A 72,089-nucleotide genomic window follows, 5' to 3' on the forward strand; every position below is an offset into this window, starting at 1 on the left:
TGGGTGTCATTGTCCCCTGAGAATACCCCCCTCCCACCTGTTGGTGGCACACCTACCCCTTCCCCTCCCCCTTTATCCGGGCTTACAAAGACACGGGACCATGCGGTCGGGATTCTGTTGGAGCTGTTACAAGATTCAGAGATCTGTGACCCTGGAATAAAACTCTGGATTAAACCCTCTGGCAGAATCCGTCTCCTTTTCCTCTTCACCTTGCCTAAAGCCTTTCCACCAGAGGTAAACCTGAGTTCCTGCCTGCCTGGACTTGTTCCAAGTGCCAGCTGCAGCATCCAGCCAGCCAAAGGTGTCTCTGAGGTGAAACACCACAGCTGCTATCTTTGGTCAAGCAGCAAGGGTCGGACGAGCCCAGGCACATTCCATCCGGTAATATTGGGATCATATTCTAGTACTCTTATCTGTTGTACAGGTTATGAAAGAGAAAATTTTCCTACATATGGTGCCATTGGTGGCATTTATTTTTTTTTACCAAAACAAAATTGGTTAGACACGCACAAGTGTTCTAGCATTTGCTGAATGGTGTCTGCAGGTATCAGGGCCTTGTCTGCCTCTCACTTTATCCATCAGTGAATAAATTGGGGGAGCACAATAATTGGGAGGGGACACAACCAGACAGATAACATGAACTAAGCAAAAAAATATTCCATGTGCATAATACCATGTTCAACAAAACTTGGGAGAAGCAGTTTTAGGAGGATTTGCAAACTTTTGCTCAGGAGTTGTCAGAGCTGTCTGGCTGCCTATTGCCTTTGCATCACTTTGTACCATTTTGTTTTCTATCTTTTTCCACTTATCCTTCACTTAATTAACTTTTTGGTTTTTTATCTTGACCTACAATTGTTGTTTCTTCATTATTTCTTTCCTCTTCCCCTGGTCTCCTCAGGGTTGTGGAAGAAGCAGAGTGAGCAGCTGGGGGGTGTCTACCTGCAAATTGTGGTTACTCCATGACAACTGCCAACCTGGATGAGATTAATCTCATAGAAAGCCTGAGAAATTATTTCTTTCTTGAAAATTATGGGATTACTCTTTGAGGTCAGGATTCTATCATCCTCATTATCCAGTCTGTGGTTTGACCACCTGTTGTAATAAACAGATACACAGATTATAATACTTTAAGGAGGCACTAGCCTGACTTCAGCATAACACAGGACCCAGATTAATTATTTGATTACTTGATTCTGGACTAGATAAACTTTTCCAGAAGAGCACATGTTTTTAGTGACAAATTCTCCACCACTGCTTGCAAGTACAGCATATTAGTATCATCACCATTAAAATTAAACTTGGCATTTGTAATGTGAATTAATGTTTTATCAGCATCCAGGCACAAGACATTGTACCTCAGCCTGTTAGTCTGAAATGAGAGGATACTTACTGCCAAATCTTTTATTCGAGATCAGTATAGCTTCAGCAGAGTTTCAGTTTTAAAAATGATGGTGTGATCAGTTTTCATGGTAACTTCTTTACTTTTACATGCTATTCTCTGTTCTGAAATTTTTGAAGTACTTTAGACCAACTGCCACAATACTCATCAGACTATATTCTCAATAAGAAAACATGGTTTCACAGCTGGCCTCAATAATTGCTATTCTCTACTGGTTTTACAGTTTGTCACCCCAATAATAGCAAATGGTCTCATTCCTAATTTGTTCGTCTTTCATTGTTCTTTTCCATTTTGATTATGAAAATTTTACGCGTTTTCGCATATAACTGATACTAGGAGAAGACAAGAATCAGGACTAGAATAAATCCCTGTTATGCACATGCAGTCATTATCTCTGGATAACCCCAATTTTGAAACTAGTGGTAAGTCAGTTTTCACTTCATTTAATATTTACAACACTGATAACATTCTAGTCTTTTTATTCCAAAACTCTGAATCACACACAGGCCTTACAGTCTCTTCTTCTACTACTATTTATATTAAATTCTCATAATATCTCATTTTAAAAGATAGTAGATAAATCTGTTTTCCAGACATCAATCTGAGCTGTCATTTTTTGAAGTCATCCTTATTTCAGCTATTAAATTATTATTTAAGTCCTCTCTAAAATTTCATTATAGGAAATTGATTTTTTTCTGATTGTGAACAGGGAGGAATCACAGTTGCTTACAATGGAATATTAATAGAAAACTGTTTTTAACTTTCTCGTAATCAGAATTATAAGCCTCTAAGCAACTTCAGGATGAAAGGGAAGGTACTTTAGATGTCATTTTTATGTTATGAGGTACTTCAGTAAGAAAATTTAGGTTTGAAGATTACTTTTAAAGTAGAGGCTACTCATCTGAGTTCTTCATAAGAACCTTTGCAACACCAGCTCTTACAGCAGTCACATCAAAAACACATAATGATATCCACACCTACAGGTTTAATGGGAGACATGGCTTTAAAAGATTTATAGTAGGCATAGCACCTTTAAATTTTATCAGTCTACAGGGAATTCCATGGTACACTGAAACTCTCACAGGATGTGGATCAGACTGTAATAGATAGCTTTTTTGCTCCATAGCCCCCTTTCAGTCATGTGTATATACAATAAAATTTTCATAGCAGAAAGAACATGACTAAAAACAACCTCATGCTTTACTATGTTTACACAATTCAGAATGTTATATTTTAAAAGAACAGTAAAACCCTTTTGCAGAAAACATCAGGACAATGGTAAAAGGGCTTATGTAGCTTTCTCTTCAGAACTAGTTTGAAAAACAAATGCAGTAGCTGTTTCATGTGCTTTAAATTCATGCTGTCTCTATATCACTACTACTTCCATTTAAACATTCTCTGGGTATTGAAAAAAGCTGTTCTATCTCCAGACAAACCAATTTTGCAGCATTATTAATTTATAAAAGTCTGTAGCTATTATAATTTAATTTAGTTGCTATAGAAATCTCTACAGGAACACAAAAAATAAAAAGAGGCAAAATTAATGCGCTTTATAGTCTAGTTGCCTAGAGTGCACCCCCTATAGGGAGAGTGCAATAATTAAATCTTGTTTACTGTGAGTTCCATTAAGCCTTTGTTGTTATTGATTATATCATTGTCTGATTGATTTGTCAGGTGTGAGAAGCAACAAAAAATTAATTGCCTTAATCTACATGACCAAATGACATGTGCATTGTGAGGTACAACAGAGAATTCTGCTCGAACAACTGGAACTTTTCCACTTGCTCTTCTTTTAACTTCCCATTGTAACAGGGAATTTCTTTTGAGGTAGGGGACATTGCTTCTTCCATAGACTTGGATTTGTATATGATCAATATAATAGAGAGAATGAAAGGATTTGTTCTTAAATTAATATAATGCTTCCCTGTTATAAAGTAACAGCAGGAAAGAAAATGTTTTTCATCACCAGGAAATGTGTGTTAGGAAACTGGTGGGACAGATTTTACACGGTATTAAATTCCAACTGGTAGTAATAAATGAATCAAACAAGATAACAAATGAATTTCACAATCTAGTTTATTGCTTCATTAGAGGGATTTCACTTACCTGTTCCCTGAAAGAAAGGGCATAGATTCTGTACCTCAGATATATTGGAGGGGTTTAATGCTCTACTGTTATTTGCAATATGAATGTAATTACCATATAAATATTTGATTCAGACACTAGGGGTGAATGTATTGTCAGTTTATTTCAGGACATGGCATACTACTTTTAGGAGACTTGGAAAAGGTATGAATATTGAAAGTACCTGAAATGCATATTTTACAAAAAGACAATTTTATTTTCTGAAATGTAATTATAGCTGGGTTATTAGAAAGTAACACAAGGCAATGTTTTATTTAACCAAGTAAAATCTGATGTATTGTGCACTATGTATTCTGTAGGTAATACATTGACTTTCCCACTCTACAGTAAACATAATTGTGCCTTTCTAATACATATTAGTCAGGAAAAGCAGGATATGTGTGGCAGTGGGAGAATCAGTTTATCAGGTTTTTGTCACCTTGACATGCTTGATCACAAACAAATTTGTATTTTATGTTGTTTGCTATTGCTGAAGCTGCACTTTAGGGTCAAGGATATGTTCTAGATTTTCACAGTAAATTTTTAAAAGGGACAAAAATAAATTCCAGCATTTATAAAGAAAAAATCGCAAGTGGTCACTCAGTCACTGCAAACAAATCTATAAGCAGTGGCAACTTAAAATAACTTCTATGATACATGTTGGAATATTTCAAAATCTAAAATTGTGAATTCAGACTTGACTAGAGGTTATGTTTTTGTTACACAAGATCTCAGTGTGGCAAAACCAGTGTGCTACACTACTATTCTTATGAAGAAATTTGATCCATCAGGAAGAACAATTTTTTTTCTCTCTCAAAGATGTTCTTTTTTTTTTTTTGAAACCTTAAAACCTTAATAATAGATTGTCTTGAAGAAGTCATTTGTGCTCATATTTCTTCTGAATCAAAACTAAGTTGATCTCCTGATTTTTCAGGGCAAATGTAATGGTTTACATGACTTTATTTTCACGCTTTTTTGGTTTAAGTGTTGGCCAAATGCTGTGACTAGATGTTGTGGTTTATTTGCAGTAGGCAGCACAGCCCCGTGCAGCCACTTTCCCCCCAGTCCAGTGGTATGAGGCGAATAGTCAAAAGGGCTATGAGTGGTTATAAGAAACAACTCTTGGGTAGGATAAAGACACTGTGGTACAAGAGAAAAAGTGAGAAACAACACAAGGAATTAATTCACTGCTTCCCATGGGCAAGCAGGTGTTCAGCCATCTCCAGGACAGCAGGTTTCTGCCACACATAATGGTGATTTGGGAAGACAAATAACATAAATCAGAAGCTCTCCCCTTCCTTCTTCTGCCCCCAGATTTATATGCTGAATGTGTCACCATAAGGTAAGGGATATCTATTTGATCAGTGGGGTCATCTGTCCCAGCCGTGCCCTCTCCCAACTACTTGAGCAACCCCAGCCTCCTCACTGGTCATGTGGAATGAGAAGCAAAATAGGTCTTGACCCTGTGTAAGCACCTCTCAGAAATAACAAAACCATCTCTGTGTTATCAAGGGTGTTTTTCAGAACAAATTGGAATGAGAACTACGTACATTTGGAGAAAATTAACTCTATCCGAACCAAACCCTGTACACTAAAGAAACAGAAAAGGTAGATTTTAATATATAATTGCAATTATGTTATCTCTTGTTGTATCTCTAAAGGACATCCTCTAGCCCTCTAAACAAAATAAAAAGCAAGTGCAAGATGCACCTTATTTTATACTGTATAACAATCAGGTTAAATAAAATCCATTTGACAGTGGCCATTAATCTTCACTTAAAAGATATAAAAGTGAGATTTCTGACCTGGAGATTCCAAATAATACATTCAGTAATTACTTCAAGCTCTCTTGTATTGGGGAATTTTTTTTGTGTGTAGTTTACTATAAAACACAGATCTAATTACATAAGTATGAGTAATAGAGATTATAGTGAAATCAGACTGAAAGAGTAGATGAAACAAGAGGCAAGAGATATTAGAGTCCAAAAGATTAGAAGTTTGCTTATGTTACAACATGTTTGACATAATCAATGATTATCTGAGCACAGCATACTGTATTGAATAATAATAATGATGATGATAATAATGTCTAAAAGTGAAGTAAACCAGACGCAACTCAGCATAATTTAATTCTGAACTGCAACTTATTATACAAAAAAAATGCAAATTTCTCCTTAGAAAAAATATATGGAAATTCTATTGCTTAAAAGCTTCTTGCTTTTGAATTATTTTCTGCTCTGCAAATACTAACGGGTTTTAGTTGGGTTTTTTGCATAATGTAAGATCTGTCCTTGAAATATCTATTCCTTCAAAGAGGACTTTAGCTGTGTTATGAACAACCAGCATGCCTCCACTATTCTTATCAAGCCTTAAGCATTTTGCTGTACTGCCACCGTTCTGATTTTTCAGCATTCTCCAATTTTTGTGCCAGGTTTACCAAAATGCATTTTTTGGAAAACTATAATTTCAAATATGCATCCCACAATATAGCTAAAACATTGACATAAGTCTTTTTTATACTTTTCACATGAGTCAACTTATAGCTCAACAGACTAGAGTATTAATGCTGTTTTTTTCTCCCTAAAAATACATCCCACAAAATGCACAAGAGTAAATTACACATGATCTTAATACTGTTTGCTCAGACTGATTTTAAAAACATAAGACAATATGAAAATGCTAATGGAATAAGCTGTTGAACACTGATAAGTGACTCAGAGAAATTTCAAATGTTTCTATTAAAGTAAATCACTGTAGTTCTCACAGCTGACATGTGTTATCTATTCAGCCACTGCAACATGGTGTCCTTTTTGTTCTGTGGCATGTAGTACCAGCCTGTAGATTTTTTTTTCTGGTAGCAACAATAGAAACCAGGAGCTAAAAGTTGCCCTAGAAAACAACCATATTATCTTCTGGTAATGCAGAGTTGTTACACATCCTCATTGTGACAATGAGTATTTGATGTTTTAAAGCAATTCAAATTGCTGTTTGCATTATATTACTTTATAATTACTAATTAAAGATTAGTGTCTAAAAATGACCAACACAAACCTCGAGGGACAAGAACAACAGAAAGAAATGGTAAATTAATGGTGTAAACTGAAACGGTCAACAAATTATGAAAATTTTAACACTTCTAAGTATATTCAAATAAAATGAAACAAATAAATAAAATTCACCCTACGTTTCCTTTCAAAAAATCATTGTATTATGCTGAATGTTGGATAACAGCCCTTCTGAAGTATAATCCAAATCCACTGACAAATAAAAAAAATGACCATTACAAATAAAGAAGTCTTATGCAATATTACTCGAAAGCCAGCTTATTAAAGGTGTCTTTCAGAATAACACAACTTTTAAATTCACAGAGGTTCCTCTGTCTGATTTCCTACATGTTTGCTGTCATTTTCCTGACAGTTAGACTACGCACCACAAGGTTTTTGGGATGTTTGGTTTGGGGGCTATCAAATAAAGGTAATACATAAACTGTAAATGAGGCATTAGTTCCATGCATTACTAGTTCTGTGATTACAGAAATGTAAATTTAATACCTACTTATTTGAAAGGCTTCCTGATTTATATGGAAATGTCTTAATCAGCTTCCGAGCTCAGCTACTTACATTATACACTGTAGATTAGAATGATAATTTGACTATTTAAAGACAGCAAAACCATTACAGGAAACTGCAATGGATTTTTTAGATTGAATACCAAAAATAATATAAATACAGAAATCAAAACCAATAAATTCTGAACATGAATACTAAACTGAATGGGTCTGTTTGGACTTTGACTAATTGTGTCTATTCTCTCCCTTGTAGAGCAATAGTTACCCCCAAAGTCTTCAAATGAATAATCAGAATCAATCCCACTCTTTTAAAGAAAAAGTGATTCTTATGTGTAAAACGTTTTGTATTGTGACTACTTAGTTACTTTTGTTTGAAGTTTTCATAGGTAAAAAGAAAGCAATCTAGATATTAGGATATAGGCTTGATTACTTCAGCAGTAAGCTGAAGTTGAATGGTATTTGTCATGTTTTTTAAAATGTTTAAGACTTATAACTAGCTGTCCCTCTCCCACACTATAATTTCTTGATTAATGCTAGATTGTCTTTCAAAAGGTACACTGAAATTTACAAAAGATCGGTGTCTGTATTAGTTAATTGCACTCACATGGTATTGCATCTGGACATGGCTTTATGTTTAAACACACTTCTCTCTCTCAACTTATATAGCAGTAACACTAACAAGAATTTATTATTATCCCAATAACATGTGCCAATTTTTTCAAAATTTTCTTTTGAGATACAATCTTTTTTAACATTTTTTCAGGAGTGGACTCATCTTAAACTTCTAGTCTTCATAATCCTCATTAAATAAATCCATCATATTTAAAAAGCAATGTCAGTGAGGCAAGTCCCCAGCAACTAGAAAAAGAAAATCATCAAAATAATTTTTAAAAAGAGCCAAAAGGAAGACCTTTGGAACTAACAAAAGTCAGCTTCACTCTGTGACTAGAAAGATCAAGGAACAGATTGTTGAGTAATGTATATTGAGATGTATGGAAGACAGGGAAGTGATTACAAACAGCAAACATGGGCTGTGTCTGAAATGTTATAGTCCTTTTACCTTGCTCAATGTCCAAGGGAAAACCATGACAGGTGATGTCCTTCAGGGGTCTGGACTAGGACAAATACTGTTTAACATTTTAGAATCTTAGAAGCAAGGAATGGTTTGGGTTGGAGGGAATGCTTAAAGGCCAGACACCAGATCATCCTTCCTGCCATGAGTGCAGACATCTTTGACTAGATCAGACTGCTTAAAGCCCCATCCAACCTGATCTTGAACACTTCCTCTGACAGGGAATTCTACAGTTCTATTCTACAAGATGATGTCCAATAACATGAAGCTTATTTAGCCAGTGTAAAAAGTGAACAGCAAAAGTGAATATTTAATTCTTTACAACAATATTTACAGTCTTTCTTATTGAAAGTATTGTACATATACTAATGCAATAAATATAGGCATTTAAAACAGTTTCTGAACATATTTTTTGTCTTGATATAGGTTTTATTTTCTTAAAATATTGTTTCAATTCCATTGACTGTCATTAATTTATTCTGCTCTGAGGAAATCTTTTGGGTCACACTCAGTTAACTCACTTGACTCATATTATACTCACTCACTTTACTCCCAGGAACTGGATTTCATGAGCAGGTCCCTTAACTTTGTTCTTCTTCATGGTGAAACCAACTTTCAGGAGAATCTGGATGATTTTCTCTCCTTTCTCAAACACTTCTCCTGCTGTGTTTCCCCACAAAATGATGTCATCCATGTACTGCAGATGTTCTAGAGCAGAAAAAATACAGAAAAAATATGAGGCAGGATGAGATGTGAAATCATGAAAGAAATCAAGGTACTATTCAGATTTAGAGCTATATCTGAATCTTTGAAAAATCAAAATAGCTATTAAACTGATAATGGCACCGATTAGTTTGAAAAGTTTTTGAAAGTTGGACTACATTAATTGATAAAGCATAATCAATCACAATTGCAGAAGAGACCGAGAGAGAAGATCTGAAATTGTAAGGAAAGGGTTTGAAGGAAGATTAACTACCTAAATAATGCACAAGTTTAATGAAGAGTTAGATTAGTGAAGTAAAAATTGTTAGAATTCTTATTAGCCATGATCAATCAAGAGAGGAGAAAACAAAAAAATGTATTAAGATGGAGTTGCAGAAGAGGAAGTGATTTCAGGTAACAAATGGAAGTCACATATAAGTGAACAAGATTACAAGCTATTTCGTAGGGACTGATAAGATTTATCTGTAAAACACATCTACAGCATCTACTGTTGGCTACTTTCCTTCTTAATGGGTTTAGAATGACAAAGCTAAGATAAATGATAGATATATTTGCACTGCAAATGATTATGGAATAATCTTATTTCTGGATAAAGAACACTATGGGATGCTGTTAAAATTCTGTAGATAATATATTGATTTTAAAACAATTGAATTTTAAACAATAAGCAGCAAACATTAATTTTCATACTAAATCAAATATTTTTATGCAATATAAATAATGATACTTAAATAAAAATATTAGATAAAATAGAAGAGATAGATTTTAAACAAAGCTCCTCTAAAGACATCCTGATGTTTTTCTAGGCACAGTTACCCATTTTCACAATAAAAATATTGCTATTAGAATTTACGTTCCATATAGATCATTATATAGATGCATTTGGACATTAATATTGCTGTTATTAAAAGAAAACCAATATCAGCATGCCCATCAGATAATCTTTTTCTCATAAAGTGGTCAGTTCTAGCTTAAAATGACTTTTTGTCAGTGATGATGCCCCTGGGCTGAGAATTTACCAACATTTTAGAGATTAGAAATATTCCTTATTAATTTCTATTTTAATACTACAGATTAAAAAATTTATAAACCAAACTTAGTCATTCTAAATGTCTGTGTTCCATTCCACTTTGGCTGTTCTTCCCTCCACATACTCTATATATTTCCTGGTGCAAATGCACATAATTTTACATAAAACTCTTTCTATATATATCTTTCTTTATATACTGGCATTAATATTTTTCCAGACGTACCAAAATAGAATATTTGATGTAATCCTTAATTTAAGTTTCCCTCTAGTGGTTTCCCTTGTGTTTCTTTGGTGATTTATCATAATCTGTGATTGCAAGATGCACCCAGAAAAGAAATCATGACTTCAATAATACTGTGCGATTAACATAATATCAGTTGTTCATGTTTGAGAGAATAATTCAAGGTTTGTAGTAAAATCTAGTTAATACTGACAATCAGGTCCAAAGCATGATTCATCTCATTCTGAAAATGGACATGACTTTGACCCTGAAATGTCTCTTTCCTGAGTACAGAGTCCAAAGAATAGACTCCTGCAACTGTCTGTATCACAGATGTCAGAAATAAAATCAGTTGAATCTCACCTTTTGATGCAGAATTTGTTGCTTAACTGGGTAACTTGGTACTTCTAAATCAGATACCTTTCACTTGGTGGAATCTTGTCTTACAGTTATATCAAAAAAATTGAGAAAAATATAAATTTGTAGTATTTTTATTGTGTTATTTTTGCAGCACATTACACTTAGAGATAGCCAAATTATTTCATCTTTCTTTTAAAAATCATGTGAACAGAGCAGATATAAAATGAATTAAAGCAAATCAAACAAATATGAATTATTCTATATTATTTTGATTTCATCCAATTAAGATCCAGGAAGTTTCAAAGCCAAATTTTTCCAATGGTTCTTCAATGACTTTTACAAATTAACAGTGCATATTCTGTATGTTAGTTCTTAGCCAAGGTCAAATGTAGGTTCTGTGCAAACAGATAACAAGGACTGGTGGTTTTGAGCAAGACCTTGAACGCCAACAGTGTCTGTTTTGACTATGTATTTCTAATTCAGCTGGAAAATAAAAGAAACATATGACTCAAAAAATATTAGCAATGTTGACCTTGCTTTCATTTTATAGAAAATTTATTTGTATTTTCCATCATAAACAGTGATACACAGATTTCTGAATAAAGGAAGTTTAACAATGCGGATTTCTTAAATTATTTTGAGGTACTATCATTTCATTACTAAATGTATTTACATATTTAGGAGATATGACATGCCTTTGGGTGTAATGTGATGAATATATTTTATAACCTTGGTATAAAAACAGCACACCAGATTTATGGAACAAGATTTTTTTAAAAGATTGAATAATAATTCTGAATATTTTTTTTTAGTGTATGTGGGTCTATTAAAGTGAATATGATTTTGCTTTTTCCATAAAGAAAGTAACAGTGGTCATAGAAAATAAGATCTTTTCAGCAGATATGTTCTCCCATATGACTTGTAATCTCTGTTCTATCCATACTTACAAATCAGATTCTGACAACAGGAGAAAGTTGTTTTGCCTTAGATCTTTTCTGTATATTTTTTATATTTCTGCTATTATCCCACTTTCTTTGTGGGAGAAGGTCTGAAAACCTTCCATAATATTTTCTGCAGTGGTGTCCTAGTTTTAGCATATTAATCATGTCTATTGAGAAATAAGTCCAATTAAGTATCATTTCGAAGTACATCCCTATTTATAATGCATGATATGCTTAATCAGGAAAACACTGGCTACCTACAGAGAAATCTCTGCAGTATGGCTATGTATCATTGATGGTGACAAGTCATTTAAGCAGCTGAGAGTGGCACAGTGAATCTGGTGAATCAGATTGATAAAATACTCAAATATGTATAAAAAGATGATTAAAAAAAAAAAGCAGTCAATTTACTGCATTAACTTCAATGTTCAGTTTTCCCACTGAAGCAAGTTTCTTAGATGCTCACAATACTAACAGCAGGATTTGAGCCTCTGGAAAAACATAGGAAACAGAAACACATGATTTAGATCCTGACGTTATAGTATTGGGACCTCAAAAGTAATTGGCACTTCATCACAAGTGCCTTCCTGCTGTGACATGCTTGTAGCAAATAGCAGAAGATTTCTTTCTGGTTTTCTTCCACCCTGGCTATAGGTGATTTTTTTCCTCCTATTTTCTTTCCTTTGAATTTGAGTTCTACCTTTAAAACAGTTACAAAGAGGAGTTCAGAAAACCATTGCTAGTTGACCATGTTTGTGAGAAACATTGAAAGCTTACGCCCTGGACAATTTGGCACTCAACTGTGAAATTTATCTCCAGACAGACATCTAAAAAGTAGTTGGTGTGCCCTTGATAGAGAAATGGTTGTATCTGCTTCGGATTGATTCTTTAGGTTTTTATTCGACTTCAACCAAAATCAAGCAGAAGTTCAAGGTCAGACAGCTTAGTCCTTAAACTCTTTCTCACACTCTTCCACTATCTAAATTGAGCTGAATTCCGGGAGATAAATCATTTTCACAGCTAACTGAGAGAGAGGTTTATTTTCAGTCTGTTTTACAGACCTAGAATGCCTCTAAAAAAAATAAAATCCTGTCATTATATTCCCAAATGAGACTTGCTTATTTTACAGCTGTGTCACAGTTTTGGCACTTATTTTGTGCATGATACATGTTTACTGCTAGAAACCCCCCTTTGCTATACTGATGCCTACCCAGATATTCCCCATAGGTGTTTGTTCCCCTTGAGAAGTAAAGCATTTTAATTTTTTACTAATTGAATTTCATCTTCCTGACTACAGATCCTGCACAAATTTTTTAGGTTCATTTTAAAGTCTGAGCCTCTGTATCAAACTTAACCTTCTTTTGGCTGGATGTCATCAGCAAATTTTAGAAGTTACACTCTGTTTTCTGTCATACCATTAATGAAAAACTGACTCTAAGAGACACCATTTTTCAGCTTAAGATGCTTCATAATTGTACTCCAAACCATCGATAACTATTATTGAAGAATCATTTTCCAGCCACCTTGAATGAATACAAACAAGAGCTGAGATTATTTTTGGGATGTTTTGTGGGATAGTCAATCATTTTGTGGTTGTGATATGTTACATCTACTGTTACAGTCCATAAGAAAAAGAGTAAATCTCCATTCCCTGCCAAACATCATAGACAAAACCATTCAATTTCTTAGTCCTTTCTGACCCCCATCTATTCTCTCGAGTTCTTAGAGATACTGGAGTGATTCTAAGTGACTTCCCCTAAGTCCTTGGCATGCTCTGGTGAATTATTTCATTGAGCCCTGAGGAACAGAACACAGATGCCATACCAACTTATCCTTTAATGTGATTTTTATATGTGCATTTTCTTTCTTTCACCCCCTTTGAACTCCTGCTTGAATCCCTATCTCCTTGTGAAACTTAGTTGTGTTATACATCTCAACACAGATTTCCTTTTCATACTCACCTAATCTACAAATGCAATGCAGCATCCTCATACCTTTTCCAGTTTGAAGTAGGTCTGTTTCTTTCTCTATTAAGCACTTATACTGTCTTTTCTTGCTGCTTTTTCTGTCTCTTGCTATTTAAAACTGGGTTTTTTTCCTCCTGTTTTTCCTCTGTTTCCATTAATGGTAGGAAGCTTGGTGAAAATAGAAGTAAATAAAAAATACATCTTCAACTTAATCTTGCTTTGTGGCCTGAGGTAGAAAGTAAAATAAATTTGTTGCTATGTCATTAAGGATATGTCCCTTGTGGTAAAAAGTTAGCTTTGTTTGCTTAGGAGCAGTACACCAGAATATAAAGTAAATGATGGTAGAAATTTTATGCTCTAAGATATTTTATTCTCTAGATATTTTATTCTCTAAGCTCAAAGATATCAAAAGAATTTTGAGTGATTTTCCACAATCAGTTTAATTTAATTTAATTTTTAACTAATCAATTATTACTAGTTAATTAAAATTAAAATATTTTCAAGGCAAATATTTCTACATATGTCATAGCTCAAGTAATCATTAGGTTGATTTCAATTTTTTCTTTTACTTTATTCTGTTAAATACACACAAAAGCCACTCCCACTGAATGTCTCTCCGTATCTTTTTTTTAACCAGATAATTAGCTGGAACACTGGAACATGATAAATACTAATTTTAGACTTGGTGAAAGTAATGATGTTTGCTAAGTTTGAAATTAATTTTGATATAAATCTCCATTCTACATTATAAGAAACATGAGTGTTGTAGATTTTAGTTGGAAATGTTGCAATATTTTTTTTATATTTTGGGTGTTCTTTTTTTTGGTAATTTGATGCCTGGTTTCAGAACAAAATTTCCTTAGGGCATTATCTAAGTTTCAGTAGAGCAATTTTAAGAGGGTCATCTGAAGCTGAAATACAAACAAGATTTTCACAATATGCGAGATGGAGCTCCCCTCTGAAGCACTTCGAAGATGGATGTGGTTAATTCGCAACAACAATGTGCAATGCTTAATAAGGACGGAATGTCAGTAAGTATCTCTTACTTGGAGATTCTCAATTGAGATTGACTGAGTGAATCTGAGTGTGTAATTAAATTTATTCAGGCAAAGAAACAAGGAGTTTGTATATCCATGTGCAGTGGTTGAAAGTGTGCAGGAAAGCACAATTGGTTAGGGTCATTCTTTAGTGCACAAAACTGCCAACAGGTTCTCTACATTTCCACATGTTCTGTTCAGTGACTTCTTCAACACTTGCAGGGAAGATGACTCTACCACGTCCCTGAGCAGTCTGTTCCAATGCTTAGCAACCCTTTCAGCGAAGAAATTCTTCAAAATGTCCAGCCTAAATAGCCCCTGGTGCTGCTTGAAGTAATTTCTTCTTGTCCTGTAACTTGTTAACTGGCAGAAGAGGACAACCCCACCTTGCTACAACCTCCTTCCAGGGAGTTGTAGAGTGATGCAGTCGCCCCTGAGGGGCCCAGAACTGAGCACAGGATTTGAGGTGTGGCCTCACCAGTGCTGAGTACAGGGAACAGCCCTGCTCTGGTCCTGCTGGCCACACTACTGCTGATGCAGGCCAGGATGCCATTGCCCTTCTTGGCCACCTGAGCATATGATGGCTCATGTTCAGCTAGCTTCCTGCCCCATTACCCAGATCTTTAACAATGATGTTACACAAGACTGGAGCCAGTGTTGACCCCTTGGTTTCACTTGCAGTCACTGTCCTCCAATTAGACTTTGTTCCAGTGATTGTCATTCTCTCAACTCAGCCTTTCAGACAGTTTTCATACCTTGTCTATCTTCCCATCAAGTCAACTTCAGCATCTGTTCCTTTTCTTTCTATTCACATTCCATTTCAAATTCCTAAAACTTTCTTTCAGGAGGGCCTGTTGATTAGTGAAGAGCCTGATGATAAATCTGCCTCCTACATTTGCAAAATATAAGTGTAGTACAGGTTTAGGATTATAGCTTGTGCCCTATGTCTATGAGCTTTGAATTTCCCTGCCATGGTTTTTAACTGTCCTGTGACTTTAGAATATTCCTATTCATAGAAGTATATAAGAGAACAGTCTCTGTAGTACAGCTTCAGCTTTTGTAGACTCTCAGAAACAAAATTATTGGTGTTGTAAAATCTAAACACACTCCTTTCTTACAATAAATAAGGTACAGTATTGCCCCTAGAGATTTGGGGGAATTTTTTTAGATATTTTCTTTGGTCTGGTTTGGTTGGGTAGCTTTTTTTTTCCAAAATGCAACATGAATCTACACATCAAAGAAACTCCCCAAATATATACTTTGTTGGAAGGACATTCACAAAGCCTAAAACTACCTGAGCAGTACTTGAATGTTACAAAAAAGATAAAAACCAGTAATCTAACAGCTACAGTTGGAATACTGGCATTGAAGAACAAATTTTCTGAAAAATGGAAATAAATTGAAAAGTGTAGATCTGCATGCACATGGAGGCATGAAACATAAACAAAGGAGTAAAAATAGACATTGTAAAAATATTTTTAAATTCAGGAAAATATTTATAATGCTAGTATTAGTATTAGAATGACAATTTTAGACAATAAATCAGAACAAAAGAGAGTAATTTTCAGATTTAGATATTGACATACTGAATTTTTTTTTAATTACTGGAAGCAGACATGGTACTAAAACCATAATTTTAAAATAGAGATTAAGAAATATTGTTAATAATTTCGTTAATCTGTTTATTCTAGCATTAAGGGAATATTCCAGATAAAGTGCTTCAATTGTTTTTAATAATCAAACAAGATCTTGCAAAATTGTTCATGGAAAAAAATGCTCTAGAGATTTGGGATTTGATTAATGTGAAAGGGCAGACATAGTAAATATAGGGGTGCAGCTGCAGTTTTTCAAAAAGCAAATCTTAATAAATTAGATATTTAGAAAACAACATCTGTGTAGAAAAGATTGGCCTTCATTTCAAGGGTTTGTTAGGCTTTTATGGTGGGGAAGGGGCTTGTTTTCGCCCCTGGCTGAATAAAATTCAGTGGATTTATTCTATTTGAACTTAAGCATATGATATATACCTGCCCTAAAAATTATATACAATAAGAAACTGCTGGTTAGAAGAGCATCAATAAATTTTACTGTAAGACAAAAGAATACAGGCATAAAGAAATACTAACAGTGAAATTCATCAAGGAGAGGTTTCAAATAAGTTTCAAATAAGTGTTATTATTTCTGTTAATTAACCTGGAAAAAAGAAAGCAGGGATATATTAAATCTTTTCGATGACACAAGATTAAAGCAATTTAAAATGCAAAAGAGAATATGTGTATTACGGAGAAATAATCGCCTGACTTTGTAGCAACTTACATTATAGAAATGGGAGCTAGGAAGGTTCAAAACCAACCAAGATCATTTGGTAATGGACTAATCTAGAACTTTTTTCTGTTTATTGAGAAGAACAAGGAGATATTTGAAAGACAAGATTATGGATTATCAAAATGGTTTTTTGTTTGCATGGGGGCATGAGGAAATTTAACATGTACCTCACACACTCACATCCAAGTACAGACTGTAATAATTCCTAATATGAGCCAGTAGTGTTTTCTCTCTCGGCCCAGATCGCAGCATGGAGCAGTGTGTCTCCCTCACAGAAAGGATTATTAGGTCAGGGAGGATATAGAAATGGGTGGGTGGATTTTTGTTATTGTTCAGAGCTAGCTTGTATTTAGTAGGCACAATGACACACAGCGGGGTTTTTTACACCTACCTTCAAAAGATCGTGGGGTTTTCTTGTCTTTTATGGAATAGCTATAAATCATCAATATAATTTGGACTTAGAAAGATATACATAGTTCATGTGCATCAGTCACCATTTTCAGTAGCAATGAGAAAACGCATATCATTACAGAAGGCATTAAACTGTTGCATATAATTTTTATCAACCACACTAAAGAAACAGAAATTCAAACTGGAGCAAGACTTAGGTGATTATCTTAAAAATAGAGAAACTATACTGAAGCTGATCAGCTGATTTTAGACTTGTCACTTCTCGCTATAGTTTATACTATAAGTCATAGGACTGAAAGATTTCAGATACTGTTGTAACTTCAGGTAATATTGATTTTGCACATCTTCTTTAGAACTGGCTCTCATAATAAGATGCAAAGACTTTTCGTATAAAAAATGCTCAATATTCATATATTATGAACATGGTAATTTCTCAGAGGTCAAGTTAGCATATTAAAATAAATAGAAATGAATGTTAAAAATGGTGGTCAATTTCCATGGGAAAATTTCAAAGACTGTTATAAAGAAACAAACAAAAAAAAGAATTCCTTTTAACGATAGATGTTTTCCATTTGCAGTCAACATGTTTTTCTTTCGTTAGAGAAGTTTCATCAAATAAAACTTTTGAGCTTTGAAATGAAAAGCAATTTCTCCACCATAAGCATCTAAAACAAGCAAAAAGGCAGGCTGTCCCTTTTCAGACCAAGAAAATCAGGCAACTGGCTTTTTAATGGAAGATAAAGCTGAAGCAAAGCATCAATTGATTCAAAAAGCAGAAAATTCAGCATCTCTTTAGAGGGAAAGAGGTGCAGTAGCAAATGATGCTAAGCCTGGTGTTTGTGCTTGCCTGTAGATACAGACAGCGGGAGAGTTCTCTCTGCTGAAGTAATGAATAATTAAAACATGCTTAGAACCCAGCACACACAGTGGCAGGATGCTATCGGACTAGCTGTTGGTGGTGACAAAAGTGGCACCCTGTTGGCTCTTAATGTGGAGGTATGAGTAATGCTGGCTCTTAGTACAAAAGAGCTGAGAGCACCTAAATAGAGGACTTTATTTTCTCATGGTTGTTATAGCAGGCAAAGCTATGTAGCAGACTGATATTATAGAACTTCGTAAGTTGTTTTCTTCTGATCTTCACAGTGATTCAGAATAAATAATGCTAGCTTGAGACAGAGATATAAAAGATGATTTATTGCTGTTTATTTCCAGCCTCATTTTTATTGTAATCATTTGAGATTTTTTCCCAGGGAGAATTAAAAACTAAGATGATAGTAGGCATTTTTTTCTACCTGTATATTCATACCGATGCATGAGGTACATGAAATCTAGGATAAACATATTTATATGTTTTTCATGTAGTACACAGGGACTTCTAATTATTAGGCACAATCAATAGGCAAAGATCAATGAAGAGCAGCTGGTTACCTTACTCATCTGATGAGCCAGCAACTTAATGTCCTTTTGACCTCTGGAATATACACGTATTTCTAGTTAACAATACATAAAATACATATAAGGGAGACATTGAGGTATCTTTTAACTTTGTCAGTTAAGAAACTAGAAAAATACAAAATTTTATTAAAGAGAATATTGTATCATAAGAAGATATGTAGGTAGTTTCAGGAACCTTTAAAACTGAGCATGGTTTGTATAGATATTTTGGAGAATGCCTGTTTTTTCAGTGCTCTGGCTCCAAAAAGCCAAGAGATTTGACAATCAAGCAGTGTGTACTCATTCCATTATTCTGGTAATGCTGGGAGAAAAAAAACCCCAAATCAAACTGTTCAAACAGAATTGAGTGCTCCTCCTCTCAAGTTTCAAGAATCACATATTTTTTCTCATCAGTTACAAGTGAGGAGCAGAAATTCTCTTGCTCTCTAAAGCTCTCCTGAGAGCTTTTCTTACCTTCTTTCTTCTCTCTTGTCTTAGCCTTTCTTCCTACACTCTGCCATTCGACTCAGGCTGTTGCCTCTTGTAACTCTTTCAGGAGATGTTGTTTATCTTCTCATCCTGGGTATAACAAAGCATGTTTGCATTTTCTTACATCCCTTTTACCTATCACCACAGCACCTGTATCAGAGCACAAATTCCAGATGGGACATCCCCAATGGTATTCCTGGCCCTATCCCAGCGAGGAACAGCAGGCACTCTCTCTATCTGAAGATATGGTGTAAGACACTCAGACTCAGGATTTTATCTTCCTTTTTTCTACTCTGTTTCTCAGGTATTAAAATGATGTGTATTGAGACAAGAAAAAAATAAAAACACTGTTTTGACCTGAAAACATCTTGCAAGTTATATAAAAATGACATTAAATTATATTGAAAACTCATATCAGCCACATTAAAATCTCTCTTCGATATAAAAGTGAAATGAGCTTATTTTATTTGGTTCTTTAAATAATGAAAAAGTATTTCAGGTGCATGCATGATATTTTATTTTTATTTCCTATAGTGAAATTTCTATTATTGCACTGCCTGCAAAACATGTGAATTAAAAATATGCAGAAATCAGAGCAGAAACTATAGTTTTATACTTTTACATATACTTTGAATATTACCTGCTGGAACAGTGAATACCAAACCCTTTCACAATTTCGAGAAGCAGAGAATGTCACTTTTTTTGCTAAATAAAAAGCACATTTTGTAACGTGTTTGAAAAAAAAAAAAAAGGTCATTGAAGCATGTAAATTTCCCAAGAGTCCAAAAGAAAGGACTTTGAATCTCTGATAAGACTCTCTTCTGTGTTAAAGATCCATGTAATACATACAAAAAAATCCCTCTGTGATTATATGTACTTCTCCCATATGCACACTGTGTGCTTCATGATTGTAAACCTACAGGCTCTATATCATTAGCAGAAAGAAATAGCAACACATTTGGAAGTAAGTTGAGACTCATTTGGAATGATGGAGTATGGGGTTTTTTTGAAAAAGTGAAAGAAAAGACCAGACAATACTGAGGAAGGATGCTGGCAGAATAAGGGGAAGAATGGAAAAATAAAATTATTATCAGCTTGTATGAAAAAACCAAAGTATTTTTAACCCCTTCTGTGCCAACTAAGTGTGACTCATTAATCAATTTGTAAGCCATAATCATGGAGATAGTTTGATTTCATCATTTATTAATTTTTAACATAGTTCACAAAGCTTTTATAAATGAGAAATTATTGATTTGATATGGGAAAAATAATTACGTGGGTATGACGGAATGTTTGTAAAAATTCAGATTTCTTATAAACTTTATGCCTAATGAGAGGGAAACATCTCAACTGCCAGTGCAAAGAGATCATTCTCCTTTTTTCTCACAAAGTCCTTGTCTTTGTTCTTTACATTTAATTATTTTTCTTTTTTTTAAACTTCTTTTTTTTTTCTTTATTTTGTACATCTGAAATGCACACATTTCTCAAACGTTTAAAGGTTTCAGTCAAAATATCCTAATAGAAATTTGATCACTGGTCTTAGGTATGTTCTCCTGAGGAACCCTGCCTCTTTTCTCTGTTGGTAAAGAATTTAAATAGCTACATCATCATCGACCTTTACTTTTCTCAATAATTAACAACATCATAACATTGTTGATATAACATTATAAATATGTATAAATATTGTGTTTATATATTGTATATATTATATATACATGATATTGTACACACATGAATAAATGACAACATAATGCATCTCAACATTTTACATACTTTTTCTTTATTATCTTACTGTATTTTATTGTATTTTTTTGTGCTGGTGATATTTTTATCACCTTTCTTTAGAAGTAGAACTATTTGAATTTCATCTCCTACTTACTTATTCACATTTTCAGTGGATTTCCATTAAAATTTGACATGAAGAAATAAAGTCAGTAATCAATACTGAAGACATGTTTACAAAATTCTTAAAATTACATGGAGAAATGTATTCTAACTAGCTAAATATGATAGCAATGGGAACAAGAGTTTTATGGCTTGATAAATCTCCATTATAAGTGTGATTTTAAATATATGAAGTTGAGCTACACATCAGCTTAATTCTAATTTACAACCTGTAGTGATTTACTTTTAGTGTTGAGAAGAATAGACCCGATTCTTAATTTTCAGTGTGAACTTTCATCTCTACTCTATGGTGTGGGAATCCTACAATCTAAGAGTGATTCCAAATTCCTCTTGGGATAAGTATGTACTCAAAAAAAACCCCGAATCATTCAGAAACGAATCATTCAGACAATAAATGACTGAAATTAATTAATGAAGCTAATTCAGTATTAGTGAAATTAGTATTGTAACTGTAGTGAGATTCTAAGAAAAGAGCTGCTGCAAGGATCATCTCCATTGTACTAGACTTTAATTTTATGTGTATACATGTGTGTGTGTGTGTATGTGTGTGTGTAGTTATGTATATTAAATATTCATGTACTTTATTTAGTTCTTCTTCTGTTTTCATTGTCTTATGTCATACTGATGTTATTTTTTCAAGCAACCAAGATGCAAACATATTTTCTAGTCAAAAACAAGGCACGAGTGAATCAAGAATTGAGAACAAATGTTTATTCTCTTTCCTTCAGTTTTATAATGGGGCTTGATCATCACAATCAGAACCTATTTATTTATGAACATTTAGTCTAAGACAGCAACTGATTAACAAAGGAAGGCTTTGCTAACAATTCACAGATTTACATAACAATTAGGAACAATAAGAAGGTGTATTTTTAAGGATCCATAAAAATAATCGCTGACTAGTTACATTAAAAAAATTCTTTCAGTCTATATATTCTGATAAGCTATTCTCTTCCAAGTTTTTTCCAAATGAAAATTTCCAAGCTGTTTATTAGTAAAAAGATACAGACTTTATTCTTCAGTCTCCCAAGCTCAAAAAGAAAACTTATGAAGATCTAAAGAGAATTAGAAAACCATGTCACAGAGAAAACAACACTGTGAAGTCATATAAAAAAAACCCCAACCCAACTCATGAAACACCCTTTACTCTCATTCCTTTTCTTAACCCAAATCTGTTTCCTCTGTTAGACCATTTGAACACAAATATTTGCCTTACTTTGCTATGCTTCTAATGAGAAAGGATGCATCAAATAGTTCTGATAAGAGTACCTTGTCTCCATTTCTTACATGAAAGGGGTTAAGTAAGAGAGAGAACAAAGAATCCAAACAGAGACACACAAAGGATGCAGAGGAGAAAAGAAGAGGGGAGAAGTTTACCAAAGGCACAATCATTTAAATTTAATCATGACAGCAGGGTCAGATTCTATGCCTGATAATTGGGGGAATAAAAAGTTTGATGTAATTTTGAAAGAACTATTAAAGTCAGAGGAATTCACATGGAAAGACCACAAATTATATGGGATGAGAGCATTCCTCAAGTAGAAAAGAATAAGGAAAGATAATGTGGTGTGTTGACCTCAGCTGGCAACCAGAAACTCACAAAGCTGCTCTATCACTCCCCTTGCTCACCATGACAGGGGAGAAAAGATAAATAACTTGTAGGACAAGATAAAGGCAATTTAATGATGAAAAGCAAAGACTCTGTGTAAATAAATCAAAACAGAACAAAAATATTAATTCTTTACTTCCCATCAGCAGTTGATATCCAGAGACTTCCAGAGTAATAGGGCCTGAGTACCAGTCACAGCTGCTTCAGAAAATAAACACCCTAGAAATGAGTGCCCCCCTCCCCTCACTCCTCCTTGCCCACTCCCAGCCGTGGGTGCCAGAGAGGCTGGTTAGAGAAACAGCCGTGATGTTGTCTAGGCACTGCTGAGCAATAGCCAGAGCACTGGTGTATTATCAATACCATTCTAGATATAAATGTTCTCTTTGAATTGTTGCCTTTGGATGTGGACAGCTCTTAAAAAATGATAATTATGAGAATTGATGTAATTTTGAAAATAAGGTAATTAGTAATTTGTTATTCTTGCTTCATATTACCACTGAATACGCGTTTCAGTATTTCGATTTCATAATAAAAACATCTTTGTCTTTTAAAGATATCTGCTTGTTAGGTAAGTGCTTTGGTAGTTCATATCCTCAAAAGAAGTCATTGTCAGGAGCAACAAGTTTTGTTCTTTGAGGAGGCACATCTGTTCTGCGTATAACTCTTGATTACATGGATCTATCCTTGCAGCTTGTCATTGATTTAGCTTTGTAACTTATAGCTAAAGACTTCTCTTAGAAGTTTTCTACCAAGTAAACAGAATTTCTTATGGGCAGCTAGAAAATCTCATATGAATTCTTTCATCTTTATCTTACAAGAAAAAGAATACCAGAAATAAAAGCCAGGTAGGGGGAGATTTCTATTAAATATGTATAAATGCATGTAGACAAATCTAAAATTGCTCTAATGTGAAAGAAATCAGCAACTACTAGAACAATGACTTGAACATTAATTTAACTGACTTAATTAATTCCAGAAGGAAATATAAACACGTATAACTATATAGAATTCATGTTTATAACAACTAATATTATAAAAAATGAATTATTTTTTTTTATAAATAACTTTTTTCCCACAGATAATGACCTCTCCACCTTGTATGTTTAACTTTTTGTACTATTATTATAATTCAGAAAATAAAGACCTTCTGGGTCACATCATTACCATGTTTTGTATATTATTTCAACTGTCAAATTAAAAAGCATAATTTAAATAAAAATCAAAAAAATAGTTCTGTAAATGTGCTCTGAAAAATAAATACTTATCTTGAAAAATCTAAAGCTGAAATATTTTTACAGGCACCTCTACCTCTGCTTTATGCTCTTCTTAAAAGCGCTGCTTTCAAAAATATTGAGATAATGAAACCCCAGCAGATTTTTAAGCTTGTTACTATAAATGTACTTTTTATATTAACTGAGGGGGAAGGGTGAGTCAAAACACTGAAATCCTAAAGAGGACAGACACATAAAAAGACAATTTGATTTAAAAACATAAATTGCTTTTCCAATGTGAAAATGAAATCTCACAGACTCTTTCAGTAAGTGTTTTTAGCACTTGCTAGCCCTGCTATTTAAACAAATTCTAAGTCTAAATTGTGTGCATGCTGAACTGAATCCATCTGGAAATACTTTAGATGACAGGAAGCAACTTGACAGTGTCTCATTTATGTGTTTTTCACCAAGAAATAAAGGAAGAATAGGTGTGGAAAACTAGGCAGTTTTTGGACAGTATCACATACATAAAATGTTTCTCTGAATTAAATGGATCTACCATAATTCTTGAGAGTATTTCAGGAAAAACTTTTGAATTGTAGCTCAGTTTTCGTGTAGTAAATAAACTTGATTTCTGTAACATTATCTCTGAAATATTGACTGTACTACACTTAAATTTCCAGTGATAAATCTTGTTATGAATGATTAATATGTACATATGAGCTTTACAGGCATAATTTCCTTCCAACCACTGAACTAAAACTGGACAGTGATTTGTCTGACTTTTGATGTGGTGCTGTTGCTAAGGCATAAATTACACTGAACAATACTGAAGAGCTGTCATTTTGGTGTTTACCTTTGGCTCAGAGCATTTAGATATTTATTTTCTTTGCAAGGTTAAATTGCTTCCCCTTTTACAAATATGCAGAAACAGAATAGATTTTATATGGAAACCAAAAGAGCAATAATGATCATGGACTTCTTTTATTCAAATTAGTTACTGTGCTGCAATCCAAAGTAAAAAAAAAAAAAAAAAAAAAAGAAAGAAAAAAAAAAGAAAAAAGCAACCTAAAAATATTGTAGTGCTAGGGTGTGGTTTAAAAAACAATGTTCATCATATCCTTGCTACTCTGTACAACCAAAATATTTCAATCTGTGCAGAATTAAATTTGCATTTCTCTCTGGTTTAGAAATAAAGGGCTTCAAACTGTACCCTTTGTTATTTTATTCAATATATTAAAATAAAATGATTGATTCTACTTGTCTTCCATGGACTATGAAAAATAAAAGTTTCTATGTGTCTTCCTCTGATAAAATGCAATGGCTTAAAAAGTGGCAGATAAACTATTTCTGGATAAAGAATTCACTGATTAAAAGCAATCCCAAATAAACATACGTGATTTAGTACAAAATGAAAAAATTGGTCAAGTAAATTTGACTGAAGTCAGCAACACACATTTGCGTATATTACTCAAGGATTGAAGAGGAACCATATTTATAGAATCATAAACCCGAGAATCAAATGCAATAGATTCACAGAATCATGGAATAGTTTGTATTAGAAACAAATTCTAAACATCATGTAGTCTAACCCCTCAGCCTTGGTAAGGGAAATATTGCAGTAGATCAGATTACTCAAAGCCACATTCAATCTGACCTTGAATACTTCCAGTGATGGGACATCCATAATTTCCCTGGGCAGATCAGTCCAGTGTCTCACCATTCCTGTTGTATAAAAAAGAAAAAAATAATTTCCTTATGTCCAATTTAAATCTAATCTTCATCAGTTTGGAGCCATTCCCCATTGTGCTGTGCCTATAGGCCTTGTTAACAAGTCTTCCTCCATCTTTCTTAAAAGCTTTCTTTAAATACTGCAGAGTGTCGTTGTTTAACTCAAGCAAGCAACTAAGCATTTGTATCTTCCTGATTCTTTTACTGCCATGTACAAAAATATAACATTCCCTGCTTATCCTCCTGTGATATCTCAATGTAGAATAGGAAAAAAAGTAGGAGAAAGTTATCAGGGCAGACAAGGTAACCTCTTCCCATTTAAAAATCATATCTGAATTAACCATATACATTACAGAATCCTGTCCCCACTGACATAATTGCTGTTTTGTAGGTTGTTGTAACAACGAAGGGAAAAATTAAGAAGAAAGACTATAAGGGAATCATAGAAAGTTTTGGAAAAGGAGAGTTAAACAAAAATTATTATTAGATTTAGTTGAAAGATAACTGCACTGGTATTAGCTCTGGGTCAATTGACACTTTAAGTGAAAGAGCTGGTGACTGCAAATGGTGAAAAAAAAAGGTCTCCTGTTCTTTAAGTGTCATGATCAGGCTTTTTTGAACTGATGAAAACCTTAACTCTATGTCAGAATAAAGCTTACAGTTCAGTGATAATCCATGACAGGTGACAGATCTTGTCTAAGACACTAAAAATCTTTCCTGTACTCAATACTTTTTAATTCTGTTCACATATTTTTGTTTTTATTTTGTTTCTCCTTTTTTTCCCATTTGGCAAGCTATGGATTTAATATGCTTTTCTTCTAGACAGCATATAAGTAAGCCTACTATGTGTTAAACTCTTCTGTCTATTATCTATAAGCATAAATCTTAGGACAGTAATTTCTGAGTTGTGATGGAAGAAATTATTTATTTAAAACCATAAAATTTTGATACACTTTGAGTTTTAAATACAAAGAAGTATATATTTAACATTCAAGTTTTTAATTTATGATAGTGAAAAAAATGATAAAAGTACAGTAACAGTGCAAAAAATGTACATTCAACATTATTTTATTCCAAATGTATAAACAAAAATAGGAAAAGTGACAAAGACTGAGAGACAAAATAACAAAGTAAACAAATATGACCAAAATAAAAAACCAAAAACAATGCTTAGGGAAATTAAGTTCTGACTAGACAGGTATCAAGCTTTTCAGAGAGTAAAAGATTTTTTTAGAGTATTATTATTTTTAATGGTTTACAAATGCTATATGATGTCTATTAAAGCATATAACTCTGTCAGCACTGAAATTGAGAGTATTTCAGGAAAATAATTGTATAAGTTGTATAATTCCCATGAGTACTAATGGTAGTTATGCATACAAACAACTAACATATCTTTTTTGATCTTAAGGGAAAAATATCTCTAATTTTTGTGTATTAACCACTAGACTGCATCAAGTCTTAAGGCAACATAATAGTCCATTTAAAAAACTCCTGTTTGTGCATTTCATGCTGGGGAATTTTAACTAATCAAGTAAAAGCCATTGTCTTTTTTTATAATTTTGATTTCCATTTCTCTTCTGAACCTTTACAATCATTACCAATCCAGTTCAGGTACATGATTACATAAAACTCTGAAAGCAATTTTTCCTAATGGAAGGATAAGTTTCTACAGACTCTTGGCAGCATTATTATGTCTCAGTTTACTAAAATTCACCAAAGTAAAAAATGTGGTAGGAACAAGACTTAATCTCTTAATCGTTTACAACTAACAAAAACCCTTCTTTAACACAAAGTCTACAGTGAAGCATTCATAGTATTTCTTCAAAGTTTTTCCACAGTGTCTACATCTTAGAAGAGTAAAAAGAAGAAGAGAAGGATTTTGTGCTAGGAAAATTACATTACTGGATACGTTTTTCGTTTTCATTTTTTTTCTTTATAATAATCAATTTATAAGCCAAAGACATTTTTATTTCAACTAACATCTATCTAATACTCTCAGAAAGCTTAAAGAAATTAATATCTAACATCAAGATTCGGTTATTCATCCTTCCTATTTCCTCATATTGGGTGAGAGCAGCAAGGTTTTGGTAGTATGGGGACTGCAGGGGTGGCTTCTGTGACAAGCCACTGTCACAGAAAGCTTCCCCTGTGTCCAGCACAGTCAGTGCTAGAGGCCTCTGAAAGAGACCTGCTGCTGGCCAAGGCTGAAACTACCAACAGCAGTGGTACTGCCTCTGAGCTAATATAGTTAGTCAAGAAGGGGAAAACCCTGCTATGTGAGAGCATCTAGAGAGAAGAATGAGAGAGAAACAGCTCTGCAGACATCAAGGTCAGTGAAGAAGGAGGGAGAGAAGGTGCTACAGGTGCCAGAGCAGAGATTTCCCTGCAGCCCATGGTAAAGACCATACTGGAGCAGGTGGATGTCCAAAGAATGGGCTTGACAGGACCTGTGGCCCTGTGGACAGAGGAGTCCACACCTTAGCAGGTTTGTTGGCAGGACCTGTGACCCTGTGGAGGCCCCACTCTTGAGCAGTCTGTTCCCAAAGGAATGCATGCCGTGGCAGGGGTCCACGCTGAAGCAGTTACTGAAGAACTGCAGCCTGTTGGAAGGACATTTTAGAAACTCATGGATGATTGTGGGAGGGATCCCACACTGGAGCAGGGGAAGAGTGCAAGGAATCATCGTCTCAATAAGGAAGGAGCAGCAGAGACAATGTGTGATGAACTGACTGCAGCCCTCATTCCCCATCCCCCTGCAATGCTATGGGGGAGGATGTAGAGAAAATCAGGTGTGAAACTGAGCCCAAGATGAAGGGAGAGGTGAAAGACAAGGGGTTAAGTTTTGGGTTTCTTTTCTCATTTCCCTGTTCTGATTTGATTTTAATAAATGAAATTTATTTTCCCCAAGTTTTTTGATCCTGTGATGGTAGTTGCTGAGTGATTTCTGCCTGTCATGAGCTTTTAGTTATATTTTCTCTCTCCTGTCCAGCTGAAGAGGGAATTAATAGAGCAGCTTTGGTAGGCACCTGAACTCCAGCCAGGGTCAACCCACCACACCCCCTCTCCCAGAATAACAGCAATAGCTGCCACTGGCATTATTTGTGTAACTGCAGTTTTGCAAAACTGCATATGCACTACCTTTTTAAAACATACCTTTCCTATACAGATGGTTCCTACTCAAAAAAGAATTTCTATTTCTTAATCTTTTTACATTAGCATGTTCTTGATGCATGCTCAAATACTTCAAAAGCTCTTTCAGTATCGTCTTCCAGGAAATAATTGCATGAAAACAACAATAAGTCAAAACCTTGCATGCATGTTCTTGGCTTGGTACAAATAGATGTAGTTTAAATGCAGAGCAGTTTTTTGGGAATACGCTATCTGACAATACATCGGTCCCAATTTCTATAGCAATTTCTCTATTACCAAAGCATCATATCTGGAGTGAACACAACAGAGATCTAAAATCCTTTTTTTTTCCCCTATTCATCATATATTTTCTAATCTCTTATTTTAAAAATGGAGAAAGCATCCAAACAGAGAAGCTGAGGAGCTTCTCATTTAGGATAGTTCTTTCTTAGAAAAATGTTTGACTGTCTGAAAATAGAAGTCTTGTCTGTCATTTCCAGGTGTTTAAAAGATTTCAAGAACGCATTAGGACTCAATGAAATATATGAGCCATTCAAAGCTCAGGGCCTTGAGGTGCAGTTCTCCTGAAACTGAATTGATCCATCTGAAGAAGGGCTGTAATAATTGACATATTAGGGGCTATCTTATCTTTTCTCTCTCCTTCACAGGACACAAATATCCATCTTGCACTAAAGGGAATATGGGGACATTTTTGTGATGGAGAGTGTAGTGATGCCACCACAGTTGCATTCAGAATTAACAACCATTTCTCAAAGGCAGATAAGCAGAACCAATGAAACCTTAGATCAAATGCAAAGAAACAATTCCCTTTAATGACAATAACTCTAAGATATGTGACAGTTCAGTGTAGAATATCAGAGACAACAGTAGAGCACACTTGAATATGAAACAGCAGCTACTGTGCTGCTCCTGCTTTACAGAGAGCTCCACTATGCTGCCAGTTAGTGTACCTTCATCAGGCTTTTTACACAACCATAACAGCAATCATTTGTTGATCAATCTAGATCTGTGTTCTCTGGTATTACCTTGGTGCTGTAATTTCAAGCCTCATATTATCTTGCATTCCTGGGGACAAATGCTACAGTCTTGTGACTGTTTGCTCATGCATTCTTATTCTAAAGGCATCAAGTATTTGAAAACAGAAAGAAATTGAATGCGCATTCAGTAATTGTTAGCATCTAGTTGCAGCAAAATTATTAGTGTGGGTTAGCTTTCTTTTTTTTTTTGTTTTCTACTTTGGGCTATGAAACTACGTTTTATAAGTACTGCTTCATAATGATGTAATTGATACTGACTTGCTAATGCTAACAAGATAAATTAATTATGAGTTTCAGAGGAATTACTTGCAAGAAACTACAATTAATATGGGAGCGTTTACCAGGTAAATCTTTTATAAATGAGTGTGATGTAGTACTAAGATGTTAGAATACTTTCATTTATTTATTCCCTTGGGAAAGATTCAAGAGCAAAACAGAAAACAGTAAAGATAATTTTGTGAAGTTGATATGCCTTACATAAACTCTGTTTACATCAAATAAGATAAATCTTCATTGAATTAATTTACTGAGGGTATTTAATAATGGCAGAACATAAAGTCATTCACTGTAAAAAACCCCTTAGTTCTGTCTTCATGAGGTAGTCTTTGCGCATGTATATGTTAAATTTTAACTCAAAATGAAAGCCCCCAAAACCTCCTCCTCAAAAACCTGCAATTTTGAAAGCTTTAGCCCAGTCTTTCTTAAAAACCTATTCTTTAGCTCTTTTTCTTTGCTTTTCTTCTTTCTGAGCAGCATGAATAAAGTTTCTTGATTTGTCCTTTGTACTATGATGTTGATCAATGTAATCAGAGTAACCAAAATTATGATTAATGACTTAAATAATTTCTTCAGAAGACAGCTATGGATGTTAAATTTTCCAAATTGTTCTTTTACATAGTGTGATTTGTTTTGATTCTCTATCGTGGTTAGCTCTGTTCCACTTTCTTCTAGAATCACTCTAAAGTTTCTAGTGATAAAAATAAACATAACTGCACTAAATTCTGGAGAATCATCTTGATCTGAATGGAGGTGGTTCCTGTAGCCATACGGCCATGACCTTGCATGAGCCTATATAAGTAATGCCTAATCCATGACATTGTGGTTGAACCTTTCTTTTCTTTTTTCTTTTCATCCCCTGTTCAAGCAAATCTATACAGTAATCTTCCCAGCGCTAAGACACACCAACATTAAGTATCACCAAATTAGCAGAATTGCATTACGTTTGAAAAAAAGAGAATGTATCATGAACTTGTAATCTTGAAACAGTTTCTAGAAGACAGACATTTTTACTATGAAGACACCATCACAACTGTCTTGAATTATCCCAGTTATTGGCAGCCTTAGCAGAAGGGGTTGCAACTGAAAGAATTTAGGAATCCAACTATTTGAGACAAGGCTTTTGGAAGGTAAAACTGAAGCTTATTGGAACAACAGTATGAAAGAAAAAATAACTTTTCTCTCAGCTGAATTTACTACATAACTTCAAACCACTTTTAATAAGTAGGGGTTTTTAACTCATTTCTATATTTCTAGTGCCTGACTAACGATTTATCATGGACTATTTAAGAGAACAGAATTATATATATTTTTAGTCCCAATTCTAATGCAAAAAAGTGTATTCCATCAATAGGAATCAAATGCAGGTTGTCATGGTGCTATCTTTGTATTTGTTCTACCAAAATGTTTTTCATACAGTTAAATGAATACCAGTGAATCTGGGAATGTTGTGAAAATCTTATACACTTTTATGTGCTTCCAAGGTTCACATCTGCATACTGATCCAAGTGGGGAACTGCAGATTCTTTTCAAATGTATATTTGCAGCTACAGAACATTACTGTGAAAGCACAGACACTGTGAAGTCTCTCTTAACACGCAATATTCACTAAGTCTAAAAGCATTTGAAATGTCTCTGTTAATGGATAAACACTGGCTCTGAAGATTGGAAATGTGCTTCCTGTGGAAAGTGATATACACAGAAATAAGCACAAGATGTAGCTATGAAAACAATCCAATTTCAAAGCAATCACAAGGAAAAAGGTTCAATATATACAACCCTTCTCTGAAAAAGAATTAGCTTTATTCAGTGTTTGGCAGCCTTTGTAGAGATATACCAGTTTCAATCAATGAATGATAACATCTATTAAAAAAAAAAACACCTCTAGGTTTATCAAGAACCTATCACAAAAGGTGAATTAAAAACCAGTATTGAAAAATTCCACATTCCACAAAGCTAGAAACAGTTCTTATAAGGATAAAAGCCATCCTAGTAATAAAACATAAGAAGTAATAAAAACATAAAAAAGATCGTAAGCAAGTATAACAACACATAGGCCAGTCTTTTTATAATGGTTATATTTGATTATAATCACTTGAAACCTATCCGTTAAAAAGGCCAAAAATAAAAAGAAATAAAATTCTAAAGTTTCAAAAACTTTATTTAACTATTTTTGATATACATGTTGGCTTCAGGTACTTAGTATCCATTTCCATTTTTTCATTTGAAATGGGAAAGAGATGCTTACATTTAACTTCAGCTTCTCCTTCCCATTTAGGATCAGGATGTATCTATTCTCTAAACTATTTTTTTCAGCAATATTTCTTATATTTCAGAAATTATGCAAATTCAAATTTGCTTTTTAAAGTGAAAATCTCTATGGTCACAAAGATCTGTAGAGAGATAAAAACATATCTGACATATCTCTCACAACAACAACATATCTAACGTGTCACTAATTTATCTAATACTGCAAAAGAAGTAAGAAGAATTATACACTATTGTCACATCATGTGCCAGATAGCTTAGTTAAGAGAGGACTTAGCCTCATTGTCAAGAGAAGACTTACCAAAACAGAGAAAGAAAGATGCTTTATTTAATGTTCAAATGTCTTGGACAGTTACTTTGACAATCTTAATACATGCTTTCCATCCACCAATGAACACAGAAGATGGTAAGTAGATGAGAAAGACCTGAGAGAAGGAAAACAGTGATGTATTTACATTTGTATTAGGCAAGAAACATATGCATTCAGAGTCATTTAACATTCTGTAGGATACTTCTTGACGATAAGGCAAGACCCTGAATGCCTCTTCTATTCCATTTCCTTTTCACTTTTTTAACTCTTAACAAAAAGCAAAGACATTTCAGGAACTGACAAAAGCTTAAAGTTTTTGAATGTCTCTCTTAAACCTCCCAGAATAGACTATCTGCATATCTGACTCAATTAGTCCACTTCATCCCCTTTCTGGATTGTCACACATACCAGAACTCTTCTTTCTTATGGTACTATTAAAAAACCCAAACTCTGTACTTCCTTGAACAAGCTAATTATACCTGAGTAGTTCCTCTTCCAGTCCTACTTCTACAGAAAGCAATTGTGATCAGTTCTTTAAGTTAAATACACATTTTAAAAAAATGCTTTCCCCTTTTATTTAAAACCTAAATAATTTATTGGAAAAGATGGCCTTGTGTAACAGGATTTTTGAAAGTATTTCAGACTAACCTATTCATGTAGAGCTTTTAAATGTGTCCTTTTTTAATGCAAAACTAATGAGATGTACTATTTACAGCGGCTCTAATATGCTATTTTGTCAGGAGACATAGAAACAACTACTGTACATTATCCTTTTCATTGGTAGCTGCATAACTACTGTGATACCAAAAGCATTGTATCTGTGTTTCTAGGCTTGAAAATTGAATAGAAATAGCTTTGGCAAGCAGCTTGCTAGGTACTGTGAAGATATTATTTCCATAAGGCTTGCTGCTTCATTACTTTGGAATAGAGTACATAATCAGGCTTCACAGGATTTTTTTTCCTGTATAGATGGTTAATATTTACCATTAAGGGAAAGCAACTTTCCTGCTCTGACTCCAATTTCTGTCAAATTGCAGCATCTAGACAGTTATCTATCTGGCAAACTTCTCCACTTGCCTTTTTCCCTTTTCTGAGATTTTTCATGTGGATATTTGACAGGTCCAAAGCAACACATGGGTTAAGAAGATTGGTTGAAAGTTGAATTTAATGGGACTGGAAATTCTGAAAATATATACAAGAGATCTTTATAAAATGAATTTTTTTCATGTGCCATTTTGTTCAGTTGGACGTGAGTAGTAAACCCATTTTTCTATCTTCAGATATTGAGAATATAAACTATGTCTCTATCTGTGTAAAGACACACAGTCCCAAGCAAGATTGGCTGTGATAAATTTATCTTCAAAACAGGAAGTCTAAAAGATTTTTTATGTTTTCTAGCATATTTTCTTTGTAATCAAGATTCATCATCCAGATCCATTAATCTTTGACACTCTGACAGAGAAGGGGAATGGAACGCGGTTTACTTCAAACTGAATTTAAAATATTTCTTTGTCAGAAATAAAAGGGTAACTCTTGATACATGATAAAGACAGGCTCTTTCTAGAGTTCTATACAGTTGCATCTTGTTTATACAAATCAGAAAAGACATTTTTCTCTAACAAAGAATAAATTTCTCCACTGTTTCTAAATTGCTTATATTTGAACCATCCAGAAACACCCATTATAAGATGCATACTTTAGCTTTTATTACAAGTATGAGCCCTATAGACTCAGCTATTGGTGAACTTCACCTGCCTTTTTCCTACCTGGAGAATCCATGCTGCAAAACAGACTTACAGATTCATGCTCCCAACCTCAAGCACACATATAAGAGTGCCCTTCACTGTTTATACTATTTATAAAAACAAGTATGAATTGAGGTAGACACAGATTACCTAAACCCAGGACTATTTGAGGAAGCCTGGGATGCTTCGTCTCTCAAATGACGTGTCATGAATAAATATTTGGAATTATTCTGGGTGAGCCTGAGACATATCTTGCAGTACCAGCTGGACTTGATAAATTTCCCTGACACCAGAGATTCTGCATAGGAGCATAGAGTATATATTTCTGCAGGTATAGCCATACCTGTATATATACCCTGAAGCATTCCTGTCTCCATGTAGGTGAATGCTTTTAACACCGCAAAGAATTGGGTAAAATGTTCTGGGAAAGGTGAAGTCAAGGATGCACCAGAGAGTAAAAGTGCTAAGGGTGGCAGATTGCAATCACATAACAGAAATTTATTTTAAGAGAGATGTCAGAAAATTAATGTGAAATAAAAAAAAAGACATAGACAAGTTATTTAAAATGATGGAAACTTGTCCCATTATTAAATAAAGACAATGCAAGGTTCTTTTAAAATCAGAATTTCAGAGTCTACCTAATATTAAGTTCTGTCCTTACAGCAATGAAAACCAAGGCATTAGTGAAGCTATTTAGAAAAAACTATTTAATTATTTTCCAGCAAGATACATCTCTTGATTCACTGTTCATCACTACACAAGTTCCAAAACTATCACAAAAAATGGCAGCACCAACAAGAGCTTTAAACAGTTAAGCTCTAAGTAGCTAAGAAATATTTTAGCGTTCAGTAGTAGTTCTCATCAAAGATATTGTTATTTGAATCTCACTCGTCTAATCTAGCTTAAAGAATTTGTAATATTAGGTAGATATCCTAATATTTTCTTTCTGTAGAGAAAATTTTAATGAGATAAGCAAATGATGTGTGTTGCATGGTACAACTGAAGCATTAAAAACATCAGTAATAAATAATCACATGTACTATATATTTTGAAAAATGAGCTTGAACAGGTCTTTAATAAAGTCATTATTTCTCTTATCATAAATCACTAAAGTTTATTTACAATCACCAGATATAATAAGGCAGTCAAGGACAACTGTTTTAAATTTGTCCTTGCTTGTAATTTACCATTCAATAACTTTCTCATAACTTTTCTTTACTTTCCTCTTACTAATACAAAATGGTACTACTCTATGTGTACTTCTAATGTACAAAATATTTATTTAAATGAATAGAAGTTCCACATTAAAAAGATCTTGCAAAAATAATAGCTCATATATATCAGTGTAATTGCAGGGATGGGTTTGAAGTGCCAGTACGCTGAGGCAGAACCAATTTATTGTCTTAGAAATATTTTATAAAAATGGTAGAATTATCTATATTCCTGAGCCAATGAGTGAACTTGCACTGTACTGCAAGAGTTTCATATTGTTAGAGGGGCCAATGATGTCCTTTCTGGTGATTTTTACTGAAAAATTTGTGTCAATGAATGTTGTCTGAGCCATTAAACCTTTTTCAGCCTATTCCTTTAACTTTTTCCACAAACAAACAAAACCAAAACGAAACCATAGAAATAATTAAAAGTCAGATCTCCTAATTTTCTGTAGTTCTATTCTGTAGAATAATTTAGTATTCTGAAGTCAAGAGTAGTCAACTCAACTTTAATTTTTATCCCCATGTTTTGCCCTAAATATATGGCATCTATGTACAGCATAGAAGTTTTTTTTATTTTTTTGCTCAAAGAAGAGACAAAGCATGTCTTACTGTATGTTATGTATATGGATCATGTGCAATACTGCAAAAAAGACTTTTGTCAGTAAAAATGGAGTGTATTCAAGTATCCCTTCTTAGCATTCAGTCATAATTACATCAGGAACACAAGTTTTTTTGTTAATGACATTTAATTTTCTAAGTAAACAGAAGTCCCTCCCCTTTGCCCCCTTTTAACTGCAGAATAGTATGACAAGCATCCAGAGTCATCATCAATTTGGACAAGCCAGGAACAAGAGAGACAAACCTGGAATGTTCCCCCATCTAAGTGAAAACAGTGTCTCACAGAGGTAACTGTACTTCAGTGCTCATGGATCAGAAAGCTGTCCCCATTCCTGAATTTTACTTTAAATTGTTCATTTGTGCATTACATGTGGGAAGTTCCTGTAACAGACACCAATAGTCATGGAAGCAGACACTCTGTAAGAAACTCAAGACTTCAGAGTCCCAACTACTTCAGATTCATGTCTCAAGCACCTGTCACATTTCTCATTTGAAAGATGTAAAAAATCTATACAATACAAATATAATGTCTATAATTATATAAACGCACATGCAATCTGAATCTTCTTTATCCCACCTCTAATTCTACAGAAAGCAAGGAGAGTACGGTCTGAACGTAACTCATAATAGAAGTGTTTACACAGAGCTAGACCTCCTAAAGATAAGAAGCATGAAACACACATTCCAAGAGAGCTTACAACATAAGAGACTTGTCTTATAAAGGACTATTCCTCATACAGCAGCCACAAACAGAGACACTAATCATCCACTGCAAAATTTTAATGAAATGGCTGTACTACTTCAGATATTGACTAGTACAGAGGAAAGAAGGAAAGAATGAAAGAAAACCCTTTGTTTGCAGGTGCTCTTCCCACAAATTAATATTACAATTAAAACCAAACCTATACAGCCCAGCAGTTATCATATAATAAACCTATACTGTACTGAAATTAAATTTTTAAAATACCATTTAAATAATGAACTACCATTATCATTTTTGCCTATGGAAAAGATTAACATAATTGGTGAATACTAACTTAAAAAACAAAAGCCATGAGATTAAAGAAAATACATTAAGATAAATACATTAATTCATATTAAAAAAATTATCAAAATCCTGTTGTAGTGCCATATCTCCCAACCATTACTGTCTTCCCATCCATCTAACAACCAAGCTGTCAAAACAAAAACCACAACCCTCCCAAAAGAGAAAAAAACCTAACCAAAACCAAAGAAAAAACCAGAAATAGTTGTTACATGCGAGATGGTAAAACATAAACATTAAATGAACTATATCACTAAACATCTGCATGTGTGCATTGTACCTACAAATTTCACACATCTTTTTATCAGTTCTCATTTCTGTTCCTACTACTTTAATGCGGTTGCCTGGAGCGAGTCTGAGATTTCTGCTGAGGCCACTCATTAGCAGAGCAGCACAGCCTATGGCCTCTCCTGCTGTCTGCACCTGTGTCTCCTTAAATTCATTACAGCTGGGCAGGGTCTAGGATAGGAGAAAGCAGTTTGGCAGTACCTAATATGCTCAGTGTGTCATTTTATCTTGTACACTGAATTAGAGATAGATATAATTCTCTTTTCTGGCCTGTGGGTAGGGGTGTCTACAGTTCTTATCTTAGAAATAAATAAGTAATTAAAATAAAGTTTCCTTTCTTTTGAAGCTGTGAGTTTACCCAAGCAGGCAAATCTGAAATTTTCTGTCATGAAGATGTGTTGGGTGCTGTCTGCTACCACAACTAAAGGGAAGATAGAGTATTTTTGAGCCAAATGAGAGGAATTATGCCGAGACTAGTAGATTTTGTTCTCCCTGTTGGGATTTTGAGGTTAGTTATTACTGTTGTTGTTGGAAGATCAGGTTGATTACAACAGCACAAACTGCTGTTCCTCATCCCTGACATATTCTTTCAGCAGCACTAATTCCTGTTACTAGCTTGGTTTCTCAGTTTTTCTAAATAAGTATTGTGTATGTCCTTTTTGCTGCAAATTGGGTGGACTTTTTTCCTTCTTATTATTCTAATAGCAAAACTGAATAAATTGTTTATTGTCTTATATAACTTGTTTTCAACTGTGAAACTGTTAGCACATCTTCCCTTAGTACTGAATTTTCTTGGGTTTTAGATGTGGTTTCCAAATGGGCTATTCATGAATTTCTAATTTCAGAAAGAAATTGCAAACTTGGGAACTGTTGAACAGTTGCCAGTGTTTCTCCTTACATGAACAAAAGTGGAGTATTGGGATAGATTGGTATATATTCTGCCATAATTATAGTAAACTGTGACAGATTAAAATTAAAAATAACCCTGCTTTCATTTTTACATAATAGTCTGACAGCTAAAGCAATCATTCAGGAGAGGAGAACACTGGGAACTCTCTTATGTTTCATTTAGTTCAAGATGAAGTGGATTCATAAATGTTGTACCTCTGGTGCCAAAATCACTAGCTTGTAAAGAGGTCTAAATATGCTCTATGCTTATCTGTGAAAGCTGAGCTGCAGTTTAAATAGGTTAATCAAGGTAAGTCATAGGTTCATCAAAGAGTGATGAAGCACCTCACAGCATCTTGTCAGGAAGTCTCAGTTTTGGTGGTTATTTAATCTTCCTAGTTCTGGGCCAACAATTTGACATTTAGGTTTTATTTTTATCCATGTCAAAGGGACATGATAGCCATATGCTAACAAAAAGTGCTTTTGTATCTCAGAAGTGCTAATAAATCCATGCTGATTTGTGGTCCCCCTGATCAGATCATTATCATTAATAGGAGAGCCTCCAGATATGTAGAAAATATGGATTAGGTTTGTCTCTAAGTAGAGTTTAGATTGTGCAGATTCTTTTTTTCTGGATATCTCTGAAATCATTTTACATTATTGTAATGATACTATCAGAAAAGAGGTAAGGAAAGTAAATAAAATCACTCACCACATCTACTGCTTTTCTGTAATTTTAAGAGGTGTGTTATGTAAGGAGTTTGAATGGCCCTCAACAGTTTTCCATTACTTAAAAATTAAAAAAAAAAGCAGAAAAAAGAATGGAGAGAGAGTTGAGGAAAAGAAAGTAATATGTTTTTTTCTGTGTCCTGGATTGTCCTCAAAGGTACATAATTACAATTTTTTTCAAGACTGTATACAATTTTAGCAGGCTGAATTCCACTCTGTTTAATAAAGTATCAGTTAAAGTTGCCTTTTTAGTATCCAAATACTTTAGAATGCCATTAAGCATCAAATCAGAAAAATGTAATCTCCTTTCTCCTTATCTGTGTAGCTTCCATTGCATGTGTGTGCATGTGCTTGATTTGCACTTCTGATGCTGCTGTCACTTCCCAGTCAGGCTGGCTGATAAAGGGAATACTTCCAGTTTCCATCCACCAGTTGAGTCCCAAAAGAGCAGGACAAACCAGTGGGTGCTGTGAAGACAAGGATTTATTCCAATGCACTCACACTTGTAGGTACAAAAAAATGGATTAACCAATCATGTAAAGGATACTACCTTTTAGAACATACAAAATTTACTCTGTAGATGAAAATAAGTTAAAATACAGTTAAATATGATTTGATAAGGTCAAAGTTCTTGTTTCTCAGATCTTTGTGCCCTTCCTTGGCATTATTAGGTCAGGACCTTCTTTCTGTCATGCCACTCCTTCCTCTGCTACATCCATCAGTCACTCTTTATAGGCTTTTAAGTGTTGTGTGCAATGAATTTCTTCAATCCAGTCCCAGTCTTTATTACATTTGCCACAAAATGCTGACCCTTGCTTTGCATTCCCTTCTACATGTCTTCAAACTGCCTCTTTATGAGTTGGGTTAAATGGCAGTAGTATATTTTCCTGTTACAAGGTCAGCTTTTCTCATTTTCTTGCTTGTTTTTCTGACAGGGTGATTTTGGGGTCTGCAATCCTCTCTGAATAGCAAACCCTAGGGTAGCTTATGTAAGGTTCATTTATAACATATTATATGCAGCAAAAATCTATTTAGTACTGAATTTCTTCTCCATGATTTCAGATTCATTATATATATGCATATAGTAATAATTATATGTATAATTAACTGGGGTTCTACCTTAACTATTTACTCTGAATATGTTTTCCTTGTTTTTATGGAAGAATCAGGAAAATAGTATTCTGAAGTCACATCAAATAAAGTTCATGAGCACTGTCTCCTTTTTCACAATTTGTGTTGACAACTTCATGCCATATTCATTCTGTATGGACTCTTGAATGTTTTATGTGCACAAAACCCAGGTGACCTAAATGAAGCCATAATCTCACTCCTAATTGTGATTTGCATCAGATAAAAAATGGCTTCCCTTACTTGATATAAGATACTCAGTATAAATTAAAATATATAAAGTAGAATTAAAGTTTTTTTCTTAATTAGGAAATTTTTTATCTGTTATCTTGTAACAGATAAAAAACCAAAACCAAACAAGAAACAGCAACAAAACCCCCAAACTAAACAAACAAGCAAAGAAAACCAAACCAAAAAATCCTCAAAAAACCAAAAGTCAATCTACCAGCAAAAAAAACCCAACCAAACAAACAAAAAATCAAAACCTAAAAAAACCCCAAAAAACATAAAAGCAAGGAAACCCTCACCAAAAATTGAAACCTCTAATTTCAGGTATAATGCTTTAAGGAGCATAATCAGAGAGTTCAAATTATTGAAAGAAAAAATAATCTTAAAATAAGAATCAAGCTCCCTAACTGCACATGAAGCCACTGTGATGAAACAAGAAAGGAGGATTTATATGATTGTTGTAGATGCTTTTTATTTCTGACTACAATTTATTCTGTGGTCACTGTTGAACTAGCTGTTGCTTGATGAGGCACCCTGAAAGCTATGCTATGTCATCACATTATTAGTTCCTTGGTAGCTTCCAGCTTGCTGAAATAGCAATCAAAAGGAAATTATTCTTACTTTCTCTTGCCCAGGTAACTAATTTTCTTCAGCTTTCAATATTTGAGGAAAATATAACTAGTCTTTTCCCAGTTTCACTGCAGAAAAGAGTAAAAAGAACATCAGAAAAAAAAAAAAAAAAGGTAAGTAGAGGTAAATAATAAAATAATTTCAAGTTTATAATTTGACATATTACATCAAAGATAAATTTGATGTATATTGCATCAAATCCTGCATTTATCAATCTTTACATGAAATTAGGATTTGTCTAGGGAAGACTATTTGGAGGTTAGAAAGGTGAGAAAGTAATCTATCAGGAATGGTATAAGTTTAGTTGAGTCTGCTTCAGGCTGAGGTTTAAACTACTCAGTTCTGTACTTTTCCCTGGATATCTGAGCAACCAACAGTAGAAAGCCTACCCAAAATGATTATTAAATGAACAGCACAATGAAAGTTAAACAGTAAGCTAGTTATTTTTTGCATCTGTATATCTCATATATTGAGGAAGGTTCTCTTCCTAAGACTGTCCTTACATTATTAAAGATGCCATTGTTAGTACTGAATGGTTTGACTTTGAATACAATCTTTAGCACAAAAGCCATGACAGGAGTTTTATCAAAATAAAATGTCTTACTCTTGAAATCACTGTCCTAGGGGTTCAGCATTTTTGCTGATGGTTACATCTGTCTCACTATGTTATGGTGAGGTACCTTTTCCTGTGAAGTGAACTTCTAAGTGGATTTTGTTTTGGAAAGCAATTTAATGTTTGCTGATAACGTTGATTGGTACTTTGTCAGTGTTAGCTTTTAAGCTTCTGTTCTGGTCTGCTTAATTCTTTGAAATAACTTATTTGATTAAGTGATGCTTTACCACCAACAGTTCAGCTGGCTTTCTGCTGATAGTTGGATTTTCTTTCTTCTGTGCTATTTTGCACTTGCTGAGTCTCTTTATCATTATAATTTAAAAGAGTAGGTTAGCTTCAGACGTCTTCTCACGGCTCTGCTGTTCTTTTTCGAGATATGTCCTGATAAACTGGGGCAGAGTGTGCTCTCAGCAAGTTTGCAGATGACACAAACCTGGGAGTAGTGGCTTAGTATTCCAGAGTGTGATGCTGCCATCCAGAGAGGCTGGAAAAACAGACTGGCAGGAACCTCACAAAGGTCGACAAGGAGAAGTGCAAAGCCCTACCACGTGGGAAGAAGCAATCCCTGGTACTGGTATATGCTGAGTGCCACACAGCTGGAAAACAGCTTGGCAGAAAATGACCTGTAGTCCAAGCTGAACCTGAACCAGGAGAGGGTTTTGGCAGCACAGTCTGATGGTGGGGTGGGCTGCATTATGAGAAGCAGTGCCAGCAGGTCCAGGGAGGTGAATCCTTCCTTCAAGTCAGCAGTAGTGATGTCATACTTGGAAGATGTCTAGTTCTGGACTCTTGGACATACTTGGGAGACTACAGTGAAGAGTCATGAAGTTGACAAGGGGGAAAGAATTGGGGAATGGACAGGGAAGGAACGTATTAATGAATCTAAATATCTGAAGAGATGTTGTGGAAAGTGGGTGGAAAAAAGTTCTTCAAGAGGTTCTATCTGAGCACCAGGAAGCATTTTTTCACTTTGAGGGTGATTGAGTACCAGCACAAGTTTCCTACAGAGGTTGTGGAATCTTCCTCCTTGGAGGTATTGAAAAGCAGAGCAGACATGGTCCTGAGGAACTGGCTCTATGCGTCCCTGCGTGAGCAGGAGTTGGACCAGAGGATTCCCACCAGAGCTCCCTTCCAATCTCAACCATGTGATTCTGTGATTGGTTAGTCTCAGGAGTTTCAATAGCAGACCTGTCTTTCCAGATGAAGATACATTTGTTGGCCTGTTATCTTTTTTCCCAACACATATTTTATCTTTACTATGAAGTCACCTGGTCTAGTGATCTCCATCTTCTCCCTCTCACCCCCAACAGAAAAGGAGGTCTCATTTTCAGGAGAAATCATTTGCTACTCATCATCACACAAGTACTTCCTTCTGTGCCTTTCAAACTGATAGGTATTTGCTAGAAATAGATAAAAATCTCATTTTTTACTGACTTCTCCAGAAGATATGTGCTTTTGCAAAGTCTTTCATAGGAACATACTACAAGTCAAAATCTCTGACTTGTTGCTGCCTCAATGATTCCATGAATAGTAGAACATCACTGTGATAAGGACAATTTAAACATGTCATACAAGATTAAATAAATTATTGTTGAAATTTGCCATATGCTATTTATTTTGTATTTTTCTGGTAATTAGTAACTTAAATAATCTTATTGAATTTTAAAGAATAACTATGAACCAGATTAAAGATTTCAAAATATACCATTATGAGAGTAAAGAGGTTTGGATTTTTTTTAAGTGAAACACATCCCATATTTATATTCTTAAATATTTCTTAGAGGTGAAGATTGACTATCAGGAAAAAAAAATTAATATATGAAAGAACTTAATTATCAACTGCAAGTAATAATGTCACTGAAGTGTTGAATATAATTCCATAAAACAGGAAATGCATATCTGCTGTGAAACATATTCCAGCAAATGTCCTGTAAATTTTAAAAGAAAGGTTTACTTCTTTCTGTAAGAGAGTTAAGAGAGCAATTGATCAACTAAAAAGAAAACAAAGTTGTGTGTTGACAGGAAAATGTACCCACAGAAAAAATAGTTAAAAGTTATTTGGTCATAAAATGCATTTATAAAAGGCTGTTATGATAAAAGGTATGCTCAACATTTCAGAAATAGAAATCACAAATGAGCACACAGGGTTCCTACAAATATCAGCTTTTCAAACACTGACCCTTTTAAATGCAATGGCTTGAAATTGTAATCATTAGAACAACTAACATTTCAGATTTATGTACCAAGAACAAAATGTCCAAAATACTGTTCATAGCTTAGAACTTGCCAAAACACAAATGCAGAAACTTGGTCTTTGAGATGTGATTTTTTTGAAAATAAGTTCCCAACACAAACCTGTTCTATTTATACCAAAAAGAATGTACTTTCTCTCTGGACATCTCAAGATTAGCAATAAAAATAAGTGGAAATTACATTAGTTATTTTTTTCTGATCATAACCTGTGTCTGATTAGCTGTGGTTGGACTGTTTGGAATGAATAATTTCAGATGAGAAGGAGAGCTTCACACAACGATTTCTGACTGAACTGCTGTGAAAGGATTTGTTTTGCTCCATTAAACTGTTCCCTTGAAATTAATGTGTCAACAGTAAACCACTTTTTAAGAGCTACAAGAGATGCCCAGTGATCTACACTAGTCAGAATTCATCCCTCTCTTTTAAAAACTTTGTCTCCTATGGCTCTCAGCACAATTAGGGAGAGAGAAATGTGTACTGCCAACATGTGATTCAGCCTACAAGCTATGATGTTCCTAAAAGCAGTTATAACCTTGGTAGTTAAACCCAGTTGATGTGAAGCTTATCCCTACCCATACTGCTTTTGAAATCTTGAGCTCTTTGCTATTCATAGTAAGCATAAAATCACCACCTTCTGCACAGATGTGGTGCTTTTTTTCCTCTCTCTCTTTAAAAATAGCTTGTACATTTCCTTTCTTTCCTCTCTTCATCTATTTCAGAACAGTTTTAGGATTAATTCCAGTAATAATCCTTTGAAAAAATTATGATGAGGGCTTTTTTTTTCATGAATTGATTAAGAAACAGTCCTTTCCATATAGATGTGAGTTTTATTCAGTAATAAAAGCACCATGTACCAGCAAAAGTATAACACTACACAGTATACAACTGTATTCTATGAATTGTAATACAGGTTTTGTCAAGCAAAAAATGCACATTCATACAGACTGTATTCTGATGAAGATGTCATTTCTGTGTCAGAAACAGATCTAAGCAATCAGATTTCCTTTCTATACAGTATTCATAAAGTTCCTTTGCATCACCAAAACAAGCTGTAATAGTCTCAGAAAAAATGCAGCTCACTGTTGTAACATGCTAAGAAACACCTGCACTGTCTAAGATGAACAAAGCTTATTAATTTGTCATTAGGCAAGCATGTCATGTTAACTTCTACCTGGGAATGTGCATGCCTTTTTTTCTCCCATTGTGAAGAATGTCCATATCTTTCCTACCAATAAGTTGTTTCTAGAAAATAAAGTCATCAGTAAAAATTGTTAAATTGGTAGTTATATAATCAATAATTATAGTAATTGATAATTATACATTCATTGAAACTTTGCATTAAAATGTTTTTAAATTGTTCCATTTTGTACAGATCTAATGTTATTCATGAGTGCACTACAGATAAAAAACATCTCTAAAAAGAACTTTCCAAACTATCACATTTAATTGGAATTATAATGACACTAGTCTGTACTGATTTTTCCTCTGAATTATTGCAGCCCAGAGGTGATGATTCAAAAGCAGTATACACCCTGTATTGTCTTAATTAAGATAAGAATTTTCTATTTTATGAAGATTTTTTCTCTGTTTTTTTAAAAGCCATCATATCACCTGGAATGTTTTAAGTTTAATTTTACTCCTTCTGTTGAGCCAGAGTAGTAATTTAAGCAAGTAACAGATTAATGCTTTCCTTTATTCCCCCCAGAGGATATTTGCCAAGAGCTTATACTAATACAGGTCAAACTTGGAGCTAAAATAACTTAATAGTATCCTTTTAAGGAAGGATGGTAGTCATTCTTTTGTTTTGCTAATGACATTACATAGTGCCATATTCTGAAAGGTAGGAAAATCTGCAGAGATTAAGAGTATTATTCATATTCATATTTCACTATAAAATCAGGTCTTCTCTTTAAGTACAAATCTTTCTGCCAATCTGCTCTATTTCAATGCTTGGGGGAAAAACTATATCTGTCAAGTAAGTTTTCTAACACAGCTTAAATCAAATGTCAGGATAAAATTTGTACTCATTCTCTTTATGGACAAATCTTTATGAGCATGTTTAATACTCAGAGGAGATTTACAAATAAATAGTTAAAAGAAACTTGTATCTGTTTTGCTCAGCCAGCAGTTTGAAACTCAGAAAGTGCTCCTCAGTGTGAATAAAATGTACTTGAAAACAAAATTTTACTTTATAATTGGGATATCTGAGACTCCTGCTTGCAGCAGCCATCTTGCTGACAAAATACTGATAGGATAATGCCCTATGTAACATTCTATTAAAAAAGCTGCTTTTAATACTGCACTGGCATATTGGCAGATGCTAGTTTTGTGTTTCCTTCTCTGCACATCTTACTGAGAGGAAAAGTACAGTTTAATGTGCACAGAACAAAGGAACATATTTGAATTGTGACAGCTAAATGGTACATAGAAATAATTTGTACTAAGATATGAGAACCAGTTAGAAAAGATCAATATTTGTAAACAATGTAACTTTGGCTGTTGTGCATAGGAAAATTTAAGTCAAATTTTGGTGTAAATTTGTAGTTGCCTGATTATCTCTCAGTGTTTTATTGGATAGGGTAGGTTTATATAGTATATTTTAAAAACATATCTTCGATCTCTGACCTTCCTATCATAACATAAAAATAAATGAATGAATGATTGAATGTTAATTCTCAGCAGGGTTTGTTGACTTGGACCTGGCACTATATTATTGTGGTCATGGAGGTTTGAGATGGTTATGAAGTTTAGGCAGAGCAAGATCAATGTGTTCTTAATTACATATTAACATGCTTTGTCTGGGTAAACTTTGATCCTTCTACTTTTAAATTCACACTAATGTTCAGTGTTAGAGCTTATCCTGTTAGAGTAATTCTGCTGAACTTCTTCTAGAGATGTGTGCCAAGCAGATTATTGCTCTGGCTATCTGGCCTAACACCAGTGCTTATTTCTTCTACTTCAGCTTTGGAAAGTGGTAGATTTGGGCAGTTATGTCCTGCACAGGATGATTTCATAAAATCTTTTAAAGACAGATACTAGAGGAGACAATGTAAGTCTATCTCCTCTCTATCTCTCCTCTCTATCTCCTAATGCAACAAGAAATGGAAAGATATTTTTAAAAATTTTGTGTTCCAACTGTCCTTTTAAAGATATCTATGACTAAGTGGGTTCAATATGCGTCAATATTATTGGAATTTTTTAAAAAGAATTTTTGTCATAGAAATAAGTCAGACTGATTTTTTGCTGTTGTTGAGGAATTGTAATGTATTGCCTCCATATCCTACATGCTTTTCCCAGGAGATTTTCTATTTTCATAACTATCCTTTTCTCCCCTTTTTGCCAAGTACCTTATTTATTTTTTCTTTCTTCTTAGTTTAAACACTTTCAACTAAATGTTAGCATCATGAATGAGGTCAGTGCAAGATGTATTATCTGGACATATTTAATGTCAGAACATTGATTTGTGTCTGCTTATAGACAAAAATATCAATTTATTTATCATTATATTGAAATATATACTTCAATATAATTATTAGGAAATATCTGATTAATATTTGTCTGTAATAGCAAATCAAAAATTAATATTTTTGAGCTTGAAGCTAATATAGAACAGCCCCTACACATGCTAGTTAACAAGGCCTCAGAAACATATGGTTTCATGCAGGCTGCCTATTACATAAGCCATGGATCTCACGGAATCTGAGCATTCCTGTGAATGGTTCAAGAAGCCTCCTCTGTGGAGGAGCCTTCTAGCACTTCTGCAGTAGGGATGATTGAGCTGCTGAGTGATGTTGTATTTATCAGCATAGCCAGGGAGTCCTTGGCATTCCTGCATTCTGCTACAACTGATAATGTGTTTATCTCAGCGCTTACTTTGTGCTTTTTGTTCTCCTGCTGACCCACCCATATGTCGGGTGGGTTTTGTTGTTTTGATTATTCGCAAGACTTCTGTTCGTACTTTCATAAAGACAAATAAACAGAGAACAGCCATATCCCACTCAGTGACATAAAACTCAACAGATTCCTAGCTCAGATATAGATGTTGAATTGTTTCTCAGACTTAGTATCTTATACATCTGATGATAAAAATCAGGCAAATACAAAAGATCTTGTATTTTCAGCATTATTTTTGTCTTTCCTAACCACTGGCATTTGGAAAAAAAAACCCCACTCAATCCTATTTAACCATAAAACCACAAGTCCTATGTGCTGAATTTCAAAATATGCTTCACAATTGTGAGTTTCAAGCAGAAAAAACAAAATCCTTCCTAAGTTTAGATTGTCTTACTTTCTGAAAAACTGTCTTCCACTTTCACCTGTTCTTTGAGCATAGCAAGAAGGACTTCAATCCAGTGCCTAGGCCTGATGAACACCATTCTTGAAAACATGTGTGCACGTCAGCCATTTCGGTTGCTATTACAAATTGCTCTAAACTGCAAACTGTCTGAAATTTAAAAATTACTATGTTCATCCTTATAGGGCCAAATTTGATCTTGTACATCTAACCTGTCTTTAACTCAGTGAATGATTTGTGGGGTCCTCAGTATTTGTCCTGGTTTTGTACCTACAAGATATAGTGACAAATACACCATTGATTTCAGTTGGAACAGTTTCAAACCTACAGTACACCTTTAAAAATTCCTGGTTTTAGCTCATTGGAAGAGATATTATAATTAAGTAATATCCATAATGATACAGTAGTAGAAAATTATGCAAAATTGCATTCAGTATTACATGTGGCCACATGGACCATCCATGTATGATTCCTTTTAAAAAAGAATATTTTCAAATTAAGAAGCTCTGGTAGTCTTATATTTCCCTTTTGTAGTGTGTTTTGTTAAGTTATTAGGTTGGTTTATTCCAATCCCCTTCTGTCTGAAAATGGTTCTGCCCCAGTTCTCCCTTCCCGCCTTTGGAGCTGTCTGTCTTCCTGGCTCCACCTCAGCCAACAATGTATCCCCTAAACTCCGCCCTGGTTTCCCTGGAAACCCCTGTATCTTTTCTTCTGATCCCTCCCCGGTACCCCGCCAATCACTCTCACTCCCCACCCTTACTGCTAGAATGTTCCAGCAGGGGAGTTCGATGGTTGGCTGAGGAACCGGGGCCCCTCCCCAGAATGTTTCCCGTTGGTGTTGCCCACGTGTCAATCCCTTGGACCCCACTCCCCACTGCACCCCCATTGGCCCAATGCCTGGCACCTCCCTACCCCTTAAAACCTGTTGTCAGCACCCCCCCCCCGTCTTCTCCTGTCGGTCCTTCTGGGATTCGTTAAAGCCTGGATTAAGCCACAGTTGGAGGCCGCCGTCTTCTTTCCGCTGGTTGCAGCCTTTACTAGACTCCGTCCTGCACAAGGTGTGCCTACAGCCGCAAGCTGGGCACTGCCTTAGGCGCTATCCCGAAGGCAGCTCTCGGGAGAAGTGCCCCCTCGTGCTGCTGGCAGTGCTGGAGCTAGCCGGATGCCGACAATTCAGAGTCACTGCTGCATTTCCCTAAAAAAACCCTAATCAACAAAAACAACAAAAAAAGACAAATAAAGAAGCTGATTTCAAATGAATAAAATAAAGGATCTGATCCTGCAATCAGGGTGTGTAAAAAACCAGAACCTGCAAACAGCAGTCATCATAACTTCAGCTATCCAGAAAGCAGGTGGCCACAAGTGAATTGCCATCCTGCACTTCCTTTATCATAAAGGAAGAAATTAGCATGTTTAAGCAGTGCCTTTCTCTAGTCAGTTTTAGACTTCTGATTCAGAATTAATCATATCCCTTGAGTACTAATTTATCTCCATTTATTATGAAAGTTGTCAAGATTGGTAGGTCAAACTATCTGTCATATAGATATTTACTTTTGGTCGAAGGAATTCCACCCCAGAAAATACTTGCATTTGAAGCTTAGGACGCTCTAGTACCAAGAAAAGACAGATTCCTACTGTATATTCAATCTCACCACTGACATTGTATTGTATCCTTAAATAGTATTAAAACTTTTTGACAGTTTTAATTAGTGTGTAGATAATTCCTGTTTTTTTAAAATAAGCAGGGTCTAAATAATTAGTGAGCTATAAATAATTCAGATAGAAGAGACATCGGAGGCCTTCTAAAGACCATAATCTATCAACAATTGGGAACATTAACATCAGGCATTCCAGCCATCTTTCTAATAAGAATATTAAATATGCAGCCAGATCAAAAAGATGAAAATAGAGATCTGACCTCCATTCAGCAACATAAATAATTAATCCACCTGTCTATCTACCTATCATCAATCTACTAAACTCAGTGCTTCAGCTTGTTCTATAAGTTTTGTAGAAAGAGAGGACTTGGGGAGTTAAAGTTTGTAACAATGCAGTTTGAATAAACCTTTCTCCATTACATTTGATCTTTTCAGAAGAGTCATAAATCATTTTTTTCTTGTACTTGTGCTGATTTCCACTCTTAACTCAAGGCTATCAGGGTTGAAAATGTAGTTGCTATCCTGAGGGTGTTGTTTGCTGTAGTGTTATATACAAATGCTTTCTTTTTCTTTTTTGCTTCCATTGTCTCAGTGTTAGAAATAGCATTCAGCAAGAACAGCACATTCCATGTAAAATCCTGCAACGCTCTTCACAAACAGGATTATTTAAAAAAAAAAACCTGAGTTTTTGACATCTTTGAATAAGAAAAAATTCTGGTGAGTAATCAAATCCACTGAAGTGGGTAGCTAGTTGCTATTTGGATGGTGATGGGAGCCTGTTGCAAAGGCCCTTTCAACATTATCTTCATCTGAATTATCTGAGACTTTCAAACTGCTCCAATGAATATAATCAAGATGTTTGATGGCCCTATGTGACCCCTTGACAAAATGCATGATCCTTCTTGTTGTAGTATCTTAATCTGTGTACAAAACCTCTGTTGCCTGTCTTTGCTATATGCAATGGACTGCTATGTGACCAAACCTGCATAAGCAGAAACAGTTATTTTATATTATTTGTATATCTTTTGCTCAATTCTTCATCACGTCTCCATATTCCCCAATGGATGGGGAATTAGCTTAAGAGTATGTTGGTCCCCCAAAGGAGGACCAACACAATATAGTGCACAAATAGCATCTACCAACTAGTCTGTGCATAGCCTGGGAAATATCTGTGACTGTCCAAAACTCCCACTTTCTTCAGCAGTTAATCAAATGCTTTGTTTGACAGGCACTGGGAGTTTGGTCATTCATTTTATTTCAAGTCAGCCTGCTGTTTCAAATCAGTTCATTGTCTCATCTATGCAGAGACTAGCCAGAGAGTTTCTAAGACCACTGTGAGTGCATAAAAGAATACCTTTCGTACCCAGCCAAACAACAGTTATAACTGTAGGGCAAACTTGAATTTCATCCTTATATCACTCTCATCACTTAAATTCCATGCCAAGAGAAATACACAAATTATTTGAACAGATAAATGTGTAAAACACAGAGGAATCAAAAATACTGTCCAGGGCTACTTGAAAAGGGGAGTCTTTCAATGCTTTCCAATCCTTATTCCCCTTTCTGTACTAGATAGAATAGATGAAGACCAAGAAGTTCTCAAAACCATAAAGCCAGAAGTTTCTATTCAACCATGTGCATTTATTACTATGCCAGTCCACTTTAGGAATTTATTTACATTTGTGTTTTAAAATGTGAAAGATAACTTTGTGCCTTTAAAATATCTCTTAGTACTTACCCAAATTTTTAGAGGACTTCTCAGCTATGGTCCTGTTCAGATTGCTGTAATACTTCCTTTCCCATTATTATGGTCAACCTTTTCTAAATGTGAACAACTATTTAAAAAACAAACAAACAATCAAACAAAAAAACCACCAAAAAAAGCAGTCAGCTTTATCTAATTTGAATTAATTACATCCTGTGTTCCATTTGCTTTGTGTGCCATTAAATACATTTGGGAAAAGATTCATTTTTGTTGTTCCTACACATGTTTTTTCATTATAATTGTTTCTATTGCAGAATTAATTAAATATCCTAAAGTTCTCTTCTTTAAATGTAATTACCTTTTAATGAAATGTATACATATTTCTCACTATTTCTAGCTAACCTTTAGCTACTTTTTCTACTTCTCTTGCTTCCACTTACTGCTGCAATTACCCTTTGCACTTAAGTAATGCTATTAACATGGGAATTTTGACAAAGGCAAAAATAGTTCACTGTAGCTTATACACGTTGAATAATCACAGGGTATTATAACCCAGATTTCAAGAAACAGGTCTCAAATTTTTCTACCCTGATATTTTGATGCCTGGTTTAGAACATTTTCTCCTTATTTACCTGAGTATTTACATGCCTTAAACTTCTCTGGAAATATTAATTTAATAATCAGTCCAACAAAATGTCTTCAGACAGGAGGAATATAGAAGAGTTTTCTAAGGTCAGGTTATCTGACTTTCTTACTGACTTGTTCCCCTTCAGGGAAAAGAATTTTCTAAACTTACCATAAGCAAAGCTGGATAGTTGGATGCTGTAAGATACATGATGTGGACACCACCTTGAATTGTTTCAGATTGCAAAATTTAACCAACAGCCCTCTGGAACAACTTGACTTTGGAAGTAGGACATTGGTTTCCTGACTGCTAGAACTTTCCTTCTGCTTCACGAAAGCACTGTCTAATGTAGTTATGAAGTCTTGGGCCTAACAATTGCGATAAATTCTAGCTGTAATTCATTATAAAAAGTTTGATGGTATAACCTTTCTGCAGCTAGTTCTCTAAACCCTCAATAGAGACTTCTGGGTGCAGGTTATGCTATGAGGTTGTTTGAAAGGGTGCGGGAAGAATGAGCTACGTCATTTAATAACCAGATAATAATAACTTCATTAATCTCTAAAGATAATGGAACAGATTAATAACTGCTTTGATATTAATGGCTGGAAAATATGCTGGTTTTGAAAAGTAGTATCATGGCAAAAGTAAGCAGCATTTATTCACCTTCAGAGATACTTGATATCACAAAATGCAAAATTTGAGAATGGGAGGTATCATTCCCCACTAGAAAAAAACTTTGCATTTCTAATTTGGATGAATACAACAGAGGAAGAAAAATCTCATATTTTGCAGCAGTGATAGAGAATTATATTAATTCTTTATGTCTCATACTGTCAGACTGTTTAAAATTTAATAATCAGAAATGTACATGACCAGTTGAAGGCTATAATTCCTGGTCATCAATGCTGAACAGCCAATAAAATATATTCTGAAGCTACCAAGAGATTATTTTCTGTCTTCTTATGAAAGAAATACTTGTTATTTCCCAGTCTGTATTGAAACAGTTCCAATTAATAACTAATTTTAATGAGAATAATCTTAATCAGAATAATCTTGGACAAGACTTTTTTTGCCAGGCTAAATGTAAAGACCAAAACCAAACTACTGAATCCTTCTATTTTAAATTGGATGCACAGTGGGGTATGAACATACACAAAATGCAGAAATCATGTTTGAAAGTGATATATTATTCCAGGCTAAATTTCTAAATGTTTGAAATATATTAAATTAAAACTGTATCATCTCTTTTATGCATGTGTAACAGTACAGATATCAGGAGACTTACTGTTGTCGAGATCTGGAATAATTCAACTATATCCTTTTCTCTATTGACATGTACATCAAATAAGAATAAAGCATTCATAAAAATTCTTTTCAGGGTTCTTTTCAGTGTAACTGAGGATATAGAATGTTACCTTGACAGAAATAAAAACATATCCCCTGCCTGTTTGTACAAGTTGAACACCAGTGACATCAACTAAAATAAGGTAGAGAGCTATAGTTTAAAACTCATCAAGAGCATGTTAAATTTAGGTGGTTTTGTTTATAAATGAAGAGTAAATAAGTTTAGCACATAATTCTCCTGCTAATATGCAGCGAGTTATATGGCTGCTCACTTTCATTGTACTGGGAGCTGCAGTGTACACTGAACCATATGAGAAGATGTTTCGAGTATTCGATAAACAATATTGTGTGCAAAGTTTCTTCCTTTTCAAAAGTTCTTCAGGAGTAAAAGATACTGGTAATTTATTTTATTGAAGCAGATCTCACTTGGGAATAAACATGTGTGAGAATGATGGCTGAAGATAGGTAAGGCCTCTGTGCCTTTGGTTTTTTAAAACCAAAGAAAACATGAGTATGAAAATTTTCATGCTCTGCCTCTCTAATTTGTACAGTTGGATGCATATAAGGCATTTTTTCATAACAGAGCACAGTGCTTACTTTGTGCTTTTTGTTCTCCTGCTGCCCCACACAGATGTCTAGTGGGTTTTATTGTTTTGATTATTGGAAAGGCTTCTATTTGTACCTTCATAAGGACAAATAAACATAAAATTGCCATATCCCACTAAATGACATAAAATCCGACAGATTCCTAGCTCAGATATAAATGTTGAATGGTTTCTGATACCCAGTAGATTATACATCTCCTGGTAAAAATCAGGCAATCACAAAAGATATGGTACTTTCAATATTATTTTTGAGAATTTGAGTAGTTTATTTGGAGTATTTTTGCTTCTCAACAACAATAAATTTATTTTCAATTTTCTCATATTTCTACTGCCACTTACACATTTTCTCAGGGACAACTATTCCCAGCTTCAACAGTACTCAGCTCCCATTTCACAACCTGTCAAAAGGCTTCTCAGGCAGAAAAAAAATCAACCCATATGTAGTCTCTGTAAACCGAAAATTAGCTCACTCATAGTCATGTCTCCTCATGGGAATTATCATTCACTGATTGCTGAAAAGGTTGCCAGCATTAGCTGGAGTCCTCCATGACTACTGGAAAAAAAAAAAGATAATGCCAGTAGCCTCTACTTCACATGAGCTCAGTAAATTTTGTCTTTGTTCACTTTGCTCACTTGCACTGGCTTCACAATCCTTATCTTTTTTAATCTAATTTTGAATCCAGTACAGTAATCGAGTGCTTGAGTCCTCTATTTTGAAGCCACAAGACGGGATTACTTTCACTTAACTTTCAACATTTACAATGTAGCTTTCCACATATGAGGTAGTTATCCTAAGCTTCCTTTTTACAGCAGACAGTTAATCACTTGGTGATATGATTCATCTGACCTATGTTAGACATCAGTTTTAGGATAAATCTACAGCTGCTCAGATTAATCCTATCTAATGTGACTTTATCATAGAGCAGTAAGAGTATTAGAGACTTAGAAATAAATGTAAATATTTCTTTTTTTTTCTTCAAGCCTCCTTTGATGAAATACAGAAAATTAGAACTTTTAATGTCTTTTCTGACAGAATATGTAATAACATAAAACTGCAGAGATCAGACTCTCTGGGTTAATCACTGTTCTCCATATGCTGTGGAATCCAGTGACTATTAAAGATTTTTAATTTCTGCTCAACTTATTCCTATTTATAGATATTAAAAATATTATTAAGAAGAATTTATTTCCTGGATTATTTTAAACGACAGATTCAATACAGCGGAGTATAAAATTCAGTTATATTTAACCTTCCTTCTAAGTGGTTTGACTTGATGATCTGACCTCTTAATCAAGGATTTTATGATTCTGATTAGTTGATGTCTATGTTTCTTAAATATTAATGTCGACAATTTATGGAACTGGAGAATTTTTTCCACCAATTTCTTAAAACGGTAATTCTGATGCTCCAGTGAACTAACTATATTAATATGGCAGCAGTATTTTCTTGTGATTCTGCACTAAATATGAGATTCCTTTTTAGTAAAAAAAAAAATTATATCACATGTCAACTCAATTTAAAGAAATGGAAGCAAAACATTAAATTAGTGTTCAGCTAAACAGCAATGCAATTTTTGTAGGATTAGGTATCAATTGAAATCTGTTGTTAGACAACACATGCACGTTATCCAACCCTTGCTTTCTAACAGTAGTTGCCATAACTACAAAAATATTTTTCCTGTAAGTTTCCTGATTCAGCTGTATACACAGAAGTCAGAAATTCTGCTATATGTGAGAAATTACGAGCTGCTACAAATGATGTAAAAAGCTACGTGATGCAATATTATTTCAACATGTGGTAAAGGATGGATGGGTATAGGTCAGCAAATACAATCACTTATTTAAGACTCACACGTATAAGGAGTTTTTAATAGATGTCCTGCCTACTCTTGCCTATCCATGCTAAAATTCAGACCATTGAATCTGCTGTTTATCCTTGGGACATTAATGTCTTAAGACAATGGTTTTCCCGAACACTATTTGTCTAATGGTGTGTTCCTGTGCTAGTCTGTTTGCAGCTGACAAAGACTTTAGGAGGTGACAAATTCAGCCTCTTGCATTGTGCAATAATCTTTGAAAATAATGAACACAAGATCTCACCAATAAGTCCTAAAATAAAAGGAAGTCTACAGAGATCACTATTACTCACCTGTCTCCAGACGGGATGTGGAGAGACAGTTGACCCACATGTAAAACTCCAAAATAAATACCAAGGATGTGACTGTCTGGAAATCCATATCCAATATGGAGTAAGAGGACTGGGAGAAGTGGACCTTAAGGTGTATTTTTCTCCAACATACACAATTGCTGTTGGGCTAATTTTTCGTGCTTGTTACCCAGAATATCAGATTTTGTAGGCCCCCTGTTGAATATTCAGCTATTATATCTCTATAAGGATGCCAGGAATTCTGCTCAGTCCTCCAAATCTTATGAGATGTGTACAAATGATATAACACAGGTGCTGACCTTTTTTCTATCTGTAAGTACAAATGGTCTTGCTTAAGTCTTCAAGATTCTTCCAGCTTTTCTTCAGCTTTCTGTGGAAAGTATCAGGTAAGATTCTGCAGGCAAAGAAAAACTTGCAACATATTACTGATAAATGCATATATAAGAGAGAATAGAGTGGTGTTTTTGCAGGAAGTCTTAACAGCAGAATTTTATATATATATAACAGCAGAATATTTTTGCATATTTGAATTTGTAAATAAAAGTGTATAAACAGGACAGCTTCAAAATAGAGCCTCCAAATAATTTGTCACATGGGGTAAAAATACCAAAGTGAAAAAAAAAGCCACATAAAGATGGAAAATTTTAAAAAAGTTTTAGATGCATTCATCAGGATTATCTACTCCATCTTTTCTTTATTGCTACCACCCAGCATGTTCTTCTGAATCAAAAATCCACACAACCTATCAATTATTATTATTTTAGTCAAGTATAAACTGTATAACTTCCCAAGGTCTGTAAGGTTTGTGTAGATATTGCACATTCAGTATTTTGGTAGTATGACTTCTGTGAGGGCTCTGCTACTGGTTGGCCAGAAGAGTCAAAGGTGTTAGCATGAATGCAGTTCACCCTGAATGTATCTTGGCTGAGGTACACAAATGTATTTACACATGGAATAGAACCCCAGCCAAAAAACTGGAGAGGTCACAAGAAACTTAGATAAATCTAACTTTTGGTTCACTTTCTATGGCAAAGAAGAGAATGCAACTTTACAAAAGTAATCTCTCCGTGCTTCTTCCCTCACTGCAGCCTGTGGCTGCAAAATTCTGTGATAAAAGGGTTAAAAAATTTTATTTTTTTCTTAAAATGTCAGCATGTTCTATATTTCTTCCTTGCAAAGAAGAGTGAAGCAGTTCTGTAGACTGAGTAAAATTTTATTTGAACATTCAGCAAAGTAAATGATTACTTTGGATAACATTTTATAGTGATAAGATGTCAGCTAATAGACTTGATTAGAACTGAGTCAGCAAATAGTTTTCCCTTTACAGACTCGAGTACATAGAAATGGCTATAAAATGCTGCGAATGGACAGCAAAAATGTGCTATTTTTGCCAATGTGTAAAATTCCAAGTCAGGAAGAAGTCCATCTTGCCTTATGGGGTGAGTTGTTATAATTGCTTATAATGAGATAAAAGATTGTTTCAAAAATAACTTCTTTCTTATAAATAACAAAAAATGTCTAAATTTTTGTGCCTACTCTTAAGCTAATTCTGCCTTCTTTCCCCTCAAAAGAAAAGGGTAAAATATTTGTGCATCTGTTTATAGTTGAGGTGATTGTATATGTGAGATAATTGAAAGTCTAATATTTTTATTGCTAACGATCCAGTTATTTGAACTTTAGATTTAACACCAACCTCTTTTGGTTCTCAATTTTTTATCTCTAAACACATTAGAAACCTTTACAAGTGAAATAAAAATTTGATTAGGAAGCATACCCACTTTAGGAAAAAGGATCTTTCTTTATATATCATTATTGTCTAAGATCCTGATCTAGACTGGACCCTCTCAGTACTTGCCATAATGTATTTTGTTCCACTGTATTTATTTTCAAAGATATATTCATTGAAGTTTCTAACGCATTGTTTCATGTCTTCTACTGTTTTTATGTATTTTAATATCATATACCACTTGTAATGTCTTTTCTTTCTCCCCACACAATTACCTTAGCAGTGAAGCAAGAACTGAAAAGAAAAGGTGTTTTCTGATCACAGATGTTTTTCTCTCTATTGGACTGAAAAAAAGTAGTATTAAAATATATTGTGAATAAGGGAAATATTCCATTCTACATTATGCCATATCCAGAATAAATAAGATGAATTTAAATTAGCTGGAACAAGAACTTTGTATGTTGTTTGGTTGTTTCACACCAGGAAACAAAAATTTTGCATGTGGAACATGGAGAAGGGAGGAAAGCAGCAAGGAGTTAGTCTATATTTTAGCTGCATAATCTCTATATCATACTTTGAATAAAGATACCTTTTTAAAAGAATTACAGGATCTCTACACACTTATAAAAACATATGAAACCTCTTGGTTTTAAATATAGAATTTAGGGTCAAATTCTCATCCATGAATGATTGCTTTGGTTTCTTCATTTGCATGCAACGAACATTTGACACAATCTTTTGAAATCACTTCAACTTATTGTTAAAATGGAATCCTGACATACAACTGCATATTTTAAAACTATTTTGCCATTTCTTTCTTTTCATAAAATCAATGGTTAAAATTAAAAATGGAAAATCTCATCTCTCACAGTAGATGCTGATTTCGAGGGAAAAACTTATTTTGTCCATTTTTACTAATTTCAGCAGATGATGAAAACATTTTAACAAAGCAATCAGGTTTACAACATCCAAATGCAGACACGAAAGTCCTGGCCTCCTTTTTTGACATCCAAATACAGAGGCTAAAACCTTGGCCTCCTTATCAGAGGTAAGTTTTCACTTAGCTATGTATTATTTTCCACATGTTCACGAAGGCTTTGCAAGTGACAAAAGAAAACTTCAAAAGGGAATGTAGGAAGGAATTAATAATTGGTCTGTCTGACTAAAAACATAAACAGGTATAAGATAGAAATACAATACTACTAGTAAAAAAATTATTTTGTCCAAGCACTGTTAAGCTGTAAGTATTGTCAAATCTGCTAGAAAGGCCACATGTGTAGTGCTTATTTTGCTCTTAAGGAATGCTCTTATAAACAAACAGCTCAATTAACACACACTCTTATTTGCTGTTCTAATTCCTGCTCAATAGCTATTGGTGGCTTCAACTGTCAGTTCAAAAAGTACTTCCCCGCTGTCACACAAAGAAAGGATCTCTTCAAACATATAAGTGGATGCTGAAAATGTTGCTGCTGTATTGTAAAAGTTTCTAATTTGATTTCTCATAGTTCTAAAATGGGTTTGTTGCCATTTAGCTATTTTGGCCATTTTGGCAGAACCCAAATGACTGCATGATCTATGCTAATGGGAAACAGATGAACAAACAAAAAAGATGTGAAAGTTAAGTCAGCAAGAATACACAATACACTTTTTTTTCTTTTTTTTTTTTAGCTACAGCTATTCTATTAAGTAGGCTTGGGAGTGTTCCTCCTAATTGACAGAGAACAGCCCATATCTAAGGTAGCATACTTTGCTTCCACACCATGATGTCTGTATGCAAAGACCTATTGGTCCCTACCTTTTAAATATCAGAGTGTTCCTGAGAATTCTTCAGGGGGTTGATAGAGTGATAGTTGGTATCAGATAAATGTTACTTAGGAAAAGGTCAAAAAATACAATTTATGTGCCTCAAAAAATAATTTCTTCAAGCAAATTGTGTTTATCAATGAACATGTAGGACTTTCGTTTCATGGAGCCAACTGGTGTAGGTATGCTGACAGAAAATTTTAACGTAAACTATGTTACATCTAATAGCAAAGACAGTACACAGAAATCCTACTTTGCAAAAACAAAGCTAAAACACTTGCACTGGAGAGATCATAAGTGGTAATGTTCCTTTTCCACAGGTTTGTTTTTAGAAATGTTTATTTCTCTCATCTACTATCAGAAGTTTTCAGACTAGCAGCATGGGGGGAAGCAGTGTGTGGCAGTACCAGTGATTACAAGAAAAGTGAAACAAGGCCGGGAACTAGCAGACAGTGTGAGATATTTCCTGCCAAGCAGAGAATTTTGCAAAGCAAACTACGCCTGGCTTCCTACTTATCCCGGACCAGAGGATACCGATGACCAGGACTGATGCAAATTTCATGCATAAGCCTGAAATATGAAGTTAACACGGCAGTCAGTGCTGATAAAACTGATAAAACAGAAGGGATGCAAAGGTGGGTGCTGGTTCACAGGAAAAATCCTACAGTAGTGACTGTGCACCAAGTTTCCAACAGATGACTGAGAAAGAAGGTACATCTAGTCTTTTTCCTGTAAAATCTCCAGCTTTCTCAGTCCCTCAGCTATCCACTAATTTTCAGAGAAAAGTGAATATCACATCAAATCTTGAAGGTATGTTCTCAGGTATGTAAGGAAGATTCCGGAGTTTCAGCTAAAATAATTTTTAAAGGAGATGCATTCATAAACAAAAGCATTTTTCCAATTCATGCTCTCTGTGAAATGAAAGAGGTTAAAAACGCATTCTTCTATTGGGTTTTCAAAAAAGCTGATAAAATATCAAGCTTCTTGTCTTTACCAAACACAAGCTTTTTTCTAATTAATCTTAATTCAAAAAAGCATAACTATCTAATGCACATCTTCTGTGCTTCTCAGGTATCATGACAAACCTTTATATAAGTAGTCTTTGATTTTAAAGAGCTTCCATAAAATCCTAGCAATATAAATATTTCCTTATGCTTGATACAAATTTCTTATATGTTGAAACCTGATAAGGCAAAATATTGTGGTTACTTAGTGCTCTAAATATCCAAATATTTCCTATAGCAATGCCCTTATGACAGTTAGGTATGTGGCTGGGTAGAGGAAATGAACTTGTGTGATTGCAGCTCAGTTGATGCACACCATTAAAGGTTACTGAATTTTGCAAAAAAAATTAAAAATACTATGTGCCAAGAAGATCAGTGTTAGCTCTGCATCAGGACTAGGATAGTGCTAAGATATTATGTTTTCTTTCTTTTCTGATATATAGACCTAGGTCCATATTTTTCACACACAAATATTTTCACTAAAATGTCTTAATTTGCCTCTCCAAAGATGGATAAACTAGTGTATGAAACTTAGGACATAATGTTCTTCTAACATTCTTTTCCTGTAAACAGAAAGTTACCACTCGAAACCATTCACACTTGTTCTGATTTGATCTTAAAAACAGGGTTACATTTTTTCCCACTGCTTACTGCTACAAATGTACATTAATGTTGAGGGAGGAAAAAAAAAGGATTACTATTCTGCTTATTCAGGTAGAAAGTAGGGTCATCTTGGACTAGGGCCAGTGACTTCTGTCAATTATCCCTGCTGTTAATGATAGTATTAGAGTGGCAATTATCATATAACAGCTATTGAAATTATGCCATGAAAACAATTTCTTCCAGCTTGATTACAGTCTAGATTCTCCTGATAGAATTTTTTTAAATGGCAAGCAAGGAAAAGAATTTTAAAACAAATAAATAATTACCAAAACCCCAAACCCGAAAATATAATCTTCATTCAGTGAAGGAATACTTGAGGGATCTTTCCTTGAATGACAAAAACACAAAAATAAAGCTATGCCTTATGTATGATTATGTACCTCTGGTCATTGTTGTTTTATTCTATATTTTGGTCAGAGTACAATAACTGTCTAGGGCAGATGAAGGTGAAGACTTGACATGATATGAATCTCTTAGAGTCTGAGTCTTCGTTTTTTATACTGAGGAATAAATTAAATTCAATAATACTGTAGATTTTAGAAGGTTGCTCATTAGTCAAAATAAGATTTTTTTACAGGTATATAGAACACAGGGCAGAAAACAAGAGTCAACAGTAATCAATTGTGCTTCCAAACTGAACATATTATTACCTTACTAATCTATCAGGCTACATGAGCAAACAAGCCCTGGTAGAAAACCTGTAGAGCAAGGCTTTTAAACAGAGACATAATCTTTTCACAATGATTACGACAGAAGCACTGTCACTGTGTGAAGTTTAGTGACAAATTATGTTATTGTTAATTCCACAATGTATGTAAATTGTATGTAAAGTGACAAATTATGTAATTGTTAATTCCACAATGAAGACCCAGCCTAAGGAAACATTTTAAGCTATGGCTGAAGTTAAAAAGTAGAGGAATTCGGGTCAGTGGGTCTGCATGTAAAAGGAGATGTTTCTGAGCCTATTCCTTCTTCAGATCATCACATCTGTAGTTAAATCCAGGGTATAAAAGGACTCGGAATCAGTGTGCTCAGAGTCTTGTTGGGTAGCCTGAGCAATTTTTGGTGGCTTTGGTGGTGCTGTTTATACAAATATAGAGGGCAATTTTCCTTTATGCAAAATGATTCACAGTATATTTTTACACATCTGTTTTGTGATGACATGAGCTCTCTATTGACAATATCACAGTCTAGCTCAGATAGATATATGAATATTTGGTAACTGTTCCATCCCCTTGTACTTATTGACTTCTGTAAGTATGCCAAAGTCCAGACAGTATGGCTTAGAATGAAAAAATCATGCAAAAATTATATGTATAATAACAAAAAAGCAAACTCCTTCTCCCTTATTCAAGGTCTAAATAAGATATATAAAACCACAATATTTAAAAAACTTGTTGCACAAGCCCAAAATCAACATTTGCCTAACATATACTGGTTATCAAATAGCTGACAGATGAAAAAGAAAAAAGTAGAAAACCCAGCTAAGGATTATAAAGCTCAATTTTATCTACTCACAAAGTCTAGTGCAGTAACTTCTGGTTAGCATATTTCAGAAAGATGTGGGACAACACATGGGTTTCAAGGTGGATGAAGAAAAGCAATTGGAAAGACAAAATTTTATTTATGATAAACAAAATGAAAAAGGTTGATATTTAAAGTATTTTAAAGGACAGATGAATAACAAAGGATGTGACAATGCACACAAAGTAGCTAAGTGAAGACAATTCTGGTATTCCAGTCTATCTTTTTTACATTCTACAAGAAGAAAACAAAACATAATAGCTGGCTAACAACAAACTGTTCTTCTTAGCAGGAAAAAAGGCAGCTGCTTTCTTTACAACCTTCAGCTCAGCAAAACTCAGACACTGCAAGCCAAGACAAATGCAATTAAGGTACATCCACATGCAACTGTCCTACTTACCTAGAAACAGCCCCTGGGAAATTTCTACCTATACTCCAATTGTGCAAGAGCACTGCAGGAGATCTGGTAAATATGTAAGTTGCTGAAGAGTGTTAATATGGCCCTGGGGCTCTGGTTCACTCTGGCTATCTTAAGGCAAGTATTTGGGGGAGTCAGGACTCTCAGTAAGTGCCCTAATCTCCTGTGTAACCAGTGATGAGACATAGGTAAGTAAAATGTGCTGCTAATAACTTCCTCTAAGACCACTGTTAGGTGTCTAAGGGAGCAAATACATGAGCACAAGTTAAGTGAGTGTTTGAAAATGTAGTGTTTGTGAAGGTGCACAGGCCCTTGAGCACAATTTTAATTAAATTATTAAGAAATAATTGTACCTGTACTTTTATTGTTAATGTTATGAAAAAACAGTGTTTGCATGTATGTTTGTTTAAAGTAATGTAAATGTTTTTCTCATTTGAAATTACCAATAATATATGTGCTTAAAAAGACACTAAAGACACTAAAGACACTAAAACGACACTAAAAGACACTAAAACACTAAAGACCTGCGTATGATTCTTGTGCCAATTTGACATCGATTTTTGTGAAGGAAAGATAGGTGAAGGGGATTGTATGCTTGAAGAGACACCTTTGTTGTGTTTTCAGATAGCATTATATGCCCTATGTGGAATTAATACTGAGAGAACTCATGAAAATTCCTATTTTGAAAGGTACCAAAGGAACTCTCTTGGTTGGCATGAAGAGCATCTCCTCAACAGTGGTGGAGAAAGTCTGAATCCTCTTTGGGGCTGCTACCAACACAACAATTTGAACAAAAAAGGAAACCCTGGTGTTAGGGTTCCTAACAGCAAAACCTGCCAGTTGACCAAAAAATATAGAGCATAAAGAGCACAAAAAAAGATGGTTGTATATACATTATTAGCAGACAAGCACATAGGGTAAGAATGTGATTTTTACTATTACACTATTTTTGAGTCTGGAAATTTAATAAAGGTTTTCCTCTATTATGGTTTGGGGATTTTTAATGTCTTTTCTCAATCAGATCTTTGGCATTGTATTCTGTGAGCAATACAAAGAGAAAAGAGAAGGAGAAGCGAGAAGAGACACTACCATCATATTCTCTTGGGGCTTTATTTTATGCTTCATAGAATCATAGAATCATAGAATCATTAAGGTTGAAAATACCTAGAAGATCATCATATCCAACCATCAACATTGCACCACCACCATGTTCATCACTAAACCATGTCCTCAAGTGCCATATCCATGTTTTTGGAATGCTTCCAGGGATGGTGCTTCTACCACTTCCCTGAACATTCTGTTCCCAGGCCTTACAACCCTTTCCTTGAAGACATTTTTCCTAAAATCTAAAGTAAACATCTTCTGGTGCAGCTTCAGGCCATTTCCTCTCATCATGCCACTTGGGAGAAGAGAGAGACACCCACTTTACTACAACATCCTTTCAGGAGTTGTAGAGAGTAATAAGGTCTCCCCTTAGCCTTCTTTTCCCCAGGCTTCTAGCAATAGTAATTTTTTTCTTTTTTCTTAGAGATAAGATGTGAATGATAAGTTGAAAGATTTTTGCTTCAGATTGATGCCAAAGACAGTAGGAGTAATGATACATCAATGATTACAGCCAAAAGTCTCTAGCAAATTCTTCCTTTGCATGCGAATGGCAATTGAAAATGTTGCTGAGGTACTGGGCAGTCCTTCACCTAGTCTTTTAACAGCTTGTTTATCACAGTCCTACAGAGACATAACCTGAAGTTCTCAAAAGCCAAAGGCTAAATTTTGTTTCAGGTAGTTTTGACGCTTGATCATTAACACCCAGAACATGAAGTCAAGGAGAAATGAGACGATTATTGGACATTAGATGAATATCATAATAGGGCTGAATATGGCTGAAGAAAATAAGATGCAAAAGTAACACGTAGGTTGAGGTAACCAAAAGTGAAAGGTCGCACATGTGAGCAAAGATGAGAGATGCCAAAGATTTCATTCTCTACTTTCTATCAGCAAGTAATGTCCTTCCTCTTCCTGGGAAGCAGGACTTCAGAGCGTGTAGTGGCATGATTTATTATTGTGTACGCCAAGCTTATGGAAGATATTTATACATAACAACACTGTATTTATCTAAATAGGGGTTAGCTTATCACATCCAGCAGCATCTGTCGAATTTTATAAATATGCCTTTATGTGACATACTTTTAATTTGAAGGTGTGTGGTCCTGTGGGAGAAGCCACTCTGTCGTGATCAGAATCAAAACACACAATAGCCTCTTTGCAGCTCCACTAGTTAAGTCAATTCTAAATTGCATTTGGGCTAAGTTTAATGTTCATAAAATGAATAATTGTTGTAGGATCACAGCCTCAAGTGATACACTGTGCTAGTATTAGTCAGAATTAGGTATACTGTGAGAAACAATGGGCAAGTGCCCCCACAGTCCTCTGTCAATTCATCTCTGTCTTGACCTGCAAACCCCCTGACATTCCATTCCTGGCCTTCCCTTAAGTAAAGACTGACAACTGTGCCATATTGTGATGGATTGTGTTTTTGATACATATTATGGACATTTTTTTCCCAAGGGACTGTATAATTATGAGTATAAAGTAGAAATAAGACAAATTAATCAAATTAATCAGAAACTAAAGCTTAAAAAAAAGGCTGAGATTTTAACAGGCACCTGACGGAAAGCAACACTTCAATAATATAAGCTGTTTTAAAGGATGATATCCTCATCTCAGTATACCTGCAGAGATCAAAAGTTTAGGTAATGTTACATAATGTTTATTTGGAATCAAATACAGTTTTGCTGTCTTACAAATGCTATGTCAATGATATATTCTTTTTGCGTATAATTGAAGGAGAAAAACCCCTTGCAACAGAGTAAGAATAATAAAGGAAAAAGCAGACCTTTATTGGAAGCTTCCAATTGTTCTGGTGGTGATGGACACCTCGAGCACCAGATTTTCACAATTTTATAAGCTTAATTAATTAGGATATATCACAGGTACATCCAACAGGAGATTCAGTTGCCCCAGTAACCCACCCCTGGGTCAAACCCTTGGGGCTGGTTCAAGGGGTTCTCTGCCCCACTTCTTATTATATATTTTTCTAAGTCCCCTACCTGGAATAACACTAAACAATATTTCAGGAATGTATTTAGAAGGTCAGCTTATTGTACTAAAATTTAGGGCAAAAGGAGTAGGAAAAGTACTGGAGCTATGGCCAGATATTATCAATCTCCAAATCTACAAATGTATGAAAAAATGTATAAAAACCTTAGGCATCATTCTCATTATTTTAGTTGTTCACCTTGGTGCCCAAGTTTGTATGTACTTCTGCAGTGTTTGCTTTTACAAACATTTTTCACTGACTGTTTTTTGGTGTCCATTAATGGAAGTTATGTTCATCTTTTATTGTGTCATTTGCTTGCTCCTTTTATTTCTTTTTCCTTCAATAACTCTTTGCTTCTTTCTCTTTCTTACTCTCACAGGTAAACCTCTTTGTCTTTACATTTCTTTACATGAGTCTTCATGACTGATATGCCATCAGTCCATGTCTTTCTCTCCTTATACACAGATATTTCATTGCTTGTTTTTTTATTTTCCTTCCATCTTCTAATCTTTCCAACATCTCTCCTTTTCCTCTTCACTTCTCTTAATTATTGATATTACTACAAAGTAATATCAAAATATTATTGATATTACTACACATTGCCTTTTGCAATGTGATAGTCTTCTTCATTCTAGATTGCACTTGTTTATTTTTTCAGCATGGAAACTACACAGAAACATCTTGATATTCAAGGAAAAAAAGATATGGTTTATTAAAATATTTTCTGATGTATTTCAACTTCATCGGGCCAGGAAGCAATATTCTTTCTGTAAATACTATTCATCTGATGGGTTAGAAAGGGGATGAACTGCCATAATCCTATTAAGTAATTTATATTTCAGGGGCGCTGATACTTGAACATTAATGTGATAATGAAATAAAATCTGATAGCTGAGTTTTACCTAAGGATTGATTATTAAAAAGTTCTATGCATCTAACGACTAGTCATTAGTGAAGCAGACATACTTCCCACAGACTTTCAAGCAGAGTCTTCTGACTATAAAGGAGAAAATGTGTGTATACCACCTCCACAAAGTGCACCACAGCATAGCTGAAGGTTCTGATCCCTTACAGTAGGGGTCTGAGGCATCTTCAGCTACCATAGCTCATCTGAGAGGAAGGCTATCTGGATCTAGAAACTGGAAATCACTTCAGATTCCCATCATATGTACTTCACTTATTCTGACATTTACATCTTCACCACCTCCAATGTGTTATTTGGACAGGGCGCTGGAAAAATTGAATATGATCTCTATCTGGCATGCAATTTGTAAAGAATACGTAGAATGTCTCTGTAAGAGGTTTGGATTAAGCAAATAAATGAGGCAAGCAAATTTGGGGAAATGGGGAAAGAAATATTAATTTGCCCTAATGTGCATTTTACTTTATGCATCACAGCATGTATTAACCAAAGGAACAATATCTCAGACTGTCTTAGTATTTAGGAAGAAAAACTAGAATATCTATGTAGATGTCTTCATGCAAAACCAACCATGACAGTGAGGTGAGGTTTAGAATTATTACAATTTAAACTGTGTGGATGAAATTCAAGCAGAAAAGGTGAGCAGAATGTATACTTGTGGAAATGCTGGAATGGCTTAGCAGATTTGAATACAGATTTAAATAATAAGCCCACTCCAGTATGTAGGCAGAAATTTGAAATGGATCTTTTAACTAGGACAAAAGTTGAAAATATGTGAAACCAGGAAACTCTATAAATTTTGGTAGGGGAGAAAATGGAAGGGAATAAAAATGCCGCTATTAATCATCCTGGTTCCTGGATAAGCTCTCTGAGACCATTTCAGTCTGATTCGATCCCTTACCACAGGCAATGATACTGCCTGTACTTAGGGATGCCTACAGGTAAATGTAAGAAGAAATGGAAGGACAAGGAAGAATGACACTATGCACAAACAGGGCATGGGTAGAGCAGAAAACCAACACAAACATGTACTATTCTTATCCTTGGATGCAAAGCACATTTTGATGGTACATACTCAAGAGCTTATAGTTTCATAGGAATGCAGTCTCCTAAAAGCAAGCTTTATCTCTTCTGTAATATTGTTCAAGATGTTTTTCCAGGATTTAAGACGCAAGGAAATAATACCTAGGAAAAACTACTGCCCTGATATAACTTATAAATATAACAAAACTCAATGCAATACTTGCATTGAAAGTGCTGACATGTGTGTTGATTCATGAAGGTAATTGCTGGTTATCTAGGCTAGTAAATGCAAACCTAGATACTACTAAATTAGTCTTCTCAAGTAGGGAACAAACCAGACATATTCCAAGGAACTGATATTGAATTATTTCATTTCAGCTGAGGCAGAGCTGATTCCTCAAATGCACTAGCTATGTACATTTTTCATCTTTACCCAGTTGCTTTTAGGATTTCTAAAGGAGATTCTCTGTATACTTGCAAAGTCTCCTAATTCCAAGTCTTTGTGTAGTCTTCTGCAATTTATCATAAATGTATAAAATACACATTCAGCTTTTTATTAAGGTCTTCCCATGCAGGAAAGTCACTGTGCTTGCATGACAAGAAAAAAAATTACAAAAAATTCACTGAAGTGTGTGATATAAAAAACATCATCTGTGCATTTCTCTGTCCAAAAAACATCTTTTTGTTCTCCCTTATGGCTTTCTCTTACTTGATGTTACTATATTTCTGAAGAAAAGGCATTTTGTAAAAAATATTCTGTTATAGTCAGTACCACGAGTTATATTAGCTTTTTAAAACAAATTTGGTGGAAACACAGCATGCTTTATTTTTTTCTTTCCCTTCACCTTTTCCTAGATACAGTTTGATGTTGATGTCTAAACAGAGCAGAAGTACAGAAAAAGAAAAAATACATTTCCAGCCAAAAAATTCTGCATCTGCAATGAGAACCTTTAATTGAACTGAAAATGAAACAATTTCATGCAAACTAGACTCCTTTCTTTTGAGGGTTAAATCAAATCACCACAAGATGGCTCCCCAGCTTCTCCAAAGATTTTTTTTTTTAATCATGCTGCTCTCCAGCGAAGGCATTGATTATCTTATAGAAGTCTGGAGTACAGCTGAGCAGACTGTGGATTAGAGCCTTGTCTAATAAAATAATAGCTATTTTTACATTAAAGCCCTGGAGATCTCTTTGAAAGGTAATTCTGTTACTTTACTTTAATTTCTGTACCCCATAAAAGGCTGTTATCTAGTTTGTGCCTCTGTTCATTTTTTTTTTCCTAGCAGACAAAGATTGGCTCAGAGAATTCAAACTGATTTGGAGTTTAAGCCTCCTGATTTTAAAGGCTAAAGCAGCTTATGCTCCTAAGAGTTCTAAGTTTCTAAAAGTATTAGGAATTTTAATTCTACAGATCATTTTTTTTAATTGCTATTTTTTATTGACCATTCTTTTTAAGAAGTAGGACTAAAAAAACAGGGGTGTGAGCTATAATATTAAGTTTTTAGTAGAGGTTGTTCCCAAAACAAACTGAAATCACACCAGAATAAATGCAATTTTCAAAGAAAATACAGGGTTTGGGGATTTGTTTAAGTTTTAAAATCAAAAGAACATCATCCAATCCAGTTAGTTGGAATGGCATGTATATTTTTTAGGATACCACTTCTGGGTGTTGTTATGATTTTACTTGAATGATTTTATTGTTACAGTCTTCCTAACACAAAGCAGACAGACATAGGGACAAAAAAAGGTAAAGAAACACCTTGGTGGATAAAGAGGCAGAAATATAACATCAGAGAAGTAGTTGATAGCAGCAGAAATCTTTCTAGTTTGCATATAAAAGAAACATTTTTTAATTTCCACATAGCAAGAACCTATTTTCTTTGTAAGAAGCACACAGTAATCTTGGAGAGTCCGACACTGAAGCAGCATGATAGAGACAGAATTTAGCACAGTCTGAGTGCTGCAAACATAAAAAAAAATCACTTCTGCAAGGTCAGAAGTGCAAGTTATGTCCACTCTGTCTTTTAAACCTATTTGTGAATCCTTTCTTAGGGTCAAAGTTACTGATCAATCACACTGTCTCTAAATTTGCACTCAGTCATGGGGTGACATTTACTGGTAAAATTTAATCTTTATACTTGATGCAGAGAAAACACAAAATGGGAATGAGTTCCCTGTTCAGCTGTGGAAAGTTCACCAGCAGTAACTTACATTTACTAAAACAAAGCTGCTCTTCTCAAGAAAAATAAATGGCAAAATTCTCTAAAAACGAACTAAACTTTCTTTGAAGGCTCAGAGTACAATTAGAAAATTGGGTGCCTCCAAGAAGTCTGATCTAGGATATAACTATTTTATGGATGTATTCAACACTGATTGAATCTATAACCTGCTCTTTTTTCTGCTTTTAGTCCTTTCTGGTTTCTTTTACACCATGGCAAGTGTCCAAGAACAAAACTCATCCTACTAAGGCAAGAAGAAATCCCTGTCAGCAGCAAATCTTATCCACACATTTTTTGGACTAAATCTACCTATGCTACTAAGTCTCATACAGTCTTTTTTTTCCATTGACTATAAGCCATTTCTATGCCAATTAACTGTATACAAAGTGTCCATAAAAATAGATGCATACACTAAACATTTGTAAGTCAGACAAATTCTACCTGCTTCCATCTGGGAGAAGGACAGGCAATGTTTCCTGTTGGATCTGTGGAAGAAATGCAGCACACAATATGCGTGATCAGCAAGTCTTGAACTTTATTGATAGTTCACACATATTTATATTGGTGTTAATGAAGCTTATACATACTGCAAAGCTGAGCTCATTATTGGTTAATTACTTATTGGTCAACCACGCCTACTTCTATATTCTTGTGGTTATTTTGTTACTACTTCTACATTCTTGTGGTTATTCTGCTGAAACTCTCCTCATATTTTTGGCAAAAGATCCTCTCCTCTATCCAGTTGTTGCAGCAAGGGCACAATGTCCTTGTCAGTGGTTGGACACTGACTGCTGAATCCCAGACTTGCCTCCTTCTAACTTAACCAACGGTATTATGTTGACGTGACCTTTCTCAGCTAGCCAACTGTCCACAAAGCTCTCCACAGTTTCCAGTTACAATTCATGTGTAAGGATACAAAATGGCATCTTGTTTTGTGACTGCAGAAACCAGAATGCCCACAATGCCCAATATGCCCCAACAGTATGAGCAAGTTGGAATGTGTCAGTTGCAAGACATGGCAAACCTGAAAGTTTATGTATAGGGACATAAATGTAGCATTTCAGACTGAATTCTGCACTTTATTTTCAGTATGCTTCTGCTCCATTTAATGTGTTCCGATGACATGCTAACTTCAAACTTGTGAATGCAATTTAAAAACCTCAAGTTACACTTGTAGGTCAGAAAGACCATAGGAAAAGTAGTCATATGTATTTAAAAAATTATTTGGTCTTTCTGGAGCTCTGCCTTAAATTACAACTGCAGAAGTAAATTGCAATCGGGGAAGTCATTGATAACCAAGATATTGAAACCAAGC

The sequence above is a fragment of the Molothrus ater genome, chromosome 2 (assembly GCF_012460135.2).
Source record: "Molothrus ater isolate BHLD 08-10-18 breed brown headed cowbird chromosome 2, BPBGC_Mater_1.1, whole genome shotgun sequence".
NCBI classification, from domain to species: Eukaryota; Metazoa; Chordata; class Aves; order Passeriformes; family Icteridae; genus Molothrus; species Molothrus ater.